General features: G+C 43.1%; 2 protein-coding genes and 1 pseudogene across 2 annotated transcripts; 1 reads left to right on the top strand and 2 right to left on the bottom strand.

The window, feature by feature from the left end:
* On the top strand, positions 39,951-45,295 carry LOC8068083 (protein NPG1). Its single transcript, XM_002443330.2, has 5 exons — positions 39,951-40,402; positions 42,274-42,529; positions 42,604-43,814; positions 44,193-44,340; positions 44,634-45,295. The coding sequence occupies exons 1-5, from the start codon at positions 40,187-40,189 to the stop codon at positions 44,948-44,950; spliced, it is 2,148 nt and encodes a 715-aa protein (XP_002443375.1). The 5' UTR covers positions 39,951-40,186; the 3' UTR covers positions 44,951-45,295.
* Positions 46,785-47,687, bottom strand: LOC110437612 (serum response factor-binding protein 1-like). Its single transcript, XM_021466097.1, has one exon. The coding sequence runs from the start codon at positions 47,685-47,687 to the stop codon at positions 46,785-46,787; it is 903 nt and encodes a 300-aa protein (XP_021321772.1).
* Positions 48,602-55,319, bottom strand: LOC8068855 (annotated as a pseudogene).

Below are 71,095 nucleotides of genomic sequence, written 5' to 3'. Positions count from 1 at the left end.
GTTGAAATTAAAATTTAGCATAAAGTGAGAAACATGTTTTTGCATACATGCTGGAGCATACTTATTCTGTGCTGTGTAAAAATAGGAAAATGACTTTGAAATAAAAAGAGAAGTGAAAATAAAATAGGAAGAAGCTTGTTCGGCCCAGACAGCCATCATCCAGCCCACGCGCGCGGCCCTCCTCCCCATTCTCACCTCGGCCAAATGGTCGGCCCAGCAGGAAGCCAGCCCCGTGCCCTCCCCTTTCCCTTTCTCTCACTGCTCGCCTGGACCCACTTGTCAACGTCTTCTCCCTTTATTCCTCGCAGAGTCCGAGCCGAACGCGCGCACTAGCCGCAACAAGTCCCGAAATCGTCGGATTTCCTTGCCAAAGTGCCAACCGAGCACCCTATAAGACTCCCAGCATCCACTCGCGCACTCTTTTTCCCATCTACACACTTTAACCGAGCCCTAGCCGCTTTGCATCGAGTTGGATCTCGCCGAAGTGATAGCTTCTTCCGCCGCCGTAGCCATGCCTTCCACAGCTTTCTCCGTCCGTAAGAACACCCTAAGTGAGCTTGCTGTGTCTTCCTCTACCCGGTGTGTTTCCTTCTTCCTAGGAGGCCCAGAATCGCTAGAACGAAGAGCGCCGCCGAGTTCCTCGACGCCGGCAATGGCGCCGCCGTGCCGGAACCCTCCTGGACGAATCTGGACCGTTGGATTCGAGATCAACGACTCACAAAAGAAGATACCCCTTCGGCCGCCACATTTGCTAAAGAGTCCCTAGAGGTTTTTATGAATCAATCCGCGGTCCTTAGCGCCTTGGCGGATTTACGCTTTTCAATTCTGAAAACGTATTCTTACCGGTTTAAAAGAAAATACGCTTTCCAGTATTTACAAGTTTGCCACTAATTTTAAATTGCTTATAAAATGCTCATTTTAACTCTGCTTTGATACATTTAAATTGCGTTAGGTTCGTAGCTCTACATGTTATCATTGTATCTTCAGTTTCTAACTTTTTAATTCCGTGGTGCTAATTAATTAATTATTCTTCTACAGGAAATCGTAGAAAATTCATAACTTCTACGTTTTAATTCCGATTTTTGTGATCTTTACGTTTGTGTGATCGTAGCGCTGCGTAGAACGTTTTTATAAACTTTTATATTTTTTTACCACTGTTGGTGTATTGTTCTAATTATAACTTGTTTGCTTTGTGTATGATTGTCTTCATTGGAATGCGTGTTGTTGATTGTTGATCGAGTATAGACGGTGAGCAATACGTTGGTGAGCAAGGCCAAGTCTTTGACGACCAGAAGGAACAACAGGAAAGCTTGGGTCAAGACAAGTATAACTTGGGACCATCCTTGTTACCTACGCACTTTTAATACATATATCATATACATGTATCCACCTTGACAACCCTAATAAAATCATAGATGATTGTTATCTTAAATTTCTTGTTACCTATTTGATATGCATTTGGTTAGTTCTTGCTAGTGCTTGATTATAATCCATGATCTTGTAACATGAACATTTGAATATACAATAAACAATAAAATAAGTTTTCTACAAACTTGAACATAAAGGGTGAAAAGAACACTAGCTTTTGCTAGATTGATCTTGACCCTCAATAAGGACTTATCCCTTGACAAAAGTTGGGACAACTCGTACAACTATATGGCTCTGGTTTTAGCTCAGTATGAAGACCTTTTTTAGCTTGTTAGAGGTTACCTGAAAGGGCGCTAGAGGGGCTTGCTATTTTGGGTATAATGCGGCCTCTGTCCTTATGTATATAGGCTGCGCGTCATTGTGCCATTTGGATGGGGGCTCTACATCTGCACGTCCGAGAAACTTTGCGGCCCTAATATATTAGACGAACTTTTGAAAGACTTCATAGTAATCCCTGCTGACCTCTCTAGAAAGGGGGTTAAGAGATTTGCAACCTCGGGCAAAAGGGTAAATCATGACTCATGGGTAAATATCTACAACCTCTACATAGTGTTAAATCTGGTATACTAGTCGTGCCCATGGATACGGGTGGCCTGGAAAACTGACGAAACATATGGACACTGATGATCATGATTAATGATGATAAATGATGGTTTATTATGTTATTTATATGTGTTATTCTTAATTTTTGTATACATTGATCATGTGGTTATGAGATTTTATTATGCTACCTTGATATTTGCTATCTAAATATGAACCTGCTATCTACATATAAAAGCTAAATGCAGTCAAATCAATCTCAGCTAATTGAGCCTCATGAACCTCTAGTTATACTTGTTGAGTACGATATGTGCTCACTCTTGCTATTTCACAACACCTTAGGATATTCTAATGAAGATGACTGGAATGAGGACTACCGTTATGAGTACTAGACTTAGAGTCAACCAGTCGACAGTGTCCTTGTGTGGTGCTTCCGTCGAGAGTATCTTTATTTGTTTAAGACTATGTGATTAATTATTGTTCCGCTATGTAATAAACATTGTAATGATACTCTTGAGATTTGTCTACTTATGTGTGCGACTGTTTCTGGGGCGCACATGAGTCTTTTATGCATCATATTTCATCCTTGAAATTTGGGTGTGACAAATGGGTATAAGAGCTTTGTTAACTGTCGGACGCAAACCTAGTTAGAAATTTGCCATCTTAAGGTTTTAAAATTGCTATAAAATCCTTGTTCTATAAACCTTGATATTTTCCTCTATACTATATCCTTTCCATTGCTATTCATCTTCACCTTGTTGCTTATTTTAAAAGACTTATTCTCACCCTCACTCCTTGCTTTGATATGCTTTTAGAACTTTCTTTTATCACTTTCTCGCATCATTGGAATAGGAGTTTTAGGATATTTACCCTTAACAGAAAGAGAACGATACTACCGCAAGTTGAGTTAATGCTTGAAGTGTGAACTTTTAATGCTTGGTTTGGTTTGTCATTATGCTTATGCTTGATTTGGATCTTTGTAATGAGTGTAATGATTTTGTGGGTTTTTTCTATAATTTCATTCAGTTTATAGGCCTAAGGCATAAGGATTAATGAACTTGGGTTTGATTAAATTTTGTTTATGTCCCTTGCTAATTTCTAGAGCAGTTTGTAATGTTTCTGGCATATCTTAAATTTTGTTTGTGCAAAGTTTATCAATTTTTCCAATCCCGCAAAAATGGAATTATTATCTATTATGATCTATGAGATATAACTGTTCAAAATTGAGGTTTCTGGAGCGCACATGAGATGAGTCTTTTATGCATCCTATTTCGTCCTTGAAATTTGGGTGTGACATATTTGTATGTACCTTGGCCAAAATAAAAAATTTCATAATATTGCGCCAAAATTACCCAGCTTTGTAATTATGAAAGGTAATCTAAAATAATCATCTAACTTCATATCTAAATTACTCACGCTTACCATTATTAAAGATCATTTAAAATAGTTTGATCTATCTTTATCATTATGAAAGATAGTACAAACTAATATTCAAAGTTTGCATTTAACCTATCCATATGTCGTTGTGAAAGATAATATAAGCTAATGCCTCTATATTTGTATGTACCTTAGTCATTGTAAAAAATTAACAAAAAATCTCTAAAATCTACACGTAAAGAGAAATATACATTGTTATAAAAAATAAATCAATATCCATAAAATGTATGATATACATATATGTTTCTAATTATAGACTATTATAGTCATAAAATAAAATAACTATAATGCTATGTTCGACCATGTATATCAAATAAACATGTATACATTAGGATAGATATTTATTTTAACAAATTATGAAACATGAAAAATGTCCACTTAAGAAATCACATAGTAGAAACACTTTATATTAATATTTTATGTCAGTAAATTTTGTGAGCTATTATTTTAAATAAGTTTATACATTTTGCTGAAATAGTATCTTATCAATTTAACTTTATGCTTTCTATGATATATAAATAGTACTACACAAATATAATCCTTTGATATAAAAAATTTCAAAAAGTTTGGTGTCAGATTCAAGCCGTGTTTCAACTTATGTGGAAAACAATACTACTAGGACCTAGACTCCTTTTAATAAGAAATAATTTTCCAAGAAAAGATAAAGAATACTAGAATTTCTAATTAACATGTGAAAAAAATTGCAACAGCTATAGATTTATAAAGTCAAGAAAGGCTGTATCAAGAGTTTATAAATTGTAAGACTAGATTTGACTAAATATACATACCACACTAGAGAAAAAGATCTAGAAATTCTAACTAGAGGTCCCCACTGGAGCTTGCATGTAAATCCTCTCAAGACTTGATAGGGAAATAAAAGGTAGATCATATAAATTCTCACAAAAATCAGAAATATCTTACCATCAATTAGCTAGAACCTACTCACTGTTGATAACAATAACAGATGGATCTATTTTATTTTTAAATAATTTTCTACTACTGCTAATGTCTAAGACAATAAAAACTAACTCATGACTCTAATTTATATTACCCACATATGTCATTGAGAAACGTGATCTAAAGTAGATCTAAATTTATATTTAATTACCAATGTTCTCTTATTATGATCGATGATTTACATAACTCAGTTTTTCATCTCATTATTAGAAAAATTAAATACCCCTCAAATACATATATAAATTATCAACCTTTCCTATTACAAAAATTTTGTTTAGCTAACAAATATAGCATGTATAAGTTTCCACATTACACCCTTATATTAATATCAATATCAATATGTTAAGATTTAATTAAAATAAATATACGCATTGTTCCAACATGCATGAGCAATAAAATACATAGTTATGTTTCATCACATAAAAAGTATTTTCTTAACAACAAATAATATACTAATGATACTAAAAAATAATTTAAAATCATATTAGGAACCACAACATATAATTTATATAGATTGGTACTTTAGATATATTTGTGTATTCTAACTAAATGTTCGATATGTCAATATTGATAGTATAACCATAAGTGCGGCAAGTATAATTTCTCGATAAGAAAATTCAATTATCCTGAGAAGTGTGGGAGACCACTGGTAGCTAGATAGCCCTTTTAGAATATTTTAGAGGAAAAAGTTGATCATTATAAGATTTAAGTATTAATATTCTCTTGAGGTTAGCACAACTACCCCTAGCTGAGATCTCACTTCAAACTCTATGACTGATCTTAAGTGATATGGTGCATGTTTCAAATAATGACTTATGGTAGTGTAATACTTAAGAACATGCTCCTACGACCTAAGATCCTTATTTTAAAAAAAATGCAAAAAGGAGAGTCAATGAAAGATACAATAAGCACAAGAGTTTAACTTAACATAACGAGAGAGAAAAATATGTAGTAGTCCATAAGAATAAAATTTGAAAATAAAAAATAGATTTATGACTTCATAAGATTCATGAGTCACCATGATTAATGGTAAGGTTTCAAAGTAATTGCATATTTAAAATATATAGATGTGTCATAGCAATTAACTGAATATTGCATCGCAAATTGCCACGACAATAGACATAATACACTAAAGAGTATGTATTATGTCTATTGTGTTAGAAAATAAACAAACACACTAAATTTCAGTACTTATTTATTAGTTAAATGTACAAGTACTCCCTCCATTCCAAATTTATAAGATGTTTTTAGTTTTATAAATACATGTTTTTGATATACACTTAGATATAATGTCTAGATACATAAAAAAAATATCTAGAAAAGACAAAACGTCTTATATTTGGAATGAAGTGAATATTAAATATAATTTGGAATGAAGTGAATATTAAATTGTACCTTTTTCAAAGCCTATTTGGTAAGGCTTTTTCGTGATCGACTTCACTCAAGTTGAGCGAATCCTGGTAGCTTCACCCTTGGTAGTATAAAAAACGGCCTTTTTCTTTTAGAGCTTCTCTCGTGAAGCCGGTTTTCTTTGTGATGTTAGCACAAGAAGCAAAAGAAGTCATGCTTAAAGCCCTGTCAAACAGATCTAAATCTAAGCTAGCCAACCAGCCCACAGGGTAAAGCCTACCGTCAGTCGTCATGCAGCGGAAGTAAAGTAGCTTTCTTGGAGCGACCTGCGCCTGGCTGCCTCCATGATTATGTGTCCGTTGATTCGATCATTAGAGAGCCTTAAATGCATCACCGCATCATTACGGCATGATTGTGTTGGTTTGATTAGATGCATAGATGATGATCTTTTCTTAAGTTGTAGAGCCCAGCTTGTTTGGCAAGTGCCCTCCTTAGAAATTCGTCGGAGAAACTAAGGAGATGACGGCCTAACAGTAACAGGCACACATCATATATATTTTGGACATGAGCAAAAAATCAGTTCATCTAGGATCCTACTCATGATCCCACACACCGAAAGCTTGTTAGTATTTTCAGGCCGCTCTTTGTGTCCTTTCGGTCAAATCAGACCACGGCTGAAGTAATTGCATGCTGAGCTTTTAGTGACAAGAGGGTGGCCGGTAGCATGCAAAAAGCTAGAACAAAAATATCTCAGTTGCATATCTTGAGATAATCTGATTGATGAGCAACCCCGTTCGGTCAGATTAAGATGTTTCTGTGGTTCGTCTTCTTCCTCTGTATGTATGATTACATCTTTTCAGAGTTTTCGACTGATAAAGGAAGACACTTTACAAGTGCGATAGGCTAATATAATGTCTTGTAACCAAACGAAGCCAGAATATATAGATCATAATAAGCTTTGCTTGCTTTTTCTCATTATTTGGCACAGCGAGTTTGTGAGATCTTTGTTAGTTTGGTATTCGAACGAACAGAAAAATTAGTTTCACAAGGCACTCAAATACTAGTTTGAGAGTTAGTATCATTTTGAAATCTTTAAAGTTCCATCAGTTCCATATACATGGTGATGTTACTAGTTGGCGATCAAAATTTGTCAATTGATCTAATATATTATTTCCAGTGGCCTGTCAGTCAGCAGCCACCAAGCAATAACAAGCCTGTTCCTTTCATTCATCCTCATCGTTGCCCCCATAGATGAAAAGGACTCTTCTGAGCATAATGTGCAAACCAATACACAAATTTATTATGATTTGTACCTTTGTTATCTCACTTTGGAAAGATGACCCAACTCCATATCTTTTATTTATTTATTTAGGATAACCCAATGCAACTTGATATCTAATATGCAGTGTGTCCTGAAAAAGGTGAGCAAACAAAATATCAAGTAGCAGCCAAGGATTGATGACGGGACGCCGCAAAGCATGCATATATATATAGATTTATTTACCTAACCATATGGCCGTTGGACCGCCACATATATATCGTCTTGGTATATAGTGAATCGACAGCGTAGCAGCTTCGCGATCAGTATATGATATGTTAAGATTATGGAAATGAAAGGTGATTTATACAATGGTGATGACTCAGTCATATTCATATCAATGCAAGGAACCTCATGAGATCACCTTCACCTCCACTCCACTCCTATGAAAAAAGATAACATTTTAAAGGTGATATAGAAGAAGTCGGTTAAGTGCCATTTCACTGTTTCTTTTATTTACCGAGGTTCAACCAATGAAGCTTGATGATGAGTTGGGCACTTGTGCAACACCACACATATGCGCATCACCATTTCAATTAGGCGACAAGGATATAGATTGTGCCACACCGTACCACACCACATATGCAAGCATATATAGTTTTATTTACCTAACTATATGGTTTTATTTACCTAACCATATGGCCGTTTGGACCGCAACATATCTTGCATTGGTATATGATACAGTATAATGCGATCCTAGTTCAGTAACTGGTGGCTGCGCATGATACATCAATTGTCCCTGGAATCGACAGCGTACCACAGTTTCGCGATCAATATATGATATGTTAAGTTCCTGAAAAGACGCATGATTTATACAATGATGATATGATTTAGTCAATGCAATGCAAGGAACCTCATGAGATCACCTCCACCTCCGATCCTATGAAAAAGATGACAGTTTAAAGGTGGTACAAGTCGGCTAAGTGCCATTTCAAGTTTTCTTTGTTTATCAAGGTTGAACCAATGAAGCTTGATGAGGCTAGCTATTTGGCCTTTGGACCGCAACATATATATCGTCTTGGTATGTAATGAATCGACAGCGTAGGAGCTTTGTGATCAGTATATGGATATGTTTAAGTTCATGGAAATTAAAGATGATTCATACAATGATGATGACTCAATCATACCTTCACATCCACTCCAATCCTATGAAAAAGATAACATTTTAAAGGTGGTATAGAAGAAGTCGGTTAAGTGCCGTTTCACTGTTTTGTTTATTTACTGAGGTTCAACCAATGAAGCTAGCTTGACGATGAGTTGCACACGGATTGTGCCACACCACACATAAGCATCACTATTTCAGTTAGCCGACAAGGCAGGATGGAGTATATGATACAAACACTGTCAACTCAACTTTGAAGGTCACTCCATTTTCATAGGTCGGTGAAGGAGAGCAAATATTTGAGATACCTGTCAGTGTCGGTTACTTTTACTAATGCATGGTTATCTCCTAATGTAATGGCTTAAGTGTTCCATTCTGTGTTCTGGTTGCCCACCCATGTGTTCGAGGCTCACATGTCACATCATCACGCACCTCCCTTTTCTGAATGCTGGCCCTGCCCATGGCTTCCGTTCCATGAAAGCTTTTATATATGGCTATCCTAATGCATATGAAGTTTATTTTGAGATTGTTCTTTTTCTCTTCTCAGTAGTAGGTTTCAGAGGTGTGATGATGTAACACAAATATCTTGGGAGCTGTGTGTCTGCACTCCGAAGTTTAGAAGTGCTGAAAAAGGGTGAATTATTGTCTTACAAATTGGAGCATCTTTCTAAAGTCATGCATATGCCACCCCTTAAACTCTATTGTTTAACCAATCCATTGCCCATACCGCCAGACAATAGAATAGAGGCACGGCTCTATTTCTTAATTACATGATTGTAGGGTAAACAAACCCTTACAGGAATATGGGATGGCATATATATTATCTAAAAAAATGGGATGGCATATATATGACGTGTAAGATTTACAGTTCGTCCAAAGAACTTTGGCATCCATCATGTCATGTCAAGTAGTATAGTACACAGGAAAATGGGTGCTGCAATTTGCACAGTGTACTAGTAGAGCCTGTGAGTAGGTTTCAACCAACCTTGCGCAACCATTTGACAAGCCATGGCAAGATGCAATGGTCGTGGTATTATTAGCTGAAATTTGTCAAACTATATGCAGTACCGTTTGTGTCCATGCAGTGAGTTACCATTTGGATTATATTGAGGCATTGTTTAGATCCGAAAAGTTTTTGGATTTTGACATTGTAACACTTTCGTTTTTATTTGACAAACATTGTCCAATCATGGAGTAACTAGGCTTAAAAATTCGTCTCACGATTTACAGATAAAATATGCAATTAGTTTTTGTTTTCATCTATATTTAATACTCCATGCATGTGCCGCAAGATTTGATGTGACGAGGAAAGTTTTTGGTTTTCGGGTGAACTAAACACCTGAGTAGTTACCGATAGGGTTTCCAGAATTTTTTTTTATCACGATAGGGTTTCCAGAATTAGTAGTGAATGACCTTGCCTGAAGCCTCAGGAAATGTCAATGTGTTCCGTTTCCTTCCATTCAGAGACCAATAATGCTGAACAGATAGAACTTTCAGAACATTGAGATTCACGCTTCACAGACGGTTTTATTTGCAGACCTGCTCTTGAAGTGAAACTCCTCTCTCAGTGGACGGTACAGTACATCATCTATTATGTCTCCATCAGTTGATGAGAAATCGGCAGAATGATCAGGATCAATTATAGCCGTTAGCGATGATGTGATACTTTCACGCGAGCTCCTCAATTCAACAGACTTTTCATCTCAACACATAAAGCCTAATCTAGCACAGTTCAAATGAATAAAGCCTAATTTTTTTGTAGCTTTTGGCACTGCTTGCCAACAACATCAAATCAGCAACCTGAATGATATCAGTACTTGACATTGAAAGAAAGCCCAGACCGCAGAGCCTTTTCTTTTCTGAAAGTAAACAAAGTAATATCCTCCTAGGATACTTATCCTTTTACCTTTAAAAAAAACCTTTATATCGCTTTTCCTGAATGGCACATCCAAAGAATGCAGCATTTGTCATCTGAACTAATTGCCGTTTATTATGTTATTCACTCTTATCTACAGGGGCGGAGCTAGAATTTAAACATAGGGGGGGCCGTGCAAACCAAGAACAGTTATGTATATCAAAATATTACATGATAAAGGTGTACATAGCAGCAAAATAAACGTTTGCGTCACGATAAAAACAAGAAGAAAAACTAAAAAAATAAAGATAAATTAATTAGTCTCAGGCCTCTAACCTTCACCTAATCAATCTATTTCTTTGGCCAGGAAAAGAACCACAATAAAACAAGTAGTTAAACAGGGGCAAAATTAATTAGCACTAGATCCTAACATTGGATGACAAACAATCAGTTGCATGTCGTTTAGCCTCAGCCAAGACGATCACTTAAACGGGTAAAATGGTCAAAAATAGAAGGTTAAACAGAAACACCATACCACTGTTAGTGTTTAAAAGTTGAGTACACGAGCTAAATAACCGTTTAGAGTTTAGACAAATAATGATAAAAACTTAGGAGATAAGAAAGATAATAGGAAGACTAATGCTAAATAATATAGATTCTATTGTTGGGGATCAATTCAGAAGGATTAAACAAAAAAACACTGATTTTTAATTAACTAGCTAATTAGAGTATGTAGTACGGGACAAACTAATGTTTGATAGACAATAATAAAAATAAAAGATATGAAGAAAATATTAGAAAGATCTAGATTTTATTTGTATAAAAAACTATTAGAGATTAATATGAAATAAGAATAAAAATCTTAGTATAGATAATATTATTAATAACTAGTTAATTGGACAATTCAGCATCTAATTTATGGGATGTATTAAGGGAGTTATGGGAAGGTTGGGGGGTGCCAGGCCCCCCTCAGCCCCCCCTTCCCTCCGCCACTGCTTATCTAGTTCTTATTCTTATTTTCTCTTATTCTCAAGTGATCAGCATTTTGAACAATGCTGCAAGCTCTTACAAGAAAGCAAAAACACTAATGAAGCAGCATGTTGAGGGCCCAGGAGTGCCAAAAATCCATACCTGAACGTTCAAATCAGTCATACATAAAGTTCCAAGACAGCAGAGTGACAAAATTCAGATGAATCCCATCCTGACCTAACAGTGCCTGTATCATATACGTGGATTATACTGATGATGAGATGGACGCTGATGGAGACGACAAAAACTGAGATGGAACAGGGCAGCCTGTGAGCAGTCAGGCAAACACAAGGCCCATGGGCGTCCATGATTACCCCATATCATCTAACCCACTCTTGTCTGGTTCTTCTTAGATTTATAAGGTCCAACTAGGCTTTTGGGCTTCTCATGCACCTGGCTACGATGCGAAACATCCATGCGTCACATTATGACATGCCATCAAGACACCCCGTCCATCAATCGATACCTTTGCACCAGAAGATTATTATAATAATAACATAATAAGTATTAGAAGTTCCTGTTTAGTATCTACAACTAATAAGTTTACCTATCTTTGCTCCATCTCTTTGTTCATTTGTAACACAATACCCATACAAATATTTGCAATATCTTATTAGTTGTGATAAACTTATCACTTACTTAAATTTTTTAAATCCAACCAAAAGAACAAGGACGGTTGGGGATACAAATTTAGATATACAAATAAGTGTCTTCTTAAGTAAATGTATTTTTAAGTTGTTTTAATGAAGAAGGAATTTGGCAAGATTTTCTTTGTAACAAATATCTCAAAAATCAAACCTTAAGCCAGGTGAGTAAGGAGGCGAGTAGGCGACTCTAACAAATGTCAGCTTTAATGACCTTTGTTGGGTACGAGAGAAATGAGACTCATGAGAATGTCATGGAGTGATCCTTACTTTATTCCAATATTAGCTTCAATATATTTCTTTCTCTTTTTCTTTTTGCAACCTTCTGCTCTTGGTGAATCACATGAAGTACGTAAACAAAACACTCCTCTGACAAAAATAACCGTACAATGTCTTAGCACTTATGCCATGGCTGTGGTTGCTAGCCCGCGTGCCAGTGTAGCGGTCGTTGCTATAGAATCACTAGTGTCGTAATGACAAAACTCAAGGTTGGGGTAACAAATTTTCTATGCATAATGACAAAACTCAATTATAAGGAAGTGTGCGATAATTCACTTCTTTTAGTTTTTATCAACCAAATGAGACAAAATGCACCAAACACTTTCCAAGTTTGGCTAGTAAAATAATACATGACAAATGATGTCAAAATGCAGTGAATACTATTGCATGCCACAATGGTAATATAATAAACAATAATCATATGGTGCAGTAACTCATGTTTAAACTTATATTGAAATATGAAAGGCCTAGTGATGAGAAACCATTTTGTACCTATAGAAATAAATTAAATTATTGGAGCCCAGATGTTGTGCAAGCGTAGTGCTCTATATGTGTTGGTGCAAAAGTTGATCTGCAAACACAAAGGGCTAATACCCGATTCAAACGTTAAGGCGTGTGCCAGCCGATTTGACCTTACTATCGGCAAAGGTGATAACTCAAACACTTTGGTCCCGACAACAGCGATGCGTCCGGATGTTACGGCCAAGAGGTGCTCGCGCGGAACTTGAGAATACGTCGAGCTTAAGTCGACGAACTCTTAAGAACTCGTAATAAAAAGGAAAATATGACGAAGTCGTCGAAAAAGTAGATGCTGGAATATGAGTAAAAACTTGTGTTTGATTGATTGATAGATATCTCATTACAAGGCCCTAGGGTCTACATTTATACCCTGCTCAAAGAGCTACAATCAGACACGACTAGGACTCGAATCCCAAATCAAACGGAATCCGTATACAAAACGAATTTAAATATCTATGGAAAACATAAAACTATCCTCCCGTAACCGATCGGGACACCACTACGGGTCAATCGGCAACCTTCACGCTCTCCTTCTGAGTCGTCGGCAGACTTTTCATCATAGCCATCGGCAAAGACTAACGCTGACCATCGACACGAACGTGTCACCACTTCTAGACTTAGTCACACTCAGTTGTCTCTTCATCGGCAAGCATCCTCATCGGCAACTTCCCTGTAGACTAGTTACCGTTGTTCCTTCTGCTGATCTATTCTTTACCGATCCCTGGGTATGCGTCCAAAAACGGCGTCAACACATGCCCCCCAATTTTGGAGTATAAAATCATTAATGCTCCAAAATTCTCTGCAATAATGATGCCTTTCCGCAATTAACTCTCCTAATTTGGCAACCGACCGTTGAAGCCGAACAACCCTGGCCCGATTCTTCTGCAGATTCCTCGAATTCCTCAACCTCCCAAATCGGACATCCCCACTTTATTCGCCCATCGGCAATATTACCGTTAGAGAGAGCTGCCGATGGACCGACCAGGAGATCTTGCACAGTGAAATATCTCTAAAATTACGACCGCTTGCTGTCAAATCACCTATGCAATCCCTTGATTATCGTGCGAACAATTACCATATCCGCCTGAACATCCTCGGATTTCACGGATGCGGCAAAGAGATAAGTCAGATTTGCCCTTGCCCATTTTTTCCTATAAATACTTCCATCTCGGGTACTCCTCCATCACATCATTCTACAGCCCCAACTCTGCTTTCCTGGCGGCGGCACTGTTCGAGAGCTCCAAGAACTCCAACAAGAACTCCCTTCAACAACTCTCAAGTTTTCGATCTTCTCCCCTATGAGGAGATGGCCATCAACTTCATCGTTCCTGAGGTCAGCATACTGCCCGCAATCTGTCTTACCGAATCCTTTTTCTCTCTGTTCTTCTTTTCACTCCCAAAAATCTCTAGGATTTGGCCGATAAGATCGTCATTCCTACCGATCAACCCCATCTCCAATGCCTCGGTCCACTAGGAAACTTGGATCCTACTGATCTTATAAACGCGGAGACAAACAGAATCCCTTTTAGAGCCGAGAATTTCTCTTTAGATCTATGGAAAGATGCTTTCCGTTCCTGGCCCAGTCCTACCAAGGGATGGAAGGACTGGTTTCTGAGAGTCAATAACTCAAATGAGGTCCAATGGGGTGAACGGAAACTGGATCAGTGCATTAGATTGTCTATTGTCGATATGGAGATAAATGAGTCGCTACTGATAGCTGCCTCATACTTCTGGTCAGATACACTTAATGCTTTTGTGTTTGGTCATGGCCCTGCTTCTCCTACACTTGCCGATGTGCTTATGCTCACTGGTTTAGATATATCCACTGCCGATACCACCCACCTGTTTGACACCAAACCTAGTGCGAGGGTGGAAACTCGTTCTATCGACGGTTGGTCAGGGTATATTCAGAAGTATCGTAGAACAGGACCTGTCAGTATAAAGGAGCAGACCACTTTCCTGAATATGTGGCTAGATAAGTTTGTATTCTGTGGTCGATCGGCAGGACCAACTTCTGTCTATCTATCGGCAGCAGAAAGATTAGCTAATGGTGGCTGATATCCCCTCGGCCGATACCTGCTCGGCTCTGCTTATCACCTCCTCCACCAGGTAGCCCAGAAACTACTGCTTGGCCAACCCATCGATAATTTAGGGGGTCCCTGGTGGTTCATCAATATATGGCTTAGTCTCCACATGCACAAGCGCCTTGAGTTCGACCTCTTTGCACAGCGCTTCCCCAGGGATATAGCCGAGGACTATGAACTGGATGAAGAGGAATCGGCAACTCGTTCCCCTCTAAACTTTGGCAAAGCCACTATAGTTTTGCCTGGCACAGGTGGTAACGCAGACCAGTTTAGCCGATTCTTTCAAACTCTATATGAGGGTCTGACCAGAGAACAGCGGGCATGGATGCCTTATGAAGATCCAGACACCAGATTCCCCTTGACTTTCCACCCTTTTAACGACGCTCTCAATAAAGATCATGAGGTGATGATGGCAATTATCAGTCCAAGAGCTATACCGGTGAACTTCTTTGGCAGTGGGAAAGCTTCTAATATGACTTATGAGTTCTACAACCCATCGGCACTAGCTCGCCAACTAGCTTTCGGCCAACTGCCGATTGCACTCTGCTACGCCGATGTGATAAAGCCAAGGGAAACTATCACCAACCATCTCGAGTGGATCAGAGTAGCCCAACTTCCACCAAATGCCGATACAGATGTTGATCTATCGGCTTGGGTTCCAGCTCTCTTCATCACCCAGACATACAAACAGTGGTGGGAAGAATGGAAAGAACACCTATTCTGCAGATCGGCTCTCACGTACCGTGGCATGATCGACCCCCAGTACAAAGTCCCTGATAATACTGTAAGTACTCCAAACCGATACTTCAATTCTTTCACTTTTCATCGGTATCTTACTTCCCTTGTTACGTGCAGGTTGATGACACACCCCATTGGTCAGCAGGAGTGGTAAACCGATTGAGCTTCTTCCATCGGGCCCAATCTCTCTGATCGGAAACAACGCTCCAACCTTGGCTACTATAATGCATCGGGGTGTGCGCCTCAAGAAAGTTACCACCAAGCGGGCGAGGATATCCCCATCGGTAGCTGCCTCTACCTTAGCACAAGCCTTCAAGGTAAATCTTCGAATTCTTTCACTCATACCGATTCCATTCTTATACTCATTACACTTGTACTCATAAACTTCTCACCGTTGTATCAGCACACCGGCGCATCGGCAAAGACCAGAAGTACGACTGCCGATGCCCCCCAGTCCAGTCATCCAAAGAGAAAAGGCTCCAAGAGTACCAGATTACAAGCAAAGCGCCAGAAAACAGTAACGCCTTCTCCTCCCCCAGTATCTCCGATCCCGATAGAATCATCCCCTTCTTCTCCAGAAGTCCAGACACAGCAGATGCCGTCTCCCCCTCAGCCACAGGACGAACCCCAAGCGGAAGAACTCCAGCAAGAGGAACCTCAGCCAGAAGAATCATCGGTTGATGTACATGAGCAGACCGCCGATCCAGCAAGCCTAATCATAGCATTGGTAGTCTCCTCAATTCAGACGAGTACTGCACCCCCTTAAGGTAACACACTTTCCATTTATTGACGATGAACCTATTTTTCACTTTATTAATTACTTCTGTCAATCTTTCAGCTAACATAGTTCTATCGGCAATTTCAGCCGATCATCGTGTGGCTCCATCGATGTCATCTAGTCAGAGGCGAGAAATAGCCCTAAAACAAGTGAGTTATCCAATCTTTACTTTCATTGTCATCAGTACTTGACCATGGAATAACTTATTTTGTTTTTCTTTCTCAGGAACAGGATTCTCCCGATAGCCTGTTCTCCTTCGCCATCGAGATCTCTGAGGATGAAGGTGATGAGGCAAGTTCTTCTCGAGCTATTGGAATCTCATCGGCAGAAATCAGAGCAAAGTTAGAAGAATTATCGGCCCTCCTTCATCAAGACACGGCCCAATTGGTCGATGACTCCGATCCTGCCAAGGCCTTGTTCAAGACCCTCAGAGGCCAAATTCCTGCCGATGCCGAGGAGATCCTCTTCAAAGCTGCTCACTTAGAAAGTCGGCAGCTTAAATATCAAAAGGCCGCTCAGCGCCTTGCCGATAGAGCTAATTATACCCAGCTTTCAGAAGAGATGATAAAAGTAAAGCTCCTTGCCGATGAAAAGCACAAGAGCATCGGCATCTTGAAGTCCTCAGGAGACGCGCTGAAGCACAAGATCTCTGATCTATCGGTCTAAGAGAGAAGCCTTGTTGGCAGAACTCAAACAGGTAGAAGAAGCTTTGTCCCAAGCTCAACAAGAAGAAAGCCAGCTGCATGAGACGATCAAGCTTCTTGAACAAGAGCGAAATGTCCAAGCCCGCAAAGCACTGCAGATGAAGAAGAAGCTGAAGCCAGTGGAGGGCTCTGCCGATGATGACATGAAGGAGATAGAAGAGGCTAACCAGATCTGTCTGCGCGCCACATCGACGATCCAGGCTTTGTTAAACATGTGAATTCTTCATCGGCAGTATACTTGCTCTTTTCTTCTAAATACTTCTCATATTTTTGGTCTAGCCGATAGGACTGTTATCGGCACCTTTTAAAACATTGAGTTTGGCCGCAGATATACTTTGATCCAGCCGATAGGAATGTTATCGGCACTCTAAACTTTTATGCATCAACCCATATGCTAGGATAATATTTCTTTAGATACTTGTCGTTCAATGCCCTGGGAAATTCAACTCCTTTGAGAGTCTCTAAAATATAAGCGTTACCACGAGCAGATCGATTTATCCGATAAGGACCCTCCCAATTGGGAGACCACTTCCCAAATTTTGAGCTTTTAGTCCCAATCGGTAAGATTAGTTTCCATACTAAGTCTCCATTGGCAAACTCCTTAGCCTTTACCTTCTTATCATACCATCTGGCAACTCTCTTCTTATTCTCCTCTATACTTATCAAAGCCCTTAGCCGATGCCCTGCTAAATCATCCAACTCATCTGTCATCAAAGTAGCATAATCATCGGCAGCCAATTGATCTTGAAAAGATAGTCGCCTAGACCCAGTTTTAATTTCCCAAGGCAACACTACATCATGTCCATACACCAACTGATAAGGTGAAACTTTGGTCGACCCATGACAAGCCATCTGATATGACCATAAAGCTTCATTCAACAACGTATGCCACCTCCTAGGATTTTCTTCAACTTTTCGTTTAATAAGTTTGATAATTCCTTTGTTAGATGCTTCGGCCTGTCCATTAGCTTGAGCATAATAAGGGGAAGAATTTAACACCTTAATTCCCATACCGATTGCAAACTCATCAAACTCCCTCGATGTAAACATAGTACCCTGATCGGTAGTAATTGTTTGAGGAATACCAAATCGGTAGATAATATGCTCTTTCACAAAATCAATCATGTTTAAAGATGGCAACGGGTAAAGAATACCCGTAAACCCGCGGGCAACAAACCCGACGGGCGCGGATACGGGCGCCAAACTGTAACCACGGGCATGGGTGCGGGTACAGCTGTGAACCTGATGGATATTTGATGACGGGTAAAGAAATAACCTACCCGCATCCGCAAACCCGCTCCATTCACTAACATGTGGACCTCCACTCATCCACCTCCCAAACACCACACCGCAGACCGCACACCTCCTGCCTCAGACTGCTCTCTCTCTCTCTCTCTCTCTCTCCTCATGTTCTTTGCAAGAACAGAAAAGAACCGAGACAAATCCTCTTCTCCTTCTTCCAAATCTCGCCCCAAAATCTAGAAATCAGGCTATGCATGTCACACCACTGCGTTCTCCATCTCAAGAGCTTTCCATTCTCCTATGGGGCTCTTGCTAGCGTGGAGTATCGGAGGAGATCGAAGGTCGTCCTCTATGGCTGCCTCAGCTGTTACGACGCCGCTCATATCACCAAGGCTGGGCGTGCCTAGCTCGTCCTTCCTCGACCAGGGGCTAAGGCAGCGCAGCCACTCGGCGAGGTGAGCCATCCTCTTTGCTCGCCGCCTCGCTGTCGTTGCTCCACCAATCATCCTCATCACTCCAGCCGCTGTCCTCGTCAACCGCCCCAGCCGGCCGCCTTCCTCGTCACTCGTCTCCATCGGCCACCTTCCTCTTCGCTCGTCTCAGCTGCCCTCCTCGTCGCTTGCCCCCGGCTGGCCACCATTGTTGTTGACCTGCAGCGGGCACACGGGCATGCCCGCGGGCGAGCCTTGCCCGCGGATGACGGGCACGGGCACAGGTCGCTGCCCGTGGCAAGTGACGGGTGCGGGTGCGGGCATGAGATTTTGCTCGCGGGCGCGGGTGCGCCAAGCCACTATCCGCACGGATATTATCCGTTGCCATCTTTAATCATGTTGGCCGATGTGACCTTTTTCAAAGGAATAGCTTCAACCCACTTGGTAAAATAATCGGTGGCAACCAAGATGAACTTATGTCCTTTGCTTGATGGTGGATAAATTTGGCTGGTTAAATCAATAGCCCATCCTCGGAACGGCCAGGGTTTAATAATAGGATTCATGGTCAATGCGGGTGCTCTTTGAACATTGCCAAATTTCTGACATCCTTGACACCCTTTGAAATACTTAAAACAATCCTCAAGTATAGTCGGCCAATAATACCCGTTTCTCCTAATCATCCACTTCATCTTAAATGCGGACTGATGCGCTCCACATACTCCTTCATGGATTTCTCCCATTAAACTTTTAGCCTCTTCTTCACCCAAGTATTTGAGAAGAATTCCATCAATTGTTCGATAATACAATTCATCTTCGAGGAGCACATACTTGGTGGCTTGAAACCGAACATGCCTCACAACTTTCTTGGATGGATCCTTTAAATAATCAACGATCTCTTTCCTCCAATCATCGGCACCGATTGCCGATAACGTGTTAACCATATGCTGATATCTTGAAGCATGCTGAGCCAACCGATTAGCCTCCTCATTATGTAACCGAGGAACATGCTCTAATTGGAACTCTTTGAATTCCTTTAATAGTTGCATGCTTTTTTCATAGTAAGCTATCAAGACTTTGCTTCGGCATTCATAGCTTCTAGCCAATTGGTTTATAACCAGCATAGAATCTCCGAAGACTTCAACGACGTCAGCATGGACTTCTCTCAACAATTCCAACCCCTTTATCAAAGCTTGATATTCGGCCTGATTATTCGTTGACGTGGCAACAATCGGCAAGGAGAACTCATATTTCCTTCCCCGAGGGGAAATTAACACTATGTCGATTCCTGCCCCCCGGTCACACGTGGATCCATCAAAGAAGAGCGTCCAAGGTACGATTTCCAAAGTCTCTACTACACCACAATGTTGAGTCACAAAATCGGCCATAACCTGTCCTTTGACCGCTTTAGCCGATTCGTAACGCAGATCGAATTCCGACAGTGCCAAGATCCACTTACCGATCCGACCACTCATAATCGGCATAGACAGCATATATCGGACCACATCATCTTTGCATATAACAATGCATTCAGCCGATAACAAATAATGCCTCAACTTAATACATGAGAAATATAGGCATAAACATAACTTTTCAATGGCTAAATACCTGGTCTCAGCATCAATCAACCTTCTGCTTAAATAGTAAATCAACCTTCTGCTTAAATAGTAAATTACACACTCCTTCCCTTCAAATTCTTGAATCAAGGCTGAACTGATGACCATCCGATCGGTAGATAAATATAATCTAAAGGGCTTTTCTTGCTGAGGTGGGATCAGTACTGGAGGATTTACCAAGTAATTCTTGATTTGAAGCCAACTGTTGCTCTTTCCCCCATATAAATTCTTGATCGGCTTTCAACTTAAGTAAAGGACTGAAAGCACGAATTTTACCAGACAAGTTAGATATGAACCTTCTGATAAAATTTACCTTGCCAATCAAGGACTGAAGCTCAGTTTTGTTGGTAGGAGCAACTATTTTGTTGATAGCATCAATGGATCTCCTACTAATTTCAATTCCCCTTTGATGCACCATAAAACCAAGAAATTGCCCTGCCGATACACCAAATGCACACTTGTTAGGGTTCATCTTTAAAACATGCTTCCTTGTGCATTCCAACACCTTTCGTGTACACTGAGCCTGCCCCCCAGCCGATCATGAACTGACGCTCTCCCCTAATCGGCCCATTAAGCCGCCGATCATCATTGTGATAGCGTCGATCGGATCTGTCATACTGATCATAACCGTTGCATTCAGGGCAGTCCCTAACAGTGGGTAATTTAATATTCTGTTCCCAGCAATGGATAAAGAACGGGCAGTTTCAGTGATCTCTGTGCCGATTCCACTCCTATCGGCGCCTTTCTTCTTCGTGATGATAGTCTTCTTGCTGGCGTCGATACCGATCCTTACGTTGCTGCCAAGTTTTCCGAGGCCTTCTATGAGTTATCACAATACCGGGTCGGGGAGACCTTCCTGAGCTATTTCCTTCTTGGATCAAGCCTTTTCCTTTCGCATCGACAATAGTGATCTGATGCTGAGGATCCACCGATGCACTTCTTTCAGCTGCCTCTGACGTCAAGACCTTGGCTTTCCCCTTAGCATCCAACATATTTGTTGGGAAAGGATGTTGATCAATCTTCATCGGCTTCTGAGTTTTGGAATTGTCAAACTTGATTCTCCCAGATTCTGTAGCCGACTGCAACTGTTGCCTGAAAACTTTACACTCATTGGTACTGTGAGAAGTTGCATTGTGCCACTTGCAATATTTCATCTTCTTTAGCTCTTCAGCCGATGGAATCACATGATTAGGCGACAACTTGATTTGGCCTTCCTGAAGTAGAAAGTCGAATATTCTATCGGCTTTAGTGATATCAAATGTGAACTTCTCCGGCTCTTTATGCCCGAAAGGGCAAGACATCGGCTTCTTATTTTTTACCCACTCTGCCAAACCGATGACTGGCTCCTCATCGGAATCCGAGCTTGTTGCTTCATCAACAAATGACACCTTTTTGTTCCATGCTCTCTTGGGCTCAAAAGGTCTGATATCCTGATCAAAAATTCTCTGCACCAAGTGACTTAAGCTTTCGAACTCTTGAGAGGCATACTTGTCCCTGACGTGTGGCAACAAACCTTGGAAAGCCAAATCGGCTAGCTGCCGATCATCCAAAACCAGACTATAGCATTTGTTCTTGACCTCCCGCAATCTCTGGACAAAACTTTCAACTGATTCATCATTGCATTGCTTCAATTTGACCAAATCGGTGATCTTCTTCTCATGGACTCCAGAAAAGAAGTATTTATAAAATTGCTTCTCTAGATCGGCCCAAGTAATCACTAAGTTAAGAGGTAATAAAATAAACCAGGTGAAAGCTGATCCAGACAAGGATGACGAGAACAAGAGAACCCTCAATTCGTCTCTGTTAGCAGCCTCGCCACATTGGATGATGAACCGGTTGACATGCTCCATAGTCGATGTATCATCCTGTCCAGAAAACTTAGTAAAATTGGGTACCTTGTACCGATTTGGAAGTGGGATTAAATCATATGCAGGAGGATACGGTGTCCGATAAGAGTAAGTATTGACTTTGGGTTTTATTCCAAATTGGTCCCTCATTACTTCAGCTATCTTATCGGCTCAATAGGCATCGACATCTTGCCGATGAGGTAGTTGTGGATCTGGCGCCTGTTGATAAACCTCCACGTGTCGCTGAGGCGCACGATCTGCATGGAACATAGGGTTGATCGTCTGACCACCAAACTGTTGACCAATATTCATCGGCTGGTTGGCCAACCCTTGATTCTGGAACCCAGGTTGGATCTGGCCTTGTTGAAACCCTGTAGCCTGATGATTCTGTTGAGGCATCTGTGGAAAAACAAATTGCCCAGGCCATCCACTATTAGCATTCATCGGCATAGGTCCTACCGATGACTGGTAATTGGGCATCATCATTGAATTGACATACCCTGGCTGAGTCATAAACCTCTGTTGCGTCGGCATTGAATCTGCCGATGCATTAGGCATCTGGAACATTGGAGCTTGAGAATTCCCAGTGTAAGGTCTTGCAGTAGTAGTTGTAGTATACTGGAGACTTTGATTCATCGGCATATTTGGAGGTGCCGATGCCATAGGAGCCTTGCCTCTCATATCAGCCGTTTGAGATGTACTAGGTGTCTTCAACATGAATTCTGGGGGCATACCAAAACCCCACCAATTAGGAGGGACAGATCCCGACATTGCCGATGCCAATAGGTCTGTAGTGAGCCTGATCGACTCATCTGATGTTGATGGATTGGTCGGCATTGGTGTGGATTGCGCATTAGTGACTCCTAACGTACTTGGAGGAACAGCTGTTTCTGCGCCCGCAGCGGCTGTAGCAGCCGATGGAGCTGTGACCACTGGTGATCCCGGCTGATGATAGACAGGGCCCACATAATTTGGTGGCAATTGTCCTTCTTTGAAAGTTCTAGCCACGGCATTGAAAACCGTATTGGACAGCACACCAGCTTGATTGATCAAGGCCCGATTAATAGCACTATCAACCATGTCTTGAAGTTTACCAGGATTGGCATCAAAAGTAACCTACCGAGGAGCCGGCAGTGCTTATATTAAACAATAATCATATGGTGCAGTAACTCATGTTTAAACTTATATTGAAATATGAAAGGCCTAGTGATGAGAAACCATTTTGTACCTATAGAAATAAATGAAATTATTGGAGCCCAGATGTTGTGCAGGCGTAGTGCTCTATATGCGTTGGTGCAAAAGTTGATCTGCAAACACAAAGGGCTAATACCCGATTCAAACGTTAAGGCGTGCCAGCCGATTTGACCTTACTATCGGCAAAGGTGATAACTCGAACACTTTGGTCCCGACAACAGCGATGCGTCCGGATGTCACGGCCAAGAGGTGCTCACGCGGAACTTGGGAATACGTCGAGCTTAAGTCGACGAACTCCTAAGAACTCGTAATAAAAAGGAAAATATGACGAAGTCGTCGAAAAAGTAGATGCTGGAATATGAGTAAAACTTGTGTTTGATTGATTGATAGATATCTCATTACAAGGCCCTAGGGTCTACATTTATACCCTGCTCAAAGAGCTACAATCAGACACGACTAGGACTCGAATCCCAAATCAAACGGAATCCGTATACAAAACGAATTTAAATATCTATGGAAAACATAAAACTATCCTCCCATAACAGATCGGGACACCACTACGGGTCAATCGGCAACCTTCACGCTCTCCTTCCGAGTCGTCGGCAGACTTCTCATCATAGCCATCGGCAAAGACTAACGCTGACCATCGGCACGAACGTGTCACCACTTCTAGACTTAGTCACACTCAGTTGTCTCTTCATCGGCAAGCATCCTCATCGGCAACTTCCTTGTAGACTAGTTATCGTTGTTCCTTCTGCCGATCTATTCTTTACCGATCCCTGGGTATGCGTCCAAAAACGGCGTCAACAATATGAATATCGCATCAGTTTCATGAATAGGAAACCTTATTGTTTGAAAGCAGTACACATTGTTTTATCCAATGGCAACTTCTTTTTTGCAAATAAAGTATTTTACCGGTGTGTTTACTTTCATCTCTACTTCATCTACTAAGTGCTATTTCTCTGATCCCTAACAATTGAGGTGTGTTTCCTTTTATCTCAACTTCATCCACTGAGTGTTGGTTCCCTGATTGCTAACAATTGACGAGGCCGTTTCTCTATTGCTGTTAGTTGGTGCTAAACTTTAGACGTTCTTATGATCGGTTTGGTTCACTCCAATGACTCATGTAGCCGAGGCCTTAGAAAAATAATCTCCCTTACAAAACACAAGTGGAAGCATTTTCATATTTTGTTGGGCAAGAAGGCACTGGTGGAGCCAGATGTAGGATAATCTTAGTGGAACTTATACCCCCTTTGTCTTACCTTTGGTGTGTTCAGGTTCATGCAAAATAAGGTATCAATTCATGCATTTCCTGAGTTGAACCTTGTTTGGGCCGAGCCAATAAGGACCAAGAGGATGGGATATCATAACATGGCTTCTTTATTCGATTCATTCATTTGATGTTGCAGCTGCGAAGGAACCTCTCTGTGACAATGTTGAATTTATGGCTTATCTTTGATGGGTTGAAGCTAGAATAGTTTCCATTATAAAAAAACCTGCATATATAATGGAATATGAAAAGATCATCAAGTGTTTGTTTCATGTGTAGTCTGGTCTAGATCCACTTTTGCATAAACTTAACTTATCAGACCTATGGAGCCACCGTGACGATCTAGATTGATCAACATTAGGTAGCCATATATAACTTTATAGTTTCTTTTGGAACTCTAACTAATGTTAGGGTAGCCAATTTTCTAGCCAAAATAATGACAAAACTTAGTAATAGTAAAGGGTATAACAAAGTCAAGTTTTAATCAAATAAAGAGAAAATCATTCACCATAGACTTTGCAAGTTTGGCTACCAAAAGAATGCATGATAAACTAACATCAAAATACATTGAATATTCTTGCATGCTAGTAGTAGTCACATAATTAAAAAAATATATGCAGATAGAAGCTCATGTTTAGACTTGCATTTAAGTAAAATTTCCTAATAAAAGAAACCATTTTCGTACATGTGGAAGTAAATGAAATTATTTTAGAGCCCACACGTTGTACATCACTCCATAGCCATATGAATGAATATTTCATGAGTGCATGGATAGGAGTAATCTTACTGATGTTAGATGTTTTGGGCTTTGGGCCAAACAATTCCAAATAAATCCCAAAGGCCCACTCATACATGCATGTATATATGGAAAGGTGGGGGACTTTAGTCCCACCTTGCTACTTCAAGTGGAGTGAGGCCAACTTAAAAGTTGAGCTATCTCCATCTTGTTGAAGCAATTGGGGAGAGGAAAAAGGAAGAACCACACGCGCGCGCGCTCGCATGCACGACATGCGCGTGAATGGTCCGGCGATTTCCCGCTTCAACCCTTGCGGGTGCGCGGCTTCCTTTTGCTACTTGGATGGTAAGCAATTATTCTTATATTATGGCAAGTGTGTAAACGGCAGGTAAAGTTTCCATAATACGGTGCTTGTATAAATATGGGGCGAGACGTCCGAGAGATTCATCTCTTCCTCGCCACACTACTGCGCTGCCACCGTCTTCCCCATCTCGTCACTGACGTGCCATCAGTGTCGGGAGAGCAGGCTTTGAAGCCTACGTCCTCACGTCCCTGCACGGGGTAGGGGGCGTATCAGGTTTTTGGGAAGCACCATCGCGACTGCTCGCTGGACGTCTTCTTCCCACTACGCCCGGTGTTCGCCGATCTCCATCGACGGTCTTCTTCTTCTTATTCCTTCGCGCCGACAACCCCACTAGAAGGATGTCTATCCTCTCTTTGTTGCTCGGTTTCATATCATTTCTGTTGCTAGCACTAGATTGTCACACCCATATTTTAAGAACAAAATAGGATGCATAAAAGACTCATATGTGCCCCAGAAATAGTCGCACACATAAGTAGACAAATCTCAAATGTACCATTGCAGTGTTTATTACATAGCGGAATAATAAATATTACATAATCTCAAACAAATAAAGATACTCCCGATAGAAGCACCACTGAAAGGTCCTAATATGGCTAGAGGGGGTGAATAGCCTATTTAAAAATTCTACAAACTCACTAGAGCAAGAGGTTAGTATATAACAAAACGAAGCTTTTTGCTCTAGCTCTAAAGGGGTGTTTGTAAGCCATCTATCCAACAATTCTAGTTGCTACAATCACTATGCACACAAGAACTAAGTCTCTACAAGAAACACTAGTGAACTATGCTACACAAGGCAAAGAAAGCAACTAAACTAATTACACTAGTTTGCGGTAAGTAAAGATAGGATGAGATATTTATACCGCTGTGTAGGGGATGAACCAATCACCAATATAAACAATCAAGCACCGGGAGAATGCCAATCAAACACAATTGAGACACCAATTTTTCTCCCGAGGTTCACGTGCTTGCCGGCACGCTACGTCTCCGTTGTGTCGACCAACACTTGGTGGTTCGGTGGCTAAGAGGTGTAGCACGAACCTCGTCCTCACTAGGACACCACAAGAACCTACCCACAAGTGAGTTAACTCAATGACACGAGCACTTTACTAGAGTTACCTTTTGGCTCTCCACCGGGGAAGGTACAAAACCGCTCACAATCATCGGGAGATGGCCACGAACAATCACCAACTCATGCCAAAGCTCCGCCGCTGCTCCAAGCCGTCTAGGTGGCGGCAACCACCAAGAGTAACAAGAAAACCGCAGCTAGAACGATCCCCAAGTGTCACTAGATGCAATCACTCAAGCAAATGCACTTAGAATCACTCCCAATCTCACAAGATGAATAATCTATGAAGGAGATGAGTGGGAGGTGTTTGCTTAGGCTCACAAGTATATCAAGTATGCTAGAATGCTAATAGAATGAGCCCCAAGCCGGCCAACACGTATTTATAGACCCCTCAAACAAATAGAGCCGTTGGCTCTCTCACTAGGCGAAAAAACGGGGTCACCGGGCGCTTAAGCCCTGCATCCGGTGCCCTGAAAACTGCCACGTGTTGCCTTTTTCACTTTCGCGCGTTGATCTCTAACGGTCACCTACAGAGCACCGGACGTATCCGGTGCACACCGATCTTAAACACAGAGAGGTCCTGCAAAACGTGCAGGCCACCGGACGCTCCTTGAGCGTTCGGTGCTTCCAGTCAGGTTTACTCGCAGAAGTCAGATAGCACCGGACGCAGGAACAGGAGTCACCCAGCGTCTGGTGCCTAGCGTCCGTTGCTTGACCCCAACCAAGCTAGGCACTGACTACACCGGATGCCGTCTAGGCGGTGTCAAAGGCAAACTTCTCTGGTTCCTTCTGCCCAAAAGGACAAGACATCGGCTTCTTGTTTTTTACCCACTCTGCCAAACCGATTACTGGTTCCTCATCGGAATCTGAGCTTGTTGCTTCGTCAACAAATGACACTTTCTTATTCCATGCCCTCTTAGGCTCGAAAGGCTTGATGTCTTGATCAGATATCCTCTGCACCAAATGACTTAAACTTTCGAACTCCTGAGAGGCATACTTATCCCTGATATGTGGCAACAAACCCTGAAAAGCCAAATCGGCTAGCTGCCGATCATCCAGAACCAGGCTATAGCATTTATTCTTGACCTCTCGTATCCTCTGCACAAATCCCTCAACCGACTCATCATTACGTTGCCTCAACTTGACCAAGTCGGTGATCTTCTTCTCATGAACCCCCGAGAAGAAGTATCTGTGGAATTGCTTCTCTAGATCGGCCCAAGTAATTACTGAGTTGGGAGGCAATGATATGAACCAAGTAAAGGCCGATCCAGACAATGATGATGAAAATAGACGAACCCTCAATTCGTCCCTGTTACCAGCCTCTCCACATTGAATAATAAACCTGTTGACATGCTCCATGGTTGACGTGTCGTCCTGTCCGGAAAACTTTGTAAAATCTGGTACCTTGTACCGATGTGGGAGCGGGATCAAATCATACGCTGGAGGATACGGTGTCCGATAAGAATAAGTGTTGACTTTGGGTTTTATCCCAAACTGTTCCCTCATTACTTCGGCAATCTTATCGGCCCAATACGCATCGGCATCTTGCCGATGAGGCGGCTGTGGATCTGGCACTTGGTGGCGAACCTCCACGTGTCTGTTTGGGACGTGACCTGCATGGAACATTGTATTGGTCACCTGTCCTCCAATCTGCGGACTACCAAACTGCTGTCCACCGATTGGTTGTCCTCCGAGTTGCTGTCCAAAATTTATTGGCTGGTTGGGAATTCCTGACCTTGGAACCCGGGATAAACCTGCCCTTGCTGGAACCCCGTAGTCTGATAACCTTGCTGGGGCGATTGTGGAAAGGCTTGCTGTCCAAGCCATCCATTATTAGCGTTCATCGGCATAGGTGATGCCGATGATTGGTAATTGGGTACCGTCGTTGAATTGACATACCCCGACTGGGCCATAGGCCTCTGTTGGATCAGCATTGACTCTGCCGATGCGTTGGGCATCTGGAACATTGAATCTTGAGGATTTCCAGTGTGAGGCCTTGCAGTAGTAGTTGTGGTATACCGAGGACTCTGGTTCACCGGCACATTGGAAGGTGCCGATGTCATAGGAGTTTTGCCCCTCATGTCAGTTATCTGTGATGTTCCCGGCGTCAACTCTGGAGGCATACCATAACCCCACCAGTTGGGAGGAAGAGTTAACCCTGACATTGCCGATGCCAACATATCTGTTGTCAGTTTATGCTGCCCAACTGAAATTTGTGGGTTGGTTGCCATCGGCATAGATAGTGCACCAGTAGTCCCCAATGTACTTGGAGGGACGGCAGACTGTGCACTTGCATTCGTCAAGGCAGCCGATGGAGCCGTGACCTCTGGTGCCGTTGGCTGATGATGGGAGGGCCCCACATAATCTGGCGGGATTTGTCCTTCCTTGAAAGTTCTTGCCACGGCGTTGAAAACCGTATTAGACAGTACACCAGCTTGGTTAATCAACGCTCGATTGATGGCATTGTCAACCATATCTTGAAGCTTGCCAGGATTGGCGTCGAAGGTGACCTGCCGTGGTGCCGGCAGTGCATCTTTCTGGACCACTTCGCCGCTTCTGTTTATGCTGAAAGACTTCAGGCATTGCTGCTTGAACTCTTCCATGGCTTGGGCAATAGCTTGCTTTTGCTCATCCTTGAGGTTGGCCTCCGTCACGGGGATGACGTTCTCTTGATCGAGGTCAGAGATCGACATGTTGATCTTGATCTTGAATCTGTCCCACCAGGCGTGCCAAAAGATGTGTTGATGCAAAACTGATCTGCAAACACAAAGGGCTAATACCCGATTCAAACGTTAAGGCGTGCCAGCCGATTTGACCTTGCTATCGGCAAAGGTGATAACTCGAATACTTTAGTCCTGACAACAGCGATGCGCCCGGATGTCACGGCTAAGAGGTACTCACGCGGAACTCGAGAATACGCCGAGCTTAAGTCGACGAATTCCTAAGAACTCGTAATAAAAGGAAAAAAGTATGACGAAGTCGTCGAAAAGTAGATGCTGGAATATGAATAAAAACGTGTGTTTGATTGATTTCTTGATATCCTGATTACAAGGTCCTAGGGTTTATATTTATACCCTGCTCAAAGAGCTACAACCAGACACGATTAGAATTCGAATTCCAAATTACACGGAATCCGTATACAAAACGATGCAAATAACTAAGGAAATAAAACTATCCTTCGTGACAAACCGAAACTCCTCCAGATGACAACTGGCAGCTTCCGGACTCCTCCTTCGCGTCATCGGCAATCCCCTTGCCATAGTCATCTGCAGATCTTTTTACCCAGCCATCGGCACCATATTACTGCCTGTGGACTTAATCACATTCAACTTCTCCCTCATCGGCAACCATCCTCATCAGCAACCCGCATTGTACTGCCACCCTATCCTGCCATCCTGGACACGTGCCCAAAAACGGTGTCAACAGAATCCCGCCGAGCTTGAAACCCATCCTCTCTCTACCCTTCAAACTCCACCTTCTCAAAGTGTGCCAACACCACAATGTGTAAACCCACAAGTGCACGTGTGTTAGCATTTTCACAATCATTTTCTTCGAAGGAGTTAAGTTAGCTCACTAGGTTTTAAATGCATGCACATGAACAATGACACCTAGTGGCACTAGATAACCGCTTAGCCAAAGAATTCCCCTCTTTATAGTACGACTATCTATCCTAAATGTGATCATACCCTCTATGGTGTCTTGATCACCAAAACCCTAAGCAATATCTTTGTCTTGATCTCCATAGGGTTTTGTTTTTCTCTTTCTTCTTTTCCAAGTTGAGCACTTGATCATCTTGTGGTCATCACCATCATCACCATGATCATCACTTGCTCCATCACTTGGCATGTACCAACCTCATTAAGTCTACACACACTTAGTATAGAGGTTAGTACTAGGATTTCATCAATTATCCAAAACCAAACTAGGGCTTTCAACCACACAGGGACACAGTCGACTGGTTGACTCCAAACCTAATACTCATAGCGATAGTCCTCATTCCAAACATCATCACTTGCCTAACCTGGGGTGTTGGGAAATTGCAAGAGTGAGCACATATCGTACTCAACAAGTATAATCAGGGGTTCATGAGGCTCAAATGGCTGACACTGGTTTGACTGCATTTAGCTTTTAATAGTGGATAGCATATTTAATCATTGGATAGCAAATATCAAGGTAGCATAATTAATCTCATAACCACATGATCAATGTATACAAGAATTAAGAATAACACATATAAACAACATAATAAACCATCATTTATCATCATTAATCATGTTCATCAGTGTCCATCTATTCCGTCAGTTTTTCGGGGCACCCGTATCCGTGAGCACGGCTAGTATACCAGATTTAACACTCTGCAGAGGTTGTACATCTTTACCCATGAGTCGTGATTTACCCTTTCGCCCGAGGTTGCAAGTCTCTTAACCCCCTTCCTAGGGAGGTCGGCAGGGTTCGCTATGAAGCCTTTCAAATGTTTCGTCTAACAAGTTAGGGACATTAGATTCACTCGGCAGGCAGATATAGAGCCCCCCTTCCATAGCACATAACACGCAGCCTATACACACGGACAGAGACCGCACTATATCCAAATATTCATGTTACAAGATCATGGATTATAATTCAAGCACTAGCAAGAACTATCCAAATGCATATCCAAATAGGTAACAAGTAATTCAGGATAACAATCATCTATGATTTTGCTAAGGTCAACAAGGTGGACACATGCATATGATATATATTGTATTAATTGTGGATAGGTAACAAGGATGGTCCCAAGTTATACTTACCTTGATCCAAGCTTTCCTAGAACTCCTGCTGGTCGTCAAAAGATTCCCTTGATCACCAACATATTACTCACCGTCTATACTCGATCATCAAACAACAACACACATTCCAATGGACAATCATACACAAAGCAAACATGCTATAATTAGAACAATACACCAAACAGTGGTAAACCAAAGATAAAAGTTTATGAAAATATTCTACTTAGCGCTACGATCACACAAACGTAAAGTTCATGAAAATCAGAATTAAAACAGAGAAGTTATGAATTTTCTAAGATTTTCTATAGAAAAATAATTAATTAAATAGTGCCACGAAATTAAAAAGTTTCAAACTGAAGAAACAACACTACTAACATAAAGTTCACGTGATAACGAATCTAACGCATTTTGAACGGGTCAAATCGGAGTTAAAACGAGCGTTTGACAAGCATTTTAAAATCAATGGCAATTCTGTAAATACTGGAAAGCACATTTTCCTTTAAACCGACGAGAATACGTCTTCAGATCTGGAAAGCGTCAACCCGCCAAGGCGCCAAGGACCGCGGGTTGATTTCTCAAATACAGGGGGTCTCTTTAGCAAAAATTGAAGCGAAGCGGTATCTTCTTTTCTGAGCCATAGGATCTCGATCAGACGGCGGGGAGGGGCTCCTGGGCGCGGCCGTGGCCGACGGCTGGCCGGATGTGAGCGCCGGCGCGGTGGCGCCATGACCGCCGCCGTGTAGCTCGCCGGCGAACACCAAACAAGCGAAACTATGCACCAAAAATGAAACCAAAGGCACGGGAATCTAGAGGAGCATGCGGCGAGCTCACCTACGGTCTCCTTTCGGCTGGAGAAGGCACGGAGGAGGCTGGCTGCACGGGATGGCAGAGAAAAAGTTCGGGGAGATCCAAACTCAAGGAAGGCGGCATCTAGGGCTGGGCTAAGCATTCTGGTGCGAGAGAAGTAGTGCGGGGACGTATCTTGAAGCCCTATAGGCGCTCGGTCAGGCGAGGGTAGCAATGAATCCCGAGATTTCTGGGATTTCGGTTCGGAGGCCAACGAGGAACTCGGCTCGGTCACGTTGGAGAAGAAAGGAAGGAGGGAGAGGAGTCGCTGCCAAGCGGGACCGGGTGGTCAGTGGCTCAGGGAGTGGGCCAGGCTGGACAGTGAGAGTGAAGGGAGGGGGTGCGCTGCTGGGCTTTGGCCTGCGGCTTGGGCCGGGGAGCCGGCCTGCGAGGGAGCCGAGGGCAGTGGGGACTGGGCCGCGCGGGAATGGCTACGGCGGGGGGGTGGAATGCTGGGCCTGACCCGTTTGGTCACCAGGCCGAGGGGGATCCAGGGGCTGGGGTGTCCCCCCCCCCTCTTTTAATTATTTCTTTTTTTCCAAAACCTTTTCTAAATAGGAGTTTAAATGCAATTAAATTGAAACCAAAGTAACAAGCATAAAATAAAATATGCTCCAGCATGAATACATAAATAAGTTTCTAAACTTATGATAAATTTTAATTTCAACAAAAAAATATATATTTATTTACTAAATTAAATGCTCACAAAAATACTTAAATAAATTAAATTAAATCCTATTAATTAGAAATTAAAGTTTGGGTGTTACATAGATCTCGTGAACTTGATTCAAATCGTAGTGCTAGTTTCAATTCATATATTTGTGATACATGTTCTTAGCATTTTTCTTGTTGTCGGAATTAATTTATGCATCGCTAAATTGCTTTTATTTCTAACAATTGATTCAATAATTTGCATGTTTTTATTTCCAAAATGTCAGCTTTAACAACCTTTATTGGGTAGAAGAGAAATGAGACTGATGAGGATGTCGTGGAGTGATCCTGTTCCAATATCAGCTTTCAATCTATTTCATTTTTTCTTTTTGCAACCTTCTGCTCTTGGTGAATTACATGTACCTAAACAAACCACTCCTATGACAAAATTACCGTGTGCAATGTCTTAGCGCTCATGCCATGCCATGGCTCTGACCGCCGGCTCTCTTGCCAGTGTAGCAGTTGACTCGTGCCACTGTAGAATCGCTAGCGTCATAGTCCACTCATAAAAATACCCCAAACATTGATGATCTCAAAGTGTCCATGTTACAAATCATCAGCAGTTTCAATCACAATTTGATCGATGTACTATGTTTGAACGATTTACGATCTACAATGCAAACACAACTGGATCTTGTCAAGCCATCCAGAATATGATACTTGTAATCCATCTAGAAATCCCCAGAGGCAACGCACGTGATGATCACACACTGAAACCACGATGTTCAGTGTTAGCCTCTCAACGCCTATTGGAATTATTTTTGGGCTGAACAATCTACAACACAAGAGAGAAGAACTAATATGACATGCATTGAATAAGCATTTGAGCGTGCAATTGAATCTAAAGTATGAAGAATTGTGCTTCTGATTCTTGAGCCACACAGTCCAAATAAGCCTACATTGTTCAGAAAGATTTTTTTTTCTGTTGACTATGAAACTAAACATGTTGGGATATGCCTAAGTGCTACTACCAGTACTGTGACATATGTACGAAAAAGGAAATGCCCATGAAGAATCTAAGCAGTAAGCACATATGTCGTCAGATGCTTAGGCCAAATGAAAATGAGATGAAGCATAAGGGTTTGTTTGGTAGAGCATCTCCTGCTCAAAATTCTCCGTGGAAACAGATTCACGAGGGAAATAGTTCCGTAACTAATTTCTAATAATTTTTAAGATAAACTCTAAATATACAATGATTCTATGCATGGAGTGAATCGGAAGAAACTTTTGTTTCACTTCCCATCAATTTAATTCATTTTGGATAATCACTTCTTAGAATTAGCATATACTCCCTTCATCTATAAAATAATTAAGTTATTGCTTTTAGAGAAGTCAAACAAACTGAACTTTGACTAAAATTTTATAAAAAAAAAGTATTAACACTCATGATGTAAAATAAATACCATTAGATTAGTTATAAATTATATTTTCATAATAAATTTATTTTGAGATATAAATACTAATATTGTTTCACATAAATTAGGTCAACTTGAGTTAGTTTGACCAGCATATATACCATAATTGCATTCTTTTGTGGATGGAGGAAAAGTAATCAATTCCACTAGTAACTTTTAGAGTTGTCTAGAAACTATTTGAGAAGGTGAATGTTCCAGCCACGGAGCCGTCTCTATTGTCTCTAGAAATTAGACGGTATCCAATTGTCTCTAAAATATCTCCACTGCTAAAAAAATATATTTTTTGATTAAGCTACCTCTACTCAAAAATATCTCCATTGCTAAAAAAATCAATTGTGTAGTAGCATTAATTCTCGGTAAAAAAAAAATGTTTGGTACTCTAAAATCATGTGACCAAAGAGTAAAACCGAAACACTGCGTGTGCTTGTTCGTATAACTGAAAACCACAAGTAGAGACGGTGCCAAACATCTTGCGAGCACGACAACGATAGAGATTCCAGACCTTGTCAAGCCAAAGGTAACGAGTGGAGAGCAGAGCAGAGCAGAAGAGAATCCTTGGACTTGTTGTTCTTGGATGTGATGCGCATGGCCTCGCCCCTGCTTCCTCCTCTGACCACACCTGCACCAATGAATGGCAGAACAGAACAGAGCTTATATGTGTGTGTCCCATGGCTAGCTGATGCTGATGGAAGGAGCTCGGCCGGCCGTCAATGGCGGGCGCTAGTCGACGAGCTCCGGCAGACGGCAGTGCAGGGGCGGCGGACCCCGGGCCCCCGGCGACCTGCCCGGGTGCACAAAATCAGGCGCTCGTACAAGCATGCTCTGAGTCTGAGCGGAGCTAGGTGACAAAACGTAGGACACAGCCACACAGCACTACACATAAGTTTAGTTGCGAAAAATTTTACAAAATAGCTACCATAGCACTTTTATTTGCATTTAGCAATTATTGTCCAATCATTGACTAATTAGGCTCAAAAGAATCGTCTCGCAAATTACGGACGGACTATACAATTAATTATCTTTTTTATATATATTTGATGCTCTATGTACATGCCGCAAGATTCAAAGTGACGAAAATCTTGATCATTTTGCAAAATGGTTCAAGAACTAAATAGGGCTTCAAATTCCAGTAAAGCATGCAAGCCTCAGCGGCAGGGCAGAGAACCATGCATGCAAGCAAAAAAGGACACTACCATGCTGTCAAAAGTGTGAAACTATGAATTAACGTATTGCACGCGTCTGTGTGTGTGTTTTCTCATGGACATATCAATTAATTATGTGACTGTACAATTATTTAGCCTAGCACACGCTATACAAAACTGAGAGGTTTGGATTATGCAGCAGATAGATAGATGCAAACAAACTCATTATCTCCTGATGCAAACAAACTGAGAGGTCGGACGCTTACGCTAGCACAATGTTACTAACGGTATTCTTGTAGAGATTGGGATGATGTCATCATTGTAAGCATTAATATACATGTCTTGTGGTTGCAACCGTGTTCTATATATACTAGGATGAAAGAGAAAACTTTCTTGGCCCATGCTCAATTCAATTTCTAGGTCCACCATTGCGGCAGTGGATGACGACTGCAGTGATGCAAGGCGGGTTGTCTATAAACCCAAAAATAAGTTTAATTTTGTAGGTTCACGGACAACCCACCTTGTATCCCTAGACAAGGATGGAGATGGACCATTGAGGTGATGGTTGCGTACAACGAGATGTTGGTGACAAATAATAGAAGTGTTGGTGGTGACATGAAATGCTTGGTATAACCTACCTCTTTTTATTTTTCTAATGGATTGTGGTCGTCAAAATTTTAGTTTGAGTCCACAACTTAGGTTCTTTCTAACATGTAACTTTTATCTTTTAACCCTCCGATGGAAATCGATGGATGATTTGTATTTTTTAAGCTATGTAAAATTTCTCTAAAGATTTAAGTGTTATCTTTTTGGGAGAAGTCAAAATTTAGTCATTAGACTATTGTCTTAGTTTGTTTTCGGTCATGTAAATCTAAAATTTAAAATCTCTAGCCGTTGAACTATCAGTAATGAATAAATTTAATCATTTAGCAGCTAGTTTCAAGGTGTTCTTTTATTTTTTTCAATATGAGATAAAAAACTAGTTTACTTCAAATAAAAATTATGAAATAACTCATTTTTTCTGAAAATATAATCTATGTGTTGATGATCTATTTGGAGTTATTTGTATTTATTTTTCTTATTCCTGGTGTTTTATTGGTCATAGTCATGTTCGCTACTTATTTAGCTAGGTAGCCATTATGCACTATATTGTACCTAAGGTTGACCACAAATTATAAATGAACAGAACTACATAATTTAGAAGATGGTACTAACCTTGCCGTGCCATGTTATACCACATAATAGATCATATTTAGGTATTAGAACTAGTATGGAATCGGTAGCCCTCTAAAAATAATTTGGTTGATTTGAATAATGGACACTATTTAGTAGTCTATTTGGAGTATAAATTTCTCTTGGATTGTCTCAAGAATCAAAATGACGCAATAGGAATAAATACAAATATGATCCAAATAACTACAAATCTAGCGGCGATACACATCATATTTTGAGAAAAAAACCATGGAGTCATTTTATTTTTATTTAAAATAAATTAGTTAAGTTTTTTAGAGATAAATCTAATTGCTATTATTTTGTAGAAAATACAATACAACATCTGAAGTTAACTATACTCCCAAATTTTTACAAAGTAGAATAACCTATAATTTAGAACGAAGTGAGCTACAATCAACGATTAGATACTCATTTCTCACATTTTTTGCGCCTCATTTCTCACATTAACATAACACATGTCACTGACAGTCTCTTGTAACACATTTTTATTCTGGCGCATCCAACTATCTTTTAATCATACTGTTTAAACTATTTTCTGATCCTGTTAGCCATCTAAATGCGTTTACCATTTAATTCGATGATCATAAAGCCCTACGTAGAGCCCCTATTTGTAATACTACCGTTTACATGAGTGTGGACGACAGTTTAAATGCATTTAAACGACAGTACTTAGATCGCTAAAACTAGACTCTCAATAGCCGAACGTACCGGTAACAAAATTTAGTAGTTATACTTTTGTTGTGTAGAGAAAATTGCAACGCGATTATGCGAATGCAATAAAAATTTGGACTAAATTCGTATCTCCTGAGTATGATTTCTTAGGCAATCACTTCTTGTAAGCTTGGGAGTTTGAGTTTCGTTCCGTTTCATTTGTCTTATAAGCCGTATTTTTTCTGCTATCACAAAAAGTATTTTCAACTACAACTTTTTAGACAAATGGTTTAAAAGTCGATGGATGGATGCATCAAACTTTTGTGATCGTACTCGTACACATTTGTTTCCCTACAGGGCCCAGGGCCCATTTTCTTTTGTTTCCTGGTCCAGAGGCAGAATCCATCCAAGCAAAGGCTGGACCCGACCTTTTTTCTGAGACGGGTGTTGTGGCCCTCCTGGCATATACATGGGCCAGGGGCCCACCACCCGGAAAGCTCCAGCTGAATTGCACTTCGCAGTCCCCAACCAAAGCCATGAGGACGCTTTGCCTTGGGGGGACATTGGAAGCTTTACCAACCTGGCAGCGTCGTGACAGGGAGAAAATGCCGGCTGCAGCCTGCAACAGCATCTTTCAGATAGTCAGAAGTTGTGAAAGGGCCGTCATTGCTTGGAAGGTGTAATAACTAATTAATTAATGTTGGAGGTGTTGATTAGGCATGTTCCAGCTGCTTATTTAGTATATCTCGTTTGAGTCTTCCTCCTACCATAGTCAGCCATTGTTTATCATCAGCTTACCTCTCGGTTCTCATTTTGAACCTGTACATGACACAAGATTAGCAATCTTGTATATCTCTTAAACTATCGTAGATGAGTTCATTGATGAATGCTTATGCATGCATACCATTGTGATTGTAGTATATGACTTTCGTCGACATCATTTCTATGATCTAATTGTCTAGAATTATATATATGGGGCTTGTACACACACGCTGTAGCTGTAGGGCTCTCTGTTTATGCCATGGTACTTGGTGCAGTAATAATAAAGAGCTGCAAATGCAATGACTACGGCTTGAAACCGCAGAAAACAGACCCAAAGTTCCTAATGACATCACTTTTATGATTTAGTTATTTCCATACATGTTTTAGGAGAGATATAATAGATTCACTTGGGCCTGGCCCCACAACCAAGAATTTTATGGGTTACCCCATCTGTACCAAAATAGTTGTCATTTTATATTAGTTATGAATTTAGACAAATGTGAATTTTAGGATATAAGGATTAGTTTTTTTAGATTATGTTTGGTTTAGCTTAAAAAAGTGTTTCAGTTATCAAAAAGCAAACACCAATTAAATGTAGCTGCTTTCACATAGTACATTTTTCATAATATCTTGGACCATGCTTTTGGTCTCTTCAAATAGGCGGAAATTGAGAGAGTTTTATAACTATTTGAAGTGCCCTTAAGGGTATATACCCTCACTCTCATATCCATTCGATTCGCTTTGAGAAGTGTGTAAACACACATCTCAAAGCAGTTTCGCATTAAGATGCGTGTTTGCACACTTCTCAAAGCGAATCCTATAAACGGAGGAGCGAGGGCATATGCCATTAAAAGCAAAATTAACTTTACCATAAAGAGAGTAAGTTTCATAGTTGTTTTGACCACATAGCTATAACATTTTAGCAGCACGTAGCTCATAATAGTTTTTTTTTCAAAAAACAACTTTTTAGATCCAAACAAGCCTTGACTCTAAAATTTTATAACTAGGATATGAGCAATTTGAAGACATTTATTTTGCTTATCCAACAAACTCTAAATTTTGCATTGCGATTAGATCTATGGCATGATTAATTAAAGTTAAAAACATCGAACTACTTTTTTTCCCAGTCCGTTCATCAAAACTAAAAGTACCATGAGGATTTTAGCATCACAGGTGTCCATAAAATGCAGCTGTCTTTACTTACTCGACTCGATGGTACTTTAACAACTCTCACTGGTTTGTAGGCAGTCTTTTTGCAATTTGGCCTCCAAAGACTTTGGCAAATTGATTTAACATTTGTTGCTATTTGTAAACTCTCATAGCAAAATGCAAAGGATAAAAATAGGCCATTTTCAAGGGAATTGACATTTGAACTTGGCAAAAGATAAAAATAGAAGATCTCCAGGCGCGCGCTTTTCTCGCGCGTGACTTTGCTCGCGCGATCGGGTTTGCAAAGTCGTCTACAGCTTGACATTTTTGCCAAGTTGCTCAAATTACAAACTCCAAATGCAAAACCATTGGATACCTCTTTTGGAGCTTTTTGACAAATTACTCAAATGCAAACCTCAAATGTGTCAATTTTTTCATAAAAAACTGCCAAATTCACATTGGGGCCTTGTTTACTTCCTGAACGAAAAGATTTCGAGACACTGTAGCACTTTCGTTTGTTTATAGTAATTATTGTCTAATTATGGACTAACCAGGCTCAGTAGATTCGTCTCGTCAATTCCGACCAAACTGTGCAATTAGTTTTTATTTTCGTCTATATTTAATACTCTATACATACGTCTAAAGATTTGATGTGACAGAAAATCTTGAAAAATTTTGGTTTTTTTGGTGGAAGTAAACAAGGCCCGGAGAAATACCCGCAAATAGAAAGTGGTTTTCCTCAAAGAGATGGTCTGCCACTGCCACTGCCAAACACCTCCGGAGGGAAACAAAAAACCAAAAAACAAAACGAGAGCTCCCCAAAGTCCCAAGAATAGAGTTGGATCTCGCCTTCTCCCTCTCGTAGATGTAGTCGTACCCAACCAACGGCGCCTTCCCTCACATTGTCCTAGCTAGCATGCTCGCCGGAGGAATCGCGCTACCGCGGTGGCAGCAGCGGTGACGCATCGGGATCGACGACGGCAGCGATGGCGGCGGCGGAGTGGGACAGCCGGAGCGAGGCGAGCCCCACCGGGGACTGGCCACCGGCGGCCGCCGCGTCCCCGGTAAAGGGGAAGGCGGCGGCGCTGCAGGAGTCGGATGCGGGCGCGTCGGCGTCGGGCTCGTCGGAGGCCAAGGTCGACGACGGCAACATCCAGGAGGCGGAGTCGTCGCTCCGCGAGGGCCTCTCCCTCAACTACGAGGTCTCGGAATCTCTTTGCCCCCCTGCCGCTCGTTCTTGGTTTGATCTGGGAACGTGAATCCAATTGTGGTTTGGGCGAAATGGGGGTGGGAAGATGGAATCTTTGTTGTGAATGCGAGTGCTTGCGACGTTCTTGGTTGCGCTTTGGGGGAGATGAGATCGGGATGCGGAAATTTCGCAGTCCGAAACTACATGCTCTAACTAAATGGCGTTTTTTTTTTGTTTGGTTCCTTTCATTTTCATTTGGAAGGGGAACTGCGTGTGGGAGATCGATGAAGTTCTTTTCATGGGTTATGGTGACCATCCTAATGGAAATGTTTTTCAGAACATCGCGTGGATTGGTCTAGTTGAGCATCATATTTGGTGTAGGGATCCTGAATTTGTACTGGGAGAGAGTTGGGCTTTCGGGAAGATGCATTGATCTGGGAGAGAGTTGGACTTTCGTGGAGACTTTCAATATTGAAAAACCAAAGTAATGTAGAAGTTGTTGTGTTGTTCGTATACATAACTGTCAGAATTCAAGTGAGGATATATTTGTAAATGATCTTGCTTTTTGACTTTTTGCTAAATTAGGTGGCCAATGGTCTAATCGTTTGAATTATGATTACTGTTTAATTGGTGGGTTATGTTTTGTGTCAATTTGTGGCTCAATGTGTAACCATACGATGATTCAATCACCGAGTTGTGGTTATTGGTGCTGTCTTGTGAACTTTGCAGCTTGTTGGGAGATAGCATATGTGGCTGTTGGTTTAGCTGTAGGATTATGCTTCACCAGTGGCTTGTGATTATATTGGTGAATTTGGAAGCTACATGTCATTCTAGAACTAGCAAGGGTGGTGCTGTTTTTGGAGTTCAAATCAGACAGTAAGATGTTTTTATTTTTGTTGAATTTAGAAATAATTCACACTATCTGCAAATGAGAATTGAATGTGGAAAATTATCGCTCTTTGTTTGGTTGGATTTAGTGTTTTTTATGGCAACGGACAAAAGGATGACCATTCCCCTTGTTTTCTCTAGTTTTCAAAAACCATAATGCAAAAGTCAAGTGTGCACACCCAATTTTGATGCTCTAGCAATTTCATTTTTATGGTGGAATTTCAAAGCATCATCAGATGATTATTTTTCTCCGTTTAGTTCAAATTGGTACTGCATGTTGTGGCGAGAGGATCTTCCCTTCAATTTCTTTATTTTTTCCATAAAATGATAATGCAGCCTTGATGCCATTTAATGTTGAATCAACTTTTATAGTTTGAAGTCGAAAGCATCAGGCACCATGAGCCCTTGTCCATCTTCTAGGAATTCAGTTGGATTTGTATCTTTGACAAACCAAGGATCTTGACACTGTTTGTAGGACAACGGTGACGTGGTTGATGCCACGATTTCAGAATCTTTAAATCTTTATACTGTGTTCTGAGTTACTTTATGCACTGTTTCATCCATATCAAATCAAATCCTGTGTTTTTTAGATAATGATGAAAGTCAAAACACTCATAGCTTTATATGTTTACTAGCTAAGATTGTTTGATTGTGATCTGTAACTGTAACCAGAAAGCACCTCCACCCCTGCAACAAAAAAATATTTTAGTTCCAAGCTTGGGGTAGGCTAGAAATGAAATCCAGCATCAACCACCAACAAGAGGGAAAAAGAAAGAGAAATGGTCTTAGTGTGTGCCCAGTGAAAATTGTGCGTTCAGTCCTTTTTTTTTTGTTATTATTACATTTTCTCAATAACTTTGTGACTAGAGTGTTCTTTCCTATATTTGTATTCAATGACTATACCAACAGCCTACATAAGCTTCTGTTTCCGATATACTAAAGTATAGTTGTATTTATTGTGCTAACTGCGGTTTCTGTATTTTTTGTCAATATTAGGAAGCTAGAGCTCTCCTTGGGAGACTGGAATATCAGAGAGGCAACGTGGAAGCAGCTCTGCGAGTATTTGATGGAATAGACCTTCAAGCTGCTATTCAGCGCTTCCAACCATCTCTTTCTGAAAAACCACTCTCGAAGCGAAGTAATAAATTACGGTCAGATTCATCAAATTCAGGATCACAGCATGCTGCTAGCCTTGTTCTTGAAGCCATTTACTTGAAATCAATGTCTCTTCAAAAGTTGGGCAAGGCAATGGGTATGAGTTTTTCATCTCGCTATATAATCATATCAATTAGGCTTATCTGACTTTATGAAGCCATTAACTTGCAGAGGCTGCTAAACAGTGTAAAAGTGTCCTAGATGCTGTTGAAAGTATCTTCCAATGTGGCATACCTGGTGTTATGGTTGAACCAAAACTGCAAGAAACTGTCAGTAAGTCTGTTGAGCTTCTCCCAGAACTTTGGAAGCAAGCTGGGGCCTATCAAGAAGCACTTGCTTCATACCGCCGTGCTCTTCTAAGTCAATGGAATCTCGATGATGAATGCTGCACAAGGATTCAGAAGAGATTTGCTGTTTTCTTGTTGTACGGTGGTGTAGAGGTGACCCCCCCGAGCTTGGCTTCACAAACTGAAGGTTCTTTTGTTCCTAGGAATAATGTGGAAGAGGCAATCCTATTGCTCATGATACTATTGAAGAAGTGGTTCCTTGGGAAGACACACTGGGATCCGTCTGTTATGGAGCATTTAACCTTTGCATTGTCACTGTGTGGCCAGACATCTATTCTTGCCAAGCACCTTGAAGAGGTTTTACCTGGAATATACCCTCGAACTGAGAGATGGTATAGTCTAGCGTTGTGCTATTTTGCAGCTTCTCATAATGAAGCTGCATTAAATTTGTTGAGGAAATCATTGAATAAGAACGAGAGTCCAAATGACATAATGGCCCTTCTGTTAGCTGCTAAGATATGCGGTTCCAATTATCTTCTTTCTTCTGAGGGTGTAGAGTATGCAAAGAGAGCAGTCAAAGATTCCGAATCATCAGATGGGCATCTAAAGAGTGTGGCCCTCCATGTTCTGGGGAGTTGCCTGTCCAAGAAGTCTAAGGTTGCTTCATCTGATCACCAAAGATCTCTCTTGCAGACTGAGGCTTTGAAGTCACTTAATGAGGCAATTTCTCTTGACCGTCAGAACCCAGAGTTAATATTTGACATGGGGATTGAGTACGCTGAGCAGCGGAACATGCATGCTGCCTTGAAATGTGCAAAGGAGTTCATTGATGCAACTGGTGGATCTGTCTCGAAAGGCTGGAGGTTGCTATCATTGGTTCTTTCTGCACAACAAAGGTATTCAGAAGCTGAAGTTGTGACTGATGCGGCATTAGATGAGACCGCAAAGTGGGAACAAGGGCCATTGCTTAGAATAAGGGCTAAATTGAAGGTTGCTCAATCATTGCCCATGGAAGCAGTTGAAGCATATCGCACCCTTCTTGCTCTTGTTCAGGCACAACGAAAGGCTTATGGATCTGCCAAAAATGGCACAGAGGTTTGTCTTCTCAAATACAAAAGAACAATTTTAATTTGCACAGCGTTTTATTTTAATGGGATGTTTGAGATTTCTGTGAACATGTTTGAAATCCTTATTTGCTTGTAAAAGAAGATTTTGAAATTCTTAGATGTAAAACACTACCTTTTTCCTAAGGTGTCCAGAATTCCAGATTCTCACACTGAAATGTGTTATCCAAAAGGTTTGTTCTTGAAACCGCATTTATGTGTCCAAAAGAGAGCTGTTTTGGTGTTTGTATTAACTGCTGAAGTGGACAAACATACATGCACCCTGTCTAGAGTCTAATTTCATCTAATTACATTTCATATACCTTACCGTATCTTCTTGATGTCTTATTCTATGTGAACACTCTTTCAGGATGATGAGGATAAAGTGAGCGAATTTGAAGTTTGGCAAGGTCTTGCCAACTTGTACTCTAGTCTTTCCTATTGGAGAGATGCAGAGATTTGCTTACAGAAGGCTAAAGCCCTCAAAACATACTCTGCGACAACCCTTCATGCAGAAGGTGAGGAAACTTTTGTTACAATTCATGTTTCATTGTTTCATTAGTCATGCCTATGCCTCTGGCTTTTGGGGATGTACTAAGTTTGAAATGTATTTCCTGTCTGCCTGTTTGTATATTTGTGTGTTATCATAAATGCTTATTAAATAATAATTCATTTACACTGCATACTGTCCGCTTTTTCTTTTGAACTTTAATGTTCATATAGGCTAGATATTTGTAAGCCTGAGAAGTTGAATATATCTTGTGTTTGTTGTGCCATAATTTTGGTCCTGTGATTCCCTGCCTTTCCCCAGGTAACATACATGAGGTGCACGAGAAGATACAGGATGCTCTTGCTGCATACTTCAATGCCCTCTCCATGGAGGTAGAGCATGTCCCATCCAAGGTCTCTATCGGTGCCCTCCTCTCTAAACAAGGGCCCAAGTTCCTACCTGTGGCGAGGTGTTTCCTATCGGATGCCCTAAGGCTCCAACCCACTAACCGAATGGCTTGGTTCTACCTGGGGGAGGTTCACAAGCAGGATGGCAGGCTAGCTGATGCCGCCGATTGCTTCCAGGCGGCCTCAATGCTGGAGGACTCGGACCCTGTAGAAAGTTTCAGATCACCCTGATGGGTCATCTGCAACAACATGAGGCTTCATTTTTTGTCGGCTAATTTTCTCTTCTTTGACTTCCCCATTTTCGAAACATATATAGCTCGGCAGAAACCAGGTGCCCAGCTATCTGTAACTTGTTGTATCTGCAGTTGCCAGTGTGTACCACACACTGTTCTTGGGGACCAACAAATGCTGTAATTGGTTGCTGAGTTGTATTATTATACGATAGCTCAATCAAGATCAGGATGGCACTGAAATAGCTATGTATTGATATGAGCCATTGTTACATATATTACACAATATGATTATAACGAGTCATCAGCTAACTTAAAACCAGCGTTGCTGATATTGTAATGTTTATTATTTTTGTTTCTGTTTTGTTCTTCAATTACCTGACGTGCTTTAGGTAATTGAGTGGATATGCTCTTCAGTTATACACAGCCTGAACGAGTTTACATCAAAAGATGTGGTCTGTAGAACGTACAGAGATGATATCCTGAAAATTCAGCTTCATAAGAGGAGTACTGAAAGCCTGAACATGCAAACACATCTATAGAATAAATTGACAATCTGAATTTTACAAGCTATAGAATAAATTCACAATCTGAATTTTACAGGATCAGTTTACTTGAAGACAGCATACAACAGGCTCCGATCCCAATGCCCAGTTCTGTGCACCACCGGAGCACCCCACCTCTATTTTTTTTTCTCCTTTTATATTCATCTGCTGGTGACTTAGAGGAGCATAGAGCAGAGGGCGTGTCCAACTCCAACGGTAGTCCAAATAGCTTTTTCTCTTTTTATATTCATCTGCTGGTGACATAGGGGAGCATGAGCAGGGGCGAAGCTAACATCAAAGTAATGGTGGTGCACTGTTAAAGCAAAATACTAAATATACTTATCATATGTGGTGAATATTAGTCAATTTATTAACAAAACTTTTGTTTACCCTGGTGCCCGTGCACCAGGCAAGCATAACGTGGCTTCGCCCCTGAGCATGAGGGCGTGTCCAACTCCAACGGTAGTCCAAATAGCTAGCAAGGAGCATATTATATTGTAGATTAATGAAAGAGAACGATGAAAACAAGAGTTCAAGAGACTAGATCGCACGATCTCCAATCGCTTTTGTGTCACTGCTGTTCTACTCTTACCTCTTCCCGCAGGCCATGTGAGCTCTGCTGTCTTTTTTTTTTCCTCTCTCGCTCGGAAGTGCATTGCATATGTTTCATCAACAGAATTTAGAGAGCACATAGTTCCAAATACACAGTTCTCCCAGCAAACTAGAGCACAAAAACAGAGGAAACAGAGAAAGCTAGCAGGATCTGAAAGCTACTGCTATTGAAGACCTGACAGTCCGCAAGAACACAACTGGGCACTGCCAGTGCCAGGAGCAACAACATCTTTATTTTACCGTCTTTGTCTCGCTGCAGTCCTTCATTAAAATACATGTTCTATTATTTCTGCTTCTGTTTTGTTCTTCATTAAAACAGTCAACTGAGTGGATGTTCTTCAGTTACACACTTACACACAGCCTGAACGAGTTTACATGAAAAGATGCTTGTTTGTACAACGTACAGAGAATGATATCCTGAAAGTTCAGCGTCTTAAGAGGAATACACAAATTAAGCCTGAACATGCAAACACATGTATAGAATAAACTCACAATCTGAATTTCACAAGCTATAGAACAAATTCACGATCTGAATTTTACAAGATCAGTTACTTGAAGACAGCATACAAACAAACAGTCAATTAGTTAAGCACCAGGAAGAATCAGGGTACATGCAAAATCAAGATCAATGTGCGCATAAGATTATGCTATGATGCATATGCATCCGTGGGACCATATCTAGGCTCCTACGAGCTCCACTTTCTTGGCGTGATCTAGACATGCCTGCTTCCAAGTCCGAGTCACGACGAACTCGAACGGGATGCCGAGCTCCTCCAGATCCTCCGGGTATATCGTCTCGTCGGGCAGCGCCGCCTTCTCCATCTCCAGCAGCATCTGCCGGAACTCCTCCCTTTCGGCTGCGCGCGCACGCTCCTTCTCCTCCTCCTCCTCCGGTCGCCGCTTCTTCGGAACTTCCGTCGTCTTGGCCGCCGCCGCTGCACGCTGGACCGGGTGCTGCTGCTGCTGATGCCGCTTCGGCTTCGCTGCTGCTGGTGCCTCGGCCGCCGGCCGCTGCTTGTTGGGAACATCCACCGCGATCGGGTTCTTGGCCGCTGCGCGCTGCACCGGGCGCTGCTGCTGCTGCTGCTTCGAATTCGCTGGTCGTGCCGTGATCTGAGTCTGATGACACGCCGCCTCCGTTGCTGCTTCCTTGCCCTTGGGTTGCGACGTCGTCGTCGTCCTCTTTGCTCCCGCCGACGGCGCCTCTGATGGTCGTGGCGGCGCTGGCGCGCACTTCTTCTCGGCGTGGGGAGCGGCGGAGCGAGGCAAGAGCTTGGCTCTCTTGAGGAGACCTTGGAGAGCGACGAGCTCTTTGTCCATCCGGCTCCGCAGCGCTGACGAGGCTACAGTATCGACGGCGACGTGCTCGAAGCCGTCGTCGTGGCGGCCACGCTTCCGAGCGGGTGCGGTGGACGCCTCGGAGGCGCGGGCACGGGCGCGGCGGGTCGGCTCCCCAGCGTTGTGGCCCGACGAAGTCGCGGCGGCGGCGACGCCCCGATGCCGGTCGAGGAATGCGGTGGCGCCGCCGATGCCGAAGCCTGCTGCTGGAGCGGCGGCGGCGCGGGGAGCGAGGCTGCACATGGCGATCGAAACTAGGGAAAGAAAGGGAGATCGACGACAGGTGGTGGTAGTGGGATGGATGGATCAGCACCGAGACCGGACGGCGAGAGTGTCTCCGATCGGAGCCGGCCGGGGTTTTGGATCGTTAACGCGCATGCAAGAAGCTCGTGAGCTGGAACCTGGAAGCCTGCAATGCAACGAAACGAACCGCCATGGTTTGGTGGTGCGTGTCATCATGACGATCGCACCGTGTGCTCGACGCTACGGTGATCGCCTCGGAATCGGGACTCGAGAAACTAATAATAATAAACAATAAAACAAGAGTAAATCTCTATGAACTAATTACCGAATTTAGAACACCTCCTCATCAAACTCTAATACCAGATAACAGGCACACATTAAATTTCAAAATCCAGTAAAATACCCCCATCGTCGATCATTTAAAAATGGAGTTTTGGTTAGTTTTGCTGCCTTAGGAGTTAGGACCCACATTTCAGGTGTGTTTTTTCTTCCTTTTGTGAATCACATAGACACTTGTACATACATATACGCACATTGACTCCTATAAAAAATAATTACTCCATTCATCCTAAATTATAAGTTATTCTAAGAATCTCGAAGAGTATCTCAAGTTTGACCAAATTTATACGATAAGATAATAACATTTATGGTGTCAACTAAGTACCATTAGGTTCTTCATGTTATATTTTCATAGTATATCTATTTGATGTCATAAATATTTGTAATTCTTTCTATAATTTAGGTCGAACTTGAGATGCTTTGACTTTCTAAGATTCTTAAAATGACTTATAATTTGGGATGGAGGGAGTACTTTTTTCATATAAAGCTTGATGAATACAAACTCTATATCAAAATTATAGGCTCGACGTTTTCTATAACTTGGTAGTTGACAAATGTTTGAATTTCAATTTCTAAATTTTTCAAATGACCTAGAATGTTGACATAGTTTATACTAAAGTTCTAGATCCCAATGTGATCTAAATTTGTTGTTCACAATTTTAAAGTTCTCATATTTTAAAATTTATATATTTTTTAAAATTTTCAAATGATCTTGGACATTGATGTGGTATATACCAAATTAGTTGTAGCTCTAAATATGGTCTAAACTTTGCAGTTGACAATATTTTTCTAAGATCATTTAGATGTCCAAATATTTGTTTTGATTTCAAAGATTTTAAATTTATTTTTGCTTTGAAATTTGTTGAATGAAATCGTAAATTGACATGGTCTATATCAAAGTTATAGATCTCAATGGGATCAATAACTTTGTACTTGAAAACTTTTTATTTGAGATCATTTAGAGACCTAAATGTTTGCTGTATGTTTGATTGTTTGCTGATTATGAAATTCAAACTTCTAAATTTTTTACATAACCTTGGACGAAGACATACTCTATAAAATTTGCAGTGTTTGAAGAGAGATCTAAAACTTTCTAATTTATATTTTGTCATTTAGGACCTCTAATATTCAATAAAAGATGGCATAACTAAAAAATAAAAGACATGTGTGGCCTGCATGTTACATCAACCAACACCACAGTCAAAACCATGAAGAAGAGTAAGTTATTCGATATTCGAGTTCAAGGGTGTTGAATACAGATTTGGATGACTATGGCTGTGAGGAAACTCTTCGCTTGCCCGTTCAGCCAGGATTGCTGGAACACCTTACACATCCACTGGAATTTCAACGTGCGCGTCCGATTATGAGCTACTTTTGCGTTTTCAGAAGATTCAGTAAAATAGGTCAGAAGAATTAGGACCCACAAGAAAAATAACTAGACATTTTCCATAATTCAACTTCTGCTTTAAATATATCAGTCAAAGTTTAGGTTTGTTCCTAACTAGTATTTCCACTCACCAGGGAAAAAAAAATCAAAACCTAGCATCCATCGAAGGGAAAAACGATAGTTCTACAGCTGCAAAATGAAAAATTGTTCTGTGTACACCAGTGTTCAAAATCTCCAGCTACGGCCTTTAGTGGTTAGGTTCTATATTCCTTGTTTGGATCCCATGGTCTTAGTTGGCTACAGTTAGGGGCTAAACTTTAGACCACTTTAGTTCACTTTTATGGTGTAATGGACTCAACACCCATTTTGTGAGGTTGGCTAAACTTTAGACACAATTTTGGACCACCAAATTGGAGACTCAAGAGCTAAAAAGGTCTATGAACTTTAGAGTATGGGATCCAAACAGGCCAAGCCATTTAGCGATTTTGCAAAAACTAGGCATAAATATTTGGGGTAGACAGTAAAGTTCATGCATACAGGACCAAATAACTTAACAGACCCATCAGTTCATAACAAGACATGATTTATATGCACCCTAAACAGAGGTAGTAAAAAGCATATATTTTCTTACTATTGGTGCATCAACTCTACAAGTCTATACATACATGGATACTATCTCAATTCTATTCGCTAATTGGATATTGCACAGAGAAATTTTGAACCATTTGTCTTTGGCTTATTTACCCAGAATTATATGCTTACCAACATATGGAGAAAAGGTAAACTAACGAATCTGCAGGAGAAACATCTAATATATCTGTTGAGAAGAGGAGAAGAAAGCATGCCTGCCTGTTTTTCTTACAGAGACATGGTGCCTGCCACCGCTGCCAGTTGCTGCTGTTGCAGCTTGGAGAGAGAGAGAGAGAGAGAGAGAGAGGACTGAGGAGCAGTGAGAAACAGGGAGCGTGTGCTCTCTCTGTCACCTCCACCGCTGGCGCTGCTGTGCTTCTGGTCAGAGCAGCAGTTTGGGGAGAAGACTGAGGTGCAGTGAGGGATGGAGAATGCGTGGTATTGGATCTTCCTCACCTCCGGTCGCCACTGCCACCACTGCTAGATGCAGCCACCAGGCCACTGCTGCCCTCACCTTTTTTTTTAATTCACCACCGCCACATTTTCATGTAGAGCAGGAGAGGAGATAGGGTTAGCTGCAAGAGGAGATGCTTTACACCTTACACCAGCATGCTGATTTTTCAATTTCTTCAGCAATGCCTTACTCCTTCACCATATTTTCTTAGTCCCACGTTCGAACTTCAAGGAAGAGTCGATTTGGAAGGAGATCAGCTGCACTCCTCATAGCCTCCTCCAATGCCTCCACTTCCTGCACCGATGCACCACTGCAAATGATCTCAACGATAAGATGCCTGAGAGAAGAGAGGTGCTCGATGCCAAAATTGAGACCTGTGCCTGCATTGAATGGAATCCGCAGCTTCTCGAGTCTCGGCATGGACCCCGCTTCAAATACCAGCCCCACCTTGTTTCTCCAACACATGAACTGGAACTCCTTCAGGAATCCGAACATGCCATTGCTGACAACAAGTCTTTCTTTGGGTGCTGCTGCTTTTGATGACACCCAGAGGCACATCAAAGAAGGTAAGTTTCCAAGGATCTCCAGTGTTTCCTCCTCTAATGGATCAACATTGATGTCTAGATAGGTGAGGTTGCCAAGTGATGCTATCCAAGATGGAATTCTAGGGAAGTAGTACTCTAAGTTCATCTGAAACTTCTGTAGGAGATAAGGGGTAGGGAACCAAGAATCCAACATGAAATCTATGGAATAACCACAATAACTCTGAATGCATAGAGATCTAAGGTTGAGTCTGCCAAGTTTGCGAAGTGATGAAAGAAAGTTGTCAATAAAAGTCCTGTTGTCAGTGTCTGTATTGGAAATGCACCAGCGTAGTCGAAGAATCCTTAATTTAGTCAGACTGCCCAGACCCAGCAAAGAAGAGGCCATGGAATTTCGGTTGATTTTGATCTCTGAAAGCTCCTGAAGAGCATGCAAATTCCCAATTTCTTCAGGTAATTCCATATTACAGACACGTAAACATGTCAAATTTTGCAACTGAACAATGCTTTTTGGCAGTTTTGTAATTTTTGTGCCTCCTAGATCCAGGGTCCTCAACTGCCACAGTTCTCCCAGTTGTTCTGGGAGTGCAGAAATGCTCCTTACATGGAGTCTAAGGTACTTCAACTGAAGTAGCCTCCTTATATGTTCAAAATATTTGTGCTCCATCTCCTCACCATTTTCTATATCAAGTACCCGAAGAACTCGAAACTTCGAAAGAGAAGGCATCTGTTCAGAATACCCAAAGATACTGAGTGATCGACACTGAGAAATGATCGCTGCTGACGGAAACATGGTGTGATCTTGGGAATAATAGTTGAGAGATAACCGGCGAACCTTATGTTGTAACAATAACGTCTTATTTTTACCAGAAATGAAAGTGGCAAAATTTTCTTCAACTGACTTAGATATCAGGAGATCAAGAATCATATCATGAACTTGGCATGAGGCCACTCGACCATCACATTTGATTTTCATTGGTTGAATCATGCTTCTGTTGATAAGATCATTGAAATAATTCTCTCCTATCTCCTCCAAATCTTGTCCACCCTCCATATTAATGAATCCTTCAGCAATCCATCTTTTTACTAGTTGATCCCTTTCAATCTCATAATCTTCTGGAAATATACTTAAATACAATAAACATGTCTTCAAATGATGGGGGAGGTCATCAAAGCTAAGGGATAATATCCTTCTCATTTCTTCCACATCAGGATCCTTTTCCAGTGTTGAACCAATTGAATTACATACCCTATCCCATTCCTGCTTTGTACAGGCTTTGTTAGCCAATAAGCTAGCCATTGTAACAATGGCCAGTGGTGAACCACTGCATTTTTCCAGGATTTCACTGGAAATGTCTTCCAAATGAGGAGGGCATATATGTTCGGAGCCAAAGATTCGCTTGAAGAAAAGACATTTGGAGTTATCTGTACTAAGAGGTGTTATTTCGTAGACATGATCATGATGAGGAGAGCAGCACGACTTGGCTATAGAAACAATGCGTGTTGTTGTCATAATTCTGCTTGCACAATTATTCACATATAAAGCACATCTGATGGTCTTCCATGCTTGAGTACTCCATATATCATCAATAACAATGAAGTACCTATCAAGTGCATAGCATCTATAAATTAGGAAGGGCTGCAAAAATATCACAATGCCATATCTAAAATGCCATTGTATATAGATATTAGATAGTGTAGACAAATGAAAAAAAAACACCTCTGCACTCAACAGTCAACACATAATAATACAAAACAACTGGGAGCTGATCCATTGGGCTTTTCTCTATCTATGAAGTGCAGAAACACTTATATTTTTAAATTTCTCCATGAATAAAATTTCCAAATTACATGTTTTATCATTTTATGACATTGAAGTATCAGATATTTTGGGTAGTAGCAAACCTAGAACTTATGGTCATAAGATTTCCATGATGTATGGTACAACCATATGAGCTAGCAAGTCACGTACTTAGCAGTGCTGCAGTGGTAAGTGGTTAAATAAAATTTACATCAAGAGCAATTTGAAATTGAAAACATGAAACATGTCAAAATGCCAATTCAGATGTGGTTAATAACATTTACTTGAAGAAAAAGTTTAAAGCCCCCAACAATCTGAAATACATGAAGAAGTTAGAGATACAGTTCTAGAAGCCCAAAAGCAACCATATACTATGTAATTCATTAAATCCAGAAATGGAGATAGCAGCTCGCTCCATTCATCCACTAAATAAAAGAAATCTTCTGAATACTGGATGAAGATACTGATAAAAAATGGTTACGCCACCAATAACCAAGTTGCCATTATTATAAATTCATGGACTTACCTTCATCTTTGTAGAAAATTCCGGATTGCATTGATAAACATTTCCTCATCCCATGTTTCCATGTTAGCATACTCCTGATGGCTGACTTGATAGAGTATATTTCTTAATATCTTCTTTACATCAGGTTGTTGTGACAAAGAGACAAAAGCTCGACATTGGAATTGGCCTTCCAGTCTATGGTAAACCTCATTCGCGAGCGTGGTTTTACCAAGGCCCCCAGGACCCACAATAGATATGACCTTCAGTTGCTGCACTGATGTCCCCTCCCCCTCCATTAGCATCCTTATAAGGTCATCTCTTGGTCGGCCAATGCCAACAAGCCCATCTGGATCAGCATAGAGTGAAGGCAAACGGGGATCGATGGCAGATTTGGTGCTAGACTGAAAGGCGAGCTCATCCACCTTGTACCTCACGCGGCGTTTGTTAGCATCTTCAACACGTGCCTTGAGGTCCTGGATTTTGCTGCCAATTTGATAGCGCGCCCACAGCACCTTAAGCTGTTGAACCACCCCATGAACAAGGCCTCCAGAGTCAGTCGTGCTGCTATTGCCAACACGATGCATAAACTCATCAACACAATCCTCTATGTCATAAGACATCTCCTGCACTTGTCTCCGCCACTCCTTGGTCTGCAGATCAAGATCACTGTCCGCCTCTGCCAGCCTCTGAAGGAGGGCGTTCATGCTGCTTAGCTCATCTTTCATAAAGTTCACCTCCCTTTGCACACCTGTCAGCTTTGTGTACTCCTCCCCAAGCAGGGCTGTAAGCTTGTCAATGACAGATGTCATCACTCCCGTCAAGACGCTCACCATCTGTTGAAAAATTGATGGGTTTAGCAATCCCAAATAACAAAACAAACTAAAGTGCAAGCAGCATGACGAATAAATGGGGCAGACGGGATGATACTTTTATTCCATAATCTCAAAAAAGGCTGCATGACGAGGTAAAAAATATTTCATCAATAAGTTATGCAGGTGTAAGCAATCATAACAATAGAAGCAAAATAAGTGGATAAGGCCCATACTTACACCTGCAGAAATAACAAAACCCCAAGCATGTTGGGGTAAGCTAAGCAATCGCATGGAATGGCCACTCGAATCCTCAATTGTGCATCGTTGCAAAAAAAAAAAAAGGTGCCCTGTACAATTTATTCAAATACACATTCAACTCATAGATTTTGACAGAAACGATAGCTCCTCCAAGTCTCGAGCATGATAGACAAGTAGAGACTGGCTGGGGACAGCAGCATCCTAAACCTTAATAAACAGCAACTGATCCCCTAAACTGAATCTGTGAATCATACTTGGCCTCCACCAGACCACCCCCGCGATGTACTGCAGTCACTGACCATGAAAGCCAGATTGATTATGAAGACGCGTGACAGTAGCAGTTGGGCAGAAAACGCATGAGTGATGAAATTAGTTTGAACAAGCTTAGCCCCAAGACAGCTTTGTTTTGTGTGAAAAAAAAATGCTAGTATAAAATAATCCTCCTAGATGGAAACTAGAAGCTCCAAAATTATAAATCGCCAAAGCATAGCAGCTATACCTTGCAATCGAAATGAACAGCAACTCAATCGAGGCCGATTAGATCGGCGAGGTGCGGGGGAAGGCCAATCCGGCGCCCGGGGAGCTCGGCGCAACCGCGGCTCCTGCGAGCAACTGATCTGTCGGTGGCCGGAGTGGAGAGCGGGAGCCGCCCAACGGTGGGAAGGTGCACTGGTGCTGACAGCGCCTCCCCCCTCGCGGTCGCGGAGATCTGCTTCTCTCCACGGCTAGTCGGCTAGCTGCTTGCCTCGGCTTGCTCGTTGAGGTCTGGTGTTTGGCCGCTAGTGGAATACTCTTTGCACACACATTTTTCTCTACAACCATTTTTCTCTCTCCTCGAACGGTCAAACCACAGTACAAGTGTAGCACCGCCGGCTGAACAACTTTTTTTAGCACCATAGCAGAGGCAGAAGGAGCCACGGACGCCTTGTTTAGGATCTGTTTAGATTGGAGATGAAAATTTTTTGGGTGTCACATCGGATATGTCGGAAGGATGTTGGGATGAGTTTTTAAAAACTAATAAAAAAACAAATTACATAGCTCGTCAGGAAACTGCAAGACAAATCTATTAAGCATAATTAATCTGTCATTAGCACATGTGGGTTACTGTAGCACTTATGGCTAATCATAGAGTAACTAGGCTTAAAAGATTCGTCTCGCGATTTTCAACCAAACTGTGTAATTAGTTTATTTTTTATATACATTTAATGTTCCATGCATGTGTCTAAAGATTCGATGAGATGGACGAAAATTTTTTGGATGGGGAACTAAACAGGGCCTTAGTTGGCAAAATTTTGGGATTTTAGGTACTGTAGCACTTTCGTTTGTTTGTGGTAAATATTGTCCAATCATAAACTAATTAGGGTCAAAAGATTCATCTCGCGATTTACAGACTGTGGGGGTATAAATCCCTATACCCTTACGGCCAGACTTGGGCCAGGAGGCTTGGCCCATTACGAGACAAGCTCGAGGTTTGATCCGACAGCTCGGAGTTTCGCGCAAGGAAACAAGACGTGGAGATCAAGCAGGATTCTAGTCGGTTAGAATAGGAATTGATATCGAACTATCTATGGCAATTGTAACCGACTAGGATTAGCTTCCAGATCTGTAACCCTGCCCTCCGGACTATATAAGGAGAGGCAAGGGACCCCCTTAGGACATCATATTCTCTCAACACAAATCAATACAACCATACGCAGGACGTAGGTATTACGCCAACTCGGCGGCCGAACCTGGATAAAAAGCTTGTCCGTGTCTTGCGTCACCATCGAGTTCGTAGTTTGCGCACCGTCTACCGATAAACTACTATCGTGGGTATACTCCAAGGTAGACTGCCGACCAGCTTTCGTCGACAGTGGCGCGCCAGGTAGGGGGTGTGCGTACAACTTCTCCGGCAAACAAGATGGTCATAGTTCCAGCTTCCGCGGCCGTGCCTGAAGGCCTCACGTTCACCGTCGGCCAGATCACGTGGACGACGCGCGACGGTAGTCTCACGACCACGGTTTCGGAAGGAACCCAGATCCAATCTGGGATGACGTCGGCTCCGACCACTCAGATGCCGGCACCGAGCACCCGACCACCACTCCCGCGCTACAAGGGGAAGAAAATCGACTGCTCGGACCTTCTCTAAGCACTTGATCGCGCTGATTCCAAGCTACTCGAAGCTTCCCAACTGGTAGATGGGATCTCGCGCCAGCCTGACCAAGCCGCTCTAGCGGATTCTTTCAACTCCCACCGGCCAACTCGTGTCGTTACACACGAATGGCTGGGAACGTCTCTGACGATAACCTCAACTCCCTCAGGACGATCTGTCAAGCTCGAGGCCAACCCGGAGGAAGATTATCCTTGCGGTCTGAACAACTCGTCCTCTCTCTACTCGCGACACGTCCAATCCCTCTTTAACAATGCTGGTTGGTTGCCAAAGGGGAGCGGTCGACCAGCTCGTCATTACGTCAACATGGTGACGATCCGAGAGCTACGGGACGGCCAGGCTTCCAGCACAAATTCGAGCACTGGTTCCGTTCCCACTGAAGTCATAAATTCCGAGGACGAGGATTACGACTTGGATTTGCCGTCACATCCTCCGGGCTTCTCTCGTTTCCCGGTCTTCCCACCCCGGCGAGGAGACATCGTTTTCAACGTCAGCGCCGACGAGCCGGTCGTTGATGGAGAAACAGATGAGCAGAGGCAGCTCCGCGAGCAGCGTAACGCCGATCGCGCCCGACGACGCGCGGACGAGGAACGTCAAATCCCGCCGCATAATCTCAGCGACGCTTTCGACATGGTCGGAGATCAGCCAGTTTATAAAACGCCAAGCGCCAATGTGGCCGTCGCCATAGCCAATCTAGATCGGCTCCCTGATACTCCCGAGTGCTAGGGCGTCCGAACCAGCGTTCGAGCACACCTGATCGCCGCGATGGGGGCAAACAGCCACTCTGCTCAAAAGAGTCCAAGGCGTCTCTTATACAGAGGCCACCTCCGACCAGACTCACCGCAGCCGGACCTCACCGCAGCCCAGCAGGCACCACCGCAGTCGTTCCCCCGACAATCATCGAAAAGATTCACGGCGTGACGATGGCGGTCGGGACGCTGGTGGTCACCGCGAGCAGAATCGCAGGCGTGGTCAAGAAGTAAACCAGTACAGGGATCTTCGATACAATATCCCTCCCAAAGACGCCCGAGACCGCATCAACAGGCGTGCCACGGAAAGAGCAGTTCACAAAAACTTCCGTCGTATTGAGTACGACGCAACGCACGGCCCCCCGGGCCTGAAGCAATTCTCTTCACACCTCCGCCAGGTCGTGTGGCCGTGTAATTTCAAGCTCGAGAAACTCAAAAAATACGACGGCAAGGAAAACCCAGAGAACTGGATCACTCTTTACGAGACGCCGTCCGGTCAGCAGCAGGAGATGAGCACGTCATGGCCAAGTACTTTCTAGTAGTCCTCGACCAGACTGGTCACCAGTGGCTCCTAGGCCTGCCCGAGGACTCTTTCGACTCCTGGGAAGAACTATGCCAAGCCTTCATCGACAACTTCATCGCCACCTGCGAGCAGCCTGGGAACAAGTACGACCTCGAAAGGATACGAGATAGGAAAAACGAGCCTCTGCGCGATTACATCCGACGATTCTCGGATATGCGCCTTAAGATCCCGAAGATTTCCCACGACGAGGCGATATCTGCTTTCATCAAGGGGCTGCGCTTCCATGAAGCACTGAGGAACAAGCTACTGCGCAAAAGGCCAACGACGATGACAGAGCTCCTCGCCACGGCCAAAAATTATGCTGACGCCGACGACGCAGAAAAACTCATCCGAGATGACGCCAGAGGTCCCGACCAGCCCCCTCGGCGTGACGACAGTCGCGGCCGCTTCGACAACAGGAACCATCGACGCCCCGATAACCGGGACCACAGAGAAGGCTGGGACAGGCGCCGTGACAACCGCGACAATTTCAGAGGCAAGCGCCCTCGCGATCACGACCACGAGGTGAATACGGTCAAGCGCCCCAATGGACGGTGGGATTACCAAGAAGACTACAACAAGACGTTGAAGGGACCATGCCAACTGCATCTAAAATCCAACCACACCATGGAAGAATGTCGCGTCCTCAAAAGCATCTATACGCGGCGGGCTGCCCAAGACGATCCCTCCAAGAAAAATGGGAAACAAGACGGGCGCGATCACGAAGACGAGGACGAAGACTAGGATAAGGACCCACGACACCAGTATGTCAGTCCTACTGATGTGGTCCACTCCATCTTCGGGAGCAAGGTCTCCATCGAGTCTAAACAGGAAAGAAAGCTCTTAAAGAGAGCCTGCCTCAACATAGACAGCACTGATGGCTTGATCGCCGATCCGAAATTTTCTCCCTAGTCGCACAGGGAAATCTCCTTTAGCAGGAAGGATCAATGGGCCGCTATCCCGGAGCCGGGTCGTTTCCCTCTAATCTTGGACCCTTGCATCAACAGCATTAGATTCGAGCGCGTGCTCGTGGACGGAGGAAGCTCCATTGACATACTCTTCCGCAACAGCCTGCCCGCTCTCAAGATATCTCCGGCACAATTAAAACCCTACGACGCTCAATTCTGGGGAGTCTTGCCAGGTCAGAGTTCAGTGCCCCTCGGACAGATAACATTGCCTGTCCAATTCGGCACGCCCGACCACTTTCGAACAGAGTTCGTCAACTTTGTGGTCGCCGACTTCGATGGGACCTATCACGCCATACTGGGCCGACTATCGCTGACAAAGTTCATGGCAGTCCCGCATTACTCATACCTGGTCCTCAAAATACCTACGGAGAAGGGTGTCCTAACCGTCAGAGGCAATGTCTACACTGCATATACTTGCGAGGAAGAGAGCTTCAAGATCACCGAAGCAATTGATCTTTCGATTCGCATGGCAGAAACAGCAGCCCAAGCTGCACAGCTCCCCCATGACCAGCTTCGACTGCCCGAGCAGGAGACCGCCAGGAAGAACTCAAAATCCAAGGAGTACAAGGAAGTACAGCTGGTCGAAGGCAGCCCCGAGAAGACGGTCCTGATCGGGGCCAACTTGGAACCCAAATAGGAAGACGCGCTCGTCAAGTTTCTAAGGGACAACGTGAGCGTTTTCGCATGGAAACCCGCAGACATGCCCGGTGTCCCACGAAACCTGATCGAGCACTCTTTAAACGTCTCGAAGACCGCAAGACCCATCAAGCAAAAGCTGCGACGGTTCGCTCGTGACAAAAAGGAGGCTATTAGGACAGAAATAACACGGCTTCTAGCAGCCGGATTCATAAAAGAAGTGTATCATCCCGATTGGCTTGTCAATCCGGTTCTTGTACGCAAAAAGAATAATGAATGGAGAATGTGCGTTGATTACACTGATCTCAATAAACACTGTCCTAAAGATCCTTTTGGTCTACCTCGCATCGACGAGGTGGTCGACTCAACGGCCGGATGCGAACTCCTCTCTTTTCTAGATTGCTACTCTGGTTATCACCAGATCTCGCTAAAGGAAGACGATCAGATCAAAACGTCTTTCATTACTCCTTTCGGTGCATACTGCTACACGACCATGTCATTCGGACTCAAAAATGCCGAAGCCACCTATCGACGGGCCATCCATCAATGCCTCCACGACGAGATTCGCGATGACCACGTCGAGGCCTATGTAGATGACGTCGTCGTCAAAACAAGGGATGCAAGCACCCTAATCGACAATTTAGACCGAACCTTTAAGGCGCTAAATAGGTACAAGTGGAAGCTTAACCCCAAAAAGTGCATCTTTGGTGTCCCTTCTGGTCTATTACTCGGCAACGTCGTCAGCCGCGACGGCATACGGCCGAATCCTTCAAAAGTAAAAGCAGTACTCGACATGCGACCACCTAAGAATGTTAAAGATATTCAGAAGCTCACCGGATGCATGGCCGCTCTCAGCCGCTTCATCTCAAGACTAGGAGAAAAAGGCCTACCTTTCTTCAAACTCTTGAAGGCATCAGAAAAATTCTCCTGGTCGGAAGAGGCTGACGCTGCGTTCACCCAGCTTAAGACTTTCCTCACTTCACCGCCTGTTCTTACAGCGCCTCAGCCCAATGAAGACCTACTCCTTTACATTGCTGCAACCGATAGGGTTGTTTCTACGGCAATAGTGGTCGAGCGAGACGAGCCAGGTCATGTCTATAAGGTCCAAAGACCCGTTTACTTTATAAGCGAAGTCCTAAACGAGTCCAAGGCCAGATATCCACAAATACAGAAGCTCATATACGCCATTCTAATAACGTCGAGAAAGCTAAAGCACTACTTCGACGGCCATCGAGTCTTGGTAACCACCAGTTTCCCTCTTGGGGATATTCTGCGCAATAAAGACGCCAACGACAGAATTGTAAAATGGGCAATGGAATTATGTCCATTCTCCCTGGAATTCCAGAGTGGCACCACAGTCAAGTCTCAGGCCCTAGTCGATTTCATTGCAGAGTGGACGGATCTCAACGAGCCTCCCGTTCCCGACGTCTCCGACCACTGGTCGATGTTATTCGACGGGTCCTTGAACATCAACGGTGCCGGCGCTGGGATACTTTTCGTATCGCATAACAAGGACAAACTGCTTTACGTTCTTAGGATCCTCTTTCCGGCATCAAACAACGTCGCCGAGTACGAAGCATGCCTGCACGACATACGACTAGCCATTGAGTTGGGAGTCAAATGCCTCTATGTCTATGGCGACTCCGCTTTAGTTATCAACCAGCTCAACAAGGAATGAGACGCAACCCATGAGAAGATGGATCTCTACTGCAAAGAAATTTACAAGTGGGAAACCAACTTCTACGGCATAGAGTACATCCACGTGGTCCGGGATAAGAACCAGGCAGCAGATGCGTTGTCAAAGTTAGGGTCATCTCGGGCCCAGATCCCGCGAGGTGTTTTCGTCCAGGACATCCACGAGCCAAGCGTGGGCATAGACCTGGTCGAAAAGCAACCTACTGAGGCAATGCTCATAGACGACACTACTCCGACAACTAGTGGCCGTGATTGGCGCACCCCGTTCATCAAATATATCTCGGACGGGTCAGGCTTTCAGGACAAAACAGAGAACGAGCGCCTCATTCGACGATCAAAGAATTACATACTGGTGGAAGGCAAACTTATGTGAAAAAATGCAAGTTCTGAAGTGCTGCTCAAATGCATATCCCAAGATGATGGCATCAAGCTCCTAGACGACATACATGCCGGATCCTGCGGCAATCATGCTGCCTCTAGAACGCTGATCGGAAAAGCTTTCCGAGCAGGTTTTTACTGGCCAACCGCTTTCAACGACGCAGAAAAACTGGTCCGACATTGTGAGGGATGTCAGTTCTTCACCAAAAGGACCCACGTACCTGCTCATGAGATTCAAACTATCCCGTCATCCTGGCCTTTTGCCTGCTGGGGGCTCGACATGATCGGGCCATTTAAACCGGCCCTGGGCAACTTCAAGTTCGTTTTCGTATTAATCGACAAGTTCTCAAAGTGGATTGAATACATGCCACTGGTCAAAGCAACCTCCAAGAAGGCCGTGGAGTTCTTCAATCAAATCATACACAGATTCGGGATCCCAAACAGTATAATCACTGACCTGGGTACTCAGTTCACTGGCACCACATTTTGGGACTTCTGCGATGACAGAGGCATAGTCATAAAATACGTGTCAGTAGCTCACCCACGGGCAAATGGCCAAGTTGAGCGTGCGAACGGAATGATCATTGACGCCCTAAAGAAAAGGTTATACATCGAGAACGATAGAGCACCTGGTCGATGGATGAAAGAGTTACCGGCTGTGGTCTGGGGTCTCCGAACTCAGACTAGTCGGAACACCGGGGTGTCACCCTGCTTCATGGTTTACGGCACTGTGGCAGTGCTGCCGTCTGATATAACCTTCGGATCTCCAAGGGTTGAGAACTTCGACCAGTCAATGGCCGACAACACCAAGGAACTCGAAATCAACTGCATGGAGGAAAAGCGTCTAGATTCATGTCTCCGAACAGCAAAGTATCTTGCAGCAATCAGGCGGTACCACAACAGGAACGTCAAGGACCGTTCTTTCGTGGTCGGCGATCTGGTACTCAGGTGGAAAACAAGCCAGGAAGGAATGCACAAGCTATCCACTCCCTGGGAAGGACCCTTTGTGGTCGCCGAAGTCACACGACCCACATCCTACAGATTGGCATATCCAGACGGAACACGCGTGCCTAACTCTTGGCATATAGACAAAATTGCGCCGATTTTATCCATAAGTTCTAGTAACTTTTGCTTATAAGTCTCTTATAGTTGGCAATAATAAAAGTTTTTCTTTTTGGCTATACTTTGTTTACACGCAGAGCTTTCGGCGAGGAGCAACGATGTCCTCTACGACGGAAACTCTTAACGACTATGAATCAAACACAGTGACACGTCACTCAGATAACTTTACAGCGCTCAAAATAACAGTCATGACAAAAGCAAACTTTATTACAAACTTTACATACAAAGCTTACAATAAATACCCTGACGGGCGGTCACTAGTCTACTCCTATAGACTACCCTACTGGCCTACTGCTCGGGCTGATCACCCGCCTGGCCTTGCTGCCCGGACGAAGGGGTCGGGGCCACCGGCGCCTGGCTGTTCGAGACCGCAGGCGTCGACCACCCATCTCCAGCAATAGACGCCCCCGACAACTCCCTTGCCGACCTGTCTGAACCCGGCTGGTCGGGGGGAGTGGCCGTCCCGCATAGATTGATGTCGCCGATCACCGTCGACGACAAGTCTAGCAGACCGGCCCGAAGCTCGTCCGCCTCCTGCGGGCCGACCTCCTTGGGATACCCCTTCTCCAGCCTGGACAAGTCGACCAGGGGGTAGTGGGCGCGCACCATGCTAAGAATATGCGCACCAGCGAACTCCCCGGCGTCCTTCACGAACTGCTGGAGCCAATCCCATGCCCGTTGCGCCTTTTCGACAGGCGTCAGTTTCGACGCGCGGGGCTGGCTTTCTAGAAGCTCGGGGCTGATCAAGTCTAGGACCGGGGCTACTCCTTTCCAAAGCCTAATACAATTAGTCTTCCAGGAGTCCCGATCCTTGACCAGATCGTCTAAGTGCTTCTTGGTATTTACCTTGAGCACTGCAAATCAAGGAATAGGTCAGCACAATGAAAAGAACGTTGAGCAGCTATATAAAAGGGTGGCGGCACGGCTACTCACCAGACAACTCCCGGTTCCTCTGGCCTAGCTCCTCGCCTGCTCGGCGCCCGGCCTCCAGCGCCCCGGCACGCTCTTGCCCGAGCTGCTCCTTCTCCTGCCGAAGGCGCGCGACCTCCTCCTCCAAGTCTACATGAATAATCCCCTAGTCAGCAACGTCAACCACGCGGCTACATACAGCCACCTCGGGGTATGAGACTGACCTGTTCGCTGCCGATACAGGTCGGCTAAGCGTCGGGTAAGCTCAAGACGGCGCTCTTCCTGAGCACTCATCTCGGCCATCTTCTCTCCAACTTCGGACCGCAGCCGGTCTACCTCCGTGGACAAGGCCTTGTTCTCGGCCACAATGCCCTCGATTTGGTCGAAGCACCGCTTCCGGTACTTCGCCGTTTTCATCGCGCCCTGCAAGAAAGAATATATGTTGAACACAGGAACACTACACATAGTTGTCGAGCAGCACACAGGACCACCTACCTTAACCTCGTCCACGAGACGCTTAGCCGCGCGTTCCACCCTCGCGGCCTCCTCCGTCTCCGCGAGCTCCTCGTGTCCAATAAAGTGGTCCCCGCGTTGGCGCCACACGTAGACGTGTTGGCGGCCATCACGGGGACGACCCTAGACCTCCTCCACCGTCGTCAGAGGCCTCCTGAGGCTCCTTGTTTGCCGCACTGCCCCCGGCTGCGGTCGAAGGCATCACTGGCCCCTGGTCTAGGCCAAGGGAGCCCACGGGCAAAGAGGCCCCTGCTCGGGGCGGTGTGGGGACCCTCCCTTCTTCGGCTAGAGGAGTTGGGACTCTGCCTTCCTCCTCTGCAACAGTACTCGGGGGACGGGTCCTTGTTGCCTCCCCATCTCTCGGTGGAGTGCTCGCCGCGGCACTCGCTGGGGCAGATTGTCCCTCGGCGCCTGTAGCAGCGGCCGCCGTCGCAGGCTGATCTGTGGCCTGTGGCGCGGCGTCTTCAACAACGGCAGCAGGCTCGTCCATCCTCTGCTCCGCGACTTGGTCGGGGTTGACGTTTGACGCCGCGCTAAACAACAAAGCGGCATTTTCAACAACAGCAAAAACAAAAAAAAACACCAAAATACGTAAGTTGAACACTTACAGGTCTGACGACGGTGGGTTGCGGTGAACCTCCTCCTGGCCCTGCCGGTCGGCGCCTGTGCCCCCGCTTCTGCGACGCGCGGTGCAGGAGGGTCGCTGGGCACCCGATCAGTGGTGGCCGGCACATTGTCCGGACGGCTACGAGGCCTTCGGACCAGCAACGGTGCGGCCTCCTCCTCCTCATCGTCGTCGTCGGTGATCCGGACGAGCCGACGGCGCTTTGGCGCCTGGCTGCTCTCTGCTGGCAGCGTCGGCGCAGGTGAAGGATCCGCTGCCAATGGCCTCTTCCCAGTCACCCTGTCCTCGGTGGTCGGGGCGGGACGGGCTTGGTCCTCCTCACTGCTGGTGTACCGAGCACACCGAGCAGCGTCCTCCTCCGGCGGATCCTCCCCTGCGGGATTCTCCATCCCAGGTGCCTGTGACACATACACTGTGCACCGGTCAACATCTCCGATTTGCAAAAGTAACAAAGACAAGTCAGCAGCTGACAATAACAAACGCTAAGGAAGCACAATCAGTAAGAAGCGATACCTTAGGAGCTGGTCGCCCCAGCTTGAAGGCTTGCACCCGATCACTGCCACGGATGAAGCTTCCGTCCGCAAAGTTGAACAGTTCGTTCAACAGCCGCTGCACCTCTGCCTTCTCCAGGATCTCAGGCGTCATCCTGGTCGGGTCTTGGCTTCCAGCATACTCATACGCCGAGTGAACCCTCTTCTGGCAGGGCATCACCCGGCGACAAACAAAGTTGCCGACCACACCCAGCCCGTCCAAACGCGACCAGTCGATCAGTTTCATTAGATCTGCTACCTGGCCGGTGAACTCTGGGCGGTCGGTCCAACTGACCCTCTTCTCGGGGATGTACCCCACGTCGCAGAACGTGGAGCTGCCCGGTTCTTCCCTGATGTAGAACCACTTCCTGTACCATTCGGTTAGGGAAGTGTTCCACGGACAGCTCAGACAATGGTTCTTCATCCCGTCGCGAAGATTGAGGTATACTCCACCTGCAATCTTGGAGCCTCCAACCGCTCCCTTTTTCCTTAAACAGAAAAGATAGCGAAAAAGATCGAAGTGCGGCTCTATGCCAACATAGGCCTCGCACAGATGTATGAAGGTGGAGATGAGAAGGATTGAGTTCGGGTGCAGATTGCAAATCCCGATCTCATAATACAAAAGAAGACCCTGAAGAAAAGGATGGACAGGAACCCCAAAACCCCTCTTAAGAAAGTCTTCGAACACTACGATCTCATCGGCGCGGGGGTCAGGGTAGCTCTTCCCCTCTGGCGCCCTCCAGCCGCCGAGCTCTGGGCTGTGCAGTAGCCCCATATCGACGAGGTCACCGAGGGACTTCGCAGTGCTGCGGGATTTCTTCCATTCCTTGGCCATCAGCTCGGCCCTCTTCTTGGAGTCGCTTTTCGCCATTGGAGATGTGGGATTGGTTTCGAGCTAGGAGAGTGCAAGTGATTGTAGAAGGCAAGAGCGGAAAGCTTGAAGGCAATGGCAGGGTAAGCAATGCGGGGGTAACTGTGATGACTTTATAAACCACAACTCCACCCCTCCCACTTCCCGCATTCTTGGGAAGTGGGCGGGCCCAACGGCGGACGCGGCGCTTCGGTTTTCAATAATTATCGACAATTAATGCGGTGGCATTTTTCGTACAAATTGATGGTTTCCTTTTCTCAAACCGCGCAAAGGGCGGCTGCATAGTTACCGGGCGCAACTTTTCACGCAACCATCTGACATTACGTCAGGAGGTCTCGTCACGTCAATCATTTGTGTGGTAAGATTTTTTCAAAATAAACAGACAAAAATTGGTAGAGGGTCAACAATCCGGAGACTACACCAACCATCGAGCAGTTGATGCTCGGGGACTGGTCACCCAGTCTGTTAGCTCGGAAATTCAAAAAATGCACCAACCACCGAGCACTTGATGCTCGGGGACTGGCCGCCAAGTCTGTAGATTCGGGAATTCAGGGACTACACCGACCACCGATCACTTGATGCTCGGGGACTGGTCGTCCAGTCTGTTAGTTTGGGAATCTGCGAGCTGTACCGATCTCCGAGCATTGTACTCTCGGGGACTGGTTGACCAGCTCGTCAAATTGATAAGTCTTTTCGATAGTAAATGGACATGAGTCGCTCGGGGACTGGATAATTTAGACCTTGCTACAAGATTCATACTTTGCCTTCCAGCAAGCTCGGGGACTACATCGCTACGATGCATCTGGCGATGCATCCCAAATTCAAAATTACTTTGAGGATTTTTCTTTTGACCCTGGCACCACGTGCCTACGTCACCTACTACCAGGCTCGGGGACTAAGTGGGCACACTTCACCTTGCGGTGAACATGCTTGCTTTTTTGTTGATCTGTACTTTTCGGAAAGGTAAAGTGGGCACACTTCACCTGAAAAGAAATATTTTTTCTCAAGAGCACCATGCATTCTTCGAACAATTGGCTTCTTCGATGATGATGTTGATCAAATATATTTAGATTTGGTCAAAATACCGTTGCAACTGTCTGGAAAATTCTCATGTTGATTGAAGATGTCAAGTTTCATTGGTCGAAGAAGCTCGAGACGGCGTGTTACTTCACAATACATGGTGCTCGGGGACTAGCTGTGGGGGTATAAATCCCTATACCCTTACGGCCAGACTTGGGCCAGGAGGCTTGGCCCATTACGAGACAAGCTCGAGGTTTGATCCGACAGCTCGGAGTTTCGCGCAAGGAAACAAGACGTGGAGATCAAGCAGGATTCTAGTCGGTTAGAATAGGAATTGCTATCGAACTATCTATGGCAATTGTAACCGACTAGGATTAGCTTCCAGATCTGTAACCCTGTCCTCCGGACTATATAAGGAGAGGCAAGGGACCCCCTTAGGACATCATACAATACAACCATACGCAGGACGTAGGTATTACGCCAACTCGGCGGCCGAACCTGGATAAAAAGCTTGTCCGTGTCTTGCGTCACCATCGAGTTCGTAGTTTGCGCACCGTCTATCGATAAACTACTACCGTGGGTATACCCCAAGGTAGACTGCCGACCAGCTTTCGTCGACACAGACAAACTATGTAATTAGTTTTTGTTTTCGTCCAAATTTAATATCCCATGCATGAGCCGCAAGATTCGATGTGACGGAGAATCTTGAAATTTTTTGCGAACTAAACACGGCCTGAACAAGGAGCCACAAGATTCTCTGGCTCATCTCTTACGATAATGTATCACAGTATGTACGTGCTAAGCATATGTTATCTGTATCATTCAAAACTGCTTTAAGATTCATACTATACACTATTTAATATGAAATCCTACTGTTTTGAATCGCGATACGCTATGTGAACAGTTCAAATAACACATGCTTAGCATATATACACTGAAAACCATCTCTTACTTTTCTCGGAGCCGGCCTTGTTTTATCAATTTTTTAAACTAAACAAGGCCTTCAAACGAGCATAAGGATCCGCAGTGCCTAACAGTAACGCATAGGAGAGAGGAGACTAGAGTGTGAGCCGAAGCAGGAGCTGCACCAAACGGTGCGTTATTTGTCAAGTCTCTAAACGTTTTTGTCAAAGGAAAAATAAGTCCATCCTCAAGTATTTGGTATTTTTGACTTGACATTTCCCAAAATAGTGGACCCAACTATTTTTGTCCGGGATCTTTTTTTGTTTGGCGCGCTTCGTGCGAGTTTTTTCCTCTGCGTGGGAATTTCCGTCGCTTGTCGCCGCCAGTCGACGAAGTCGCAAGTCACCGCCGTTTCTGTGAATCGTGGCCTCCCGGTCCACCAGTCCACGAAGTCGCAGTTCGCCAGAGTTCTGTCACGCGCCAATAGTCCACGAAGTTGCGCGCGGGGAAAGAAAAGAGGTGGCGTGAAGAAAGGAGGCGGCAACGTGGGGGAAAGAAGAGTTCGCGCGGGGAGGAGGAGTCCTCGCGGGGAACTACCGCAGCGTGTGGGGAGGTCGCGCATGACAAGGAGTCAAGAAAACTCGGATATAAGCCATTGTGCCTATGCAAAAATGCCAAGTTTGGTCCATCAAATGCCAAGTTTGCCAAAATGCATAAGTCAAATGCATAACTGTTGGAGAGCAATTTTTAAGATTTTTGGCAAATTTCTAGAATGTATAGTCCAATTGCATAACTGTTGGAGATGCTCTTAAAGAGGGGGTGTTTAGAGCGACTCTAAGAGCTTGAGTAAGGCCTTATTTAATTGCACTCAAAATCTAAAAAAATTAAGATTTTTTATCATATCGAATCTTATGGCACATATATAGAGTATTAAATATAGATAAAAATAACTAATTACACAATTTACATGCAATTTGCAAGACGAATCTTTTTAGCCTAGTCTATAGTTGGATAATAATTATCAAATATAAACGAAAGTGCTACATTATCCAAATCCAAAAAGTTTTTTTTTGATCTAAGGGCTTGTTTAGTTCCCTAGCCAAAAATTTTCGGGCCACTGTAGTACTTTCATTTGTATATGTCAATTATTATTCAATTATTGACTAACTAGGCTCAAAAGATTCATCTTGTAAATTATAGACAAGCTATGTAATTAGTTATTTTTATCTATATATTAATGCTCATGCATGTGCCACAAGTTTCAATGTGTCGAGAAATCTTAAAAAGTTTTTGGCTTTTGGGAGGAACTAAACAAAGTCTAAAAATAGTAGCCAAATTTTATTGTTTAGCCATTTTATAAAATACTTCCTCCAGGCCAAATTATAAGATATTTGACTTTTGTTATCTCAAGTTCGACCACTTGTCTTATTCAAAAAAATTATGCAAATATAGATAAATTTAAATCATTCTTGAAGAACTTTCATTAATAAACCAAGCCACGACAAAAGAAAAGATAGTTTGCATAAATTTTTGAATAAAACAAATGGTCAAAGTTGGTGTAAAAAAAGTCAAATTTTGTATAATTTGGGATAGATTAAGTAGATAACTTCTTTTAAAAAAAGGTCCACAATAGCCTTGCTATCAGATGGCTACTGCTAGCAGTTAGCTATATATGGCCACAAAAATCAAAAGATAACCAACTTTCTATTTTATAAAACCAAATAACACATATGTTGAAGACTATTCTTCCGGTATACAAGTTCTAAAATAGCCTCCATAATAAGAATAGTGATGTTGGAGTTGCTCTTGGTTCTCCTTTCATCCTAAAAAAAATTGGGCTTTGATCCATCATTTTACGTAATAGAGCTAAACACCATGCAACATTTTGGTAAAAGGGTTGCTATTGTCTATTTTGGATTTTGGCCTCAAGAGACAAAAAAGAGCCCAGAAGAGCATCAAGAAACTCTCATGAGGTCATTAAATTCTGCATTTTAGATGGAACTAAACATAACTTTAAAAAATTTGACATTTTGCATTCCATCATTTCAAAGTAACTGACATTTTGCATTTTGTATTTTATAGAAAACTAAACACACCCAAAGTAGAAAAGTTAGGAAAATATAGCTTGAGTGACACTTCCTCTATTCTAAATTACAAGTTATTTTAACTTTATTGATTCATCCAGATACATAGTAAAATAGATATATAAAAAATAAAAGCAACTTATAATTTAACACGGAGGAAGTAATAAGTTATATTAAATTTATGAGGAACCAAGAAAATCTATTTTGTTCTAATTCTAACTCTTTAGAATAAAGATAGTTCTAGCTTATTTGGTTTTCTTGCATCGTAAGGAGCCGTTTTCTAGATATCTGTTTGGCACAACTGTTTACAGGAGATGCAAGAAGCCAAAATCATGCTAAAACATGTGGTATCTCTTGTAAATTGTTTAGCAACCCTTTTCTCTCCAAATTTTAAAATATGTGAATCTAGTATGCTTTTTATTAAGTAGATTTATAGGGATAAAAAATGTAAAACTGGGGGCAAAAACTAAAAGTAAAGGATAAAGAAGAGACAAGGGGCCAAAGATGTAAAACAAGGGGCAAAGGTCTAGAGCAGGAAACAAATTAATAGTCTCTCAATCTCAATTTATAAATTATTCTACCTTTCTTATAGAGTCAAAGAATATTAAGTTTGATTAAATTTGTATAATATTATATGTTTATTGTATAGATCTACTCACGTGGAGTTTAATAAAATTGATTATTTATTTTATGAATTTTCTGTGATTTACTATGATTTTTCAAAGATTCAACCAAAATAAATAAAAAATAAAAAATAAAACTACCTTAAAAACCGCTTATAACATGATTAAAGAGGTGAAGTAAATGGTTTAAAAAATTGATGAGGTGTTTTGCTCAATTTTAAAGTTTAGAGAGGAAAAATAGATTTTCACAAGAGCTAAGAGAGGTAATGTAATTTTTTTCCTATTAGAGACAGGTCTAATACAAATTAGCCCAGCCGTGAGCCCAAGTTAAGGCCTTGTTTAC

This window comes from Sorghum bicolor, chromosome 8, assembly GCF_000003195.3.
Source record: "Sorghum bicolor cultivar BTx623 chromosome 8, Sorghum_bicolor_NCBIv3, whole genome shotgun sequence".
In the NCBI taxonomy this organism is placed as follows: domain Eukaryota; kingdom Viridiplantae; phylum Streptophyta; class Magnoliopsida; order Poales; family Poaceae; genus Sorghum; species Sorghum bicolor.
The sequence above is the reverse complement of the archived record's forward strand: the minus strand, read 5'-3'. Positions and strand labels throughout refer to the sequence as shown.

Bases quoted from the DNA above. Each gene is read 5' to 3' on its own strand.
- LOC110437612 (XM_021466097.1), bottom strand. From the start codon at position 47,687: ATGTGCAGCCTCGCTCCCCGCGCCGCCGCCGCTCCAGCAGCAGGCTTC.
- LOC8068083 (XM_002443330.2), top strand. From the start codon at position 40,187: ATGGCGGCGGCGGAGTGGGACAGCCGGAGCGAGGCGAGCCCCACCGGG. The intron at 43,815-44,192 runs GTTTGTCTTCTC...ACACTCTTTCAG, and splicing joins CTGCCAAAAATGGCACAGAG to GATGATGAGGATAAAGTGAG. The intron at 44,341-44,633 runs GTGAGGAAACTT...GCCTTTCCCCAG, and splicing joins GACAACCCTTCATGCAGAAG to GTAACATACATGAGGTGCAC.